The sequence below is a fragment of the Centropristis striata genome, chromosome 7 (genome assembly GCF_030273125.1).
Source record: "Centropristis striata isolate RG_2023a ecotype Rhode Island chromosome 7, C.striata_1.0, whole genome shotgun sequence".
Taxonomy (NCBI): Eukaryota; Metazoa; Chordata; class Actinopteri; order Perciformes; family Serranidae; genus Centropristis; species Centropristis striata.
The window spans coordinates 20704053-20776141 of NC_081523.1; the positions used below are offsets into that span (position 1 = coordinate 20704053).

General features: G+C 39.4%; 4 protein-coding genes across 9 annotated transcripts in view; 1 reads left to right on the forward strand and 3 right to left on the reverse strand.

The window, feature by feature from the left end:
• Window positions 1-17082: 17082 nt before the first annotated feature.
• On the reverse strand, window positions 17083-22975 carry plk2b (polo-like kinase 2b (Drosophila)). The gene is made up of 14 exons (XM_059336492.1): window positions 22750-22975; window positions 22559-22666; window positions 22331-22447; window positions 21893-22022; window positions 21500-21683; window positions 21119-21317; window positions 20844-20991; window positions 20530-20624; window positions 20105-20237; window positions 19821-19901; window positions 19054-19213; window positions 18556-18685; window positions 18306-18416; window positions 17083-18151 (listed from the first exon to the last, which is right to left on the reverse strand). Exons 1-14 carry the CDS (start codon window positions 22933-22935, stop codon window positions 17960-17962), a joined length of 1974 nt encoding a protein of 657 aa, XP_059192475.1. The 5' UTR covers window positions 22936-22975; the 3' UTR covers window positions 17083-17959.
• Window positions 21780-46252, forward strand: rab3c (RAB3C, member RAS oncogene family). 2 transcript variants are annotated; one of them, XM_059336494.1, is made up of 5 exons: window positions 21780-21794; window positions 31671-31895; window positions 36432-36550; window positions 41478-41602; window positions 43313-46252. In XM_059336494.1, the coding sequence occupies exons 2-5, from the start codon at window positions 31671-31673 to the stop codon at window positions 43501-43503; spliced, it is 660 nt and encodes a 219-aa protein (XP_059192477.1). In that variant the 5' UTR covers window positions 21780-21794; the 3' UTR covers window positions 43504-46252. The 2 variants fall into 2 exon arrangements, with proteins under 2 accessions (XP_059192477.1, XP_059192476.1); XM_059336493.1 differs by lacking the exon at window positions 21780-21794 and adding an exon at window positions 30492-30630.
• si:dkey-190g11.3 (uncharacterized protein LOC567059 homolog) lies at window positions 23637-42125 on the reverse strand. The gene is made up of 7 exons (XM_059336496.1): window positions 42046-42125; window positions 39472-39514; window positions 27543-27716; window positions 25848-25952; window positions 25545-25685; window positions 25416-25466; window positions 23637-25285 (listed from the first exon to the last, which is right to left on the reverse strand). Exons 3-7 carry the CDS (start codon window positions 27708-27710, stop codon window positions 25100-25102), a joined length of 651 nt encoding a protein of 216 aa, XP_059192479.1. The 5' UTR covers window positions 27711-27716; window positions 39472-39514; window positions 42046-42125; the 3' UTR covers window positions 23637-25099.
• A 1540-nt stretch (window positions 46253-47792) lies between the features above and the next one.
• The window catches only part of pde4d (phosphodiesterase 4D, cAMP-specific), a 193289-nt gene continuing 168992 nt past the window's right edge, over window positions 47793-72089 (reverse strand). For 4 of the 5 annotated variants that reach the window (XM_059338171.1, XM_059338170.1, XM_059338172.1 and 1 more), the window contains 11 exons: window positions 71599-71648; window positions 66367-66479; window positions 58511-58604; window positions 57433-57608; window positions 57179-57277; window positions 56922-57086; window positions 56586-56685; window positions 53485-53639; window positions 53271-53393; window positions 52154-52336; window positions 47793-51711 (listed from right to left, as the gene is read on the reverse strand). In XM_059338171.1, the coding sequence (XP_059194154.1) occupies window positions 51184-51711; window positions 52154-52336; window positions 53271-53393; window positions 53485-53639; window positions 56586-56685; window positions 56922-57086; window positions 57179-57277; window positions 57433-57608; window positions 58511-58604; window positions 66367-66479; window positions 71599-71648 (1786 nt within the window). In that variant the 3' untranslated portion in view covers window positions 47793-51183. Of the gene's footprint in view, window positions 51712-52153; window positions 52337-53270; window positions 53394-53484; window positions 53640-56585; window positions 56686-56921; window positions 57087-57178; window positions 57278-57432; window positions 57609-58510; window positions 58605-60193; window positions 60617-66366; window positions 66480-71598; window positions 71649-72089 lie in introns of those variants that run through there. The other variant, XM_059338174.1, reaches the window with a different exon arrangement.

A 72089-nucleotide genomic window follows, 5' to 3' on the forward strand; every position in this document is an offset into this window, starting at 1 on the left:
GAATGAATGCAGAATTGATTAAATAAAATAAACTATAGATCAAATGGTTTAAGTTGCTCCCCAGTGAATTTTTTCTTTGTGGTTTTTACTTTTCATTATCTGCTCTCACTTTTTAGTATTTTTTTGTACCCAGATATGGTAGAAATACCATACCTTTTTCTTGAGGAAAGACCCAGAGACACTCCATCAAATATATACACTTAAGTCTTCTACAGAGTTATAGGAAAAACACTGTTATTCATATTTATTATATATTAGTATGTAAGTTAGCAATTCCTTTAAGCGAATATGCATTTAGTTGTCATTTAATGGCCAAGGAGAGCACAAACAAGTTACAATAAACACAAATGTGTACCCTCAACATCCTTCTACAACATTACATGCCCTCAAAACACAACAGGTAGTACAACACTCAATTATTAACGTTGAAGTCTGAATTAAATATCAAATAAATCTGTCAGTGACTGCAGCTGCATCATCAAATAGAAACCTGGCACCGTACACAGTTCTTCACACCACAAGTTCAGAATGCTAAAAGGATATTGTTAGTGTGAGCACATCTGCAGTCTGAGCTACAACCATAAAAGCAAAGTCTCCTTTATTATCACTTCCTCATTCTCAACATCTATGTCCTTTCCTTTTGTGAAGCACTTTGTGATGTCCCCTCTTAAAAGGTACGACATAAATAAATGCACTTACCTTCTACACAGGTGCCTAAATATGGGGCTCTCCCTCCCCTATCTTTATATAGAGTGTGGTCAATTTGAGAGCATGACTCACTTTGTAATTGTTTCCCTTCCAAACCCTACAATCGCACTAAAATAGCCCCTGCTTGCATTTAACTTTGGCCTGCTTATGCTCAAACTGTATGCTTGCAATCAGTTATACTATTGATTGCACAGATTTCCTGCACATCAGCTTCAGCCTTTCTCAGATTTGTGCAATCACCCCAACCAATAGACATTAATGCAATTTGTTTTAGGTGCAAAATAATACATTGGTGACCTTGTGGTATATAAGTGTTTTTCAAAACGAATTATTATTAAAAGAACACACTGCCCCAATGTTATTTAGTGTTATGCATGTGAGGGGGATATAATTTCACTGAGATGAATGTAATCTGTTTAAACAAGATTCTCTCTATTAGTTAGTTAATGTATTTAGGTTAATGGCAGGGGTTGAGCATGTGTAGTACTTACCGTGGAGGATTGCATTTAAATTGTGATAAATTATAATGGAGTAAAGCAGGACCCAGTTCATGTTTCTCCACAGTTTCTTCCTTGTCATATCTAATTGGAACATTGCAGTTTTGTTGCAGAGAAAGTTCCAAATAATTGTATGTCGCAGCTAGTTGCAGTATTTCGACCCACACAACCCTTCCACACTAAAATAATGTCTAATCTCCTGAAAACAAACAAAAAAAGCCACTGCACTGTTTTTGTTATCCCGCTAAAGGCTCAAGTGCACCTGTCGAGGAAAACAGAGACAATGGGGAAAAACGAGCTCATCCATCAACTCCTCTGAGCCCTTCCCATCTCTCTTGCCCTGCTCTCTGCTTCCTGTTGTGCAGGAAGCGTGGCTAAATCCGCTCCACCCACTGGAGGATAAACACTGTGTGTGACAGAGAGATAGTGAGCAAGCGTGAGGGAGCAAGCAAGGCAACGAGTGAGCTAGTTGTTAATAAATAACCAAGCCAGATTCTAACCAAGTGTGGTTCATTGCAAAGCTTAAATACAGTCAAATTTCATTTAATAAAGTAAAGTAATAAAGAAAAGTTTTGCTGAACATAACACTCAAAGCTAGGTCACTGCAGCTGCACATTTCCATTGTAAGAAGCTAGCAATGGCTCATTAACTCAGGAAACAGTCTGACAGGAAAATAACCACTGGGTTAATTCAGCTTGCAGGAAGCTTTGTGCTTAGACAGCCAACTCTTTCCTTCTGGAAGGAAAGGTGTGATTGCTTACGCACTTTCTGATTTGCAGGTGCAGCCCCTTTAATGTAGCACAAACGTTTGACAATTATTAGTGTAAGAAGAGTAAGGTTGTTTTTTGCTATTAACCTATGCTGTCCTAAAGGATCACTTTACATAATGCATACATTAAAAATAAAAAGCAGCCAGTTGAGATTTTCTTATGGTTAATAAATCCTGAATCAATGCTCTCATTATGTAAAAAGTGAGGTTTTTTTTTTTTATTATAAGGCAGGGTAGGTACTATATAAAAACTGTGAAAGTAGGTAAGTCAACTGTCAATCATGACGTTACACCACCTCTCTATAGCATCAAATACATAATTGCCTAATTAGAACTACACTTGAAAGAAACACTTGAACACACATCAATGTGATAACTACCTAAAATGACAGCCATCCACTAGTGAAGGATAGGGATATTTAACTTAGCTTAGCTTAGCTGTAACTGAAGTGTTTGTTAAAACACAGTGACTTTGCAGAAGAGTGTTCAACGAACATTTAAAGTTTAGTTCCCCTATTGAACTGCACAGCACATCCTTTTGTAAAAACCAAGTCTAGAACAAAACAAAAAAAACGGGGCAGAGTGCAATAGGCTTTAAGAGCTCCGGCTCTAACAATAACATGGAGGAAGCAGGGTTTATGACCTATACTGCAGCCAGCCACCAGGGGGCAATCAAGATGTTTTGGCTTCACTTTTTATATTGTCGTTTTTATATGCAGTCTATGATCAAAAACATCACTCATCATCATGTCAATAACTGCTTGTGAAATCAAAGTGTCAAACTAAGCACTTACTCTGGCTGGTGGGCGGGGCTTGGTTTTAGCAAATTTCTTGTATAAAATATTTTTTCTAAAAACATCTGAGGTGAGAAATAGGCAGTGCAGTAAAATAATATTTTGATTGAGGAACATGACTTTTTCTGTCTCATGAATTATTGTCAGAATATGGTCACAGTCTGAGCAAATATGACGAAAAAAGTTACAGAAAAAGTTACCAACTGAAGCTTTAAACAGGACTTCTTGTCTGTGTTGCTACAGTGCCATTACAGTCATTCCCGACTGTTGTGGGGGTGCAGAGACATGAAAAGCACAGATGGACCTGACCATTCAGAACACAGTGACATTTTTACTGCTGTAATTCAACCATTCACAGCGGAGGACAATAAACAAATATCAGGCATGTTTGAGGAACCATGGAGCATGGGAAGACATGAAAAGAGAGATTCTCTACCAACTGGCAACCCAAATGCTATTCTGTTCATTTTAATTTATTTGTAATGCATTTATCTGTGATTTATCAACCACAGTAAAGCAATTACTGCTTTGTACAGTCACATGGTAAAGTGATGCAGAAAATGTGCTTATCAGTTAGCTGTCTATTTAGCTTTCATCACAATCCTGGGCAGTTGAAAATGATTCAGCATAAACATGAGAAAAAGCTATTGAAGTTGTGAAGAAGTGTTTAATAATGGTCCCACAGCTGAATAATGAGCTGTCATTTCTGCTGACGTCTTTCAGAGCCTCACAAAAGCTGCTCAAAACTGCACTTTTTATGAACCTATGTCTCCGCAATCTATTACAGGAAACAAAAGGAAACCTCTTAAGATGCTTTGTTAATATCCAAAGGTCCCCTCTGATTCAAAAAAAACTTGTGTCATGTGTCCCACTACAGTGAAAATTTGGCAAGCAAATGGCACACTTGTCATTTGGTTGCATTTACCTATCAGTACTGGGCACCTCAGTCTGCCACTTGTGAAGGTAAGTGCAGTGAATTTCAAAGTAATCTAAAAAAACTTTTCAGATGAAATAATTTAATTTACTGACTATTCTGGCAGAAGCTTGCTTGTTTTCTCATGCGGCTATTTATATTATCTGTCTCCTGAGAAATGAACAGAGTGACGCACATACAGTGCACAGCACTATACACATGTTTAGCCCTAATTGGCTTAGTATATAGCTTGCAGTTTTCCCAAGTGCCCAGCAGGTGATTGCTAAATGACTGAAACGACAGGTCCTGCTGTGAGGCTTCTGCGTCATGCCATCGTCACCGTTGCCACAATTGCTTTAAGCTGCTCAGAGCAAATCATACACTATTCAACACTCTCCCATGTAATTATATTTTTCACCTTCAGTGACACATTACACATCTGCAGGAAAAGGACTTCACTGGGTATAATCAAACCAATTTGTGACTACTTCACATTGTGGGGATAAAAGTGGAAAGAGTATGAGTAAAAGTATTGCTGTACTATTTAAAGATAAAGTAAAGCACAAATTTAAAAAAAACTAGTTGATGTAAGAGTAAAAAGTGAAGACATACGATACGATGTAATTAACAGCACATTTTAGCATTCAGCACTAGCCAGACCCAGCATGCACATGTTATTGTAACATCATGGATGTGTTTGATATGGGTGATTTAGCATCCATACTCAAGAAATGACTTTACATGTAGAATATCTTTGGACAAAGTAAATCTAACAAAGCAGAGATAAAACTCCTCCTCAATCTCTGGGGAATAGCTTCCACCTACTCATATTTTATATAAATATCACTATGCCTATTGTGAGCAAACCCATGTAGACTTTTAATCAATCATGCGACTATAAAAGCACTAAGGCCTGAGGACTACGGTCCTGTCCACTTCACTCTCTGTCAGAGCGGCTCAAATGCTGGTGGTGTAGTATTACAGCTTGTGGACTTAGCCGATACAGTACAACACAGTTACTAAACTCACCATGTCTCCTCTGTATTACATAATCTTTGGGAAGTAAAAGCCTATGTATATTTAAAGACATCAGTCCCTCGAGGCCCATGGCAGTAAAATTTTACCGGCCGAGGCAGTGACACAAACAGTGATGCTGAAGTCAGTCTTAGTCGTATAACGTTGTCTAGCCAATGCGTCAGAGGGGAGATACATTTATTTTGAGTAGCAAGGAGGGAGAGAGAGAGAGAAATTGTCATACGCCTACAGTTTCGAGTTAGAATTCTGCTGCCAGCTGGAAAATAGTCTACCTCCTATGAGTGGACACGAAATCGTAATTTGATTTTGTGTGTGTGTCTTGTGACTGGGGAGTAGTGACATCATCTGTATGTAGGAATCCAGATGAGAGAAACTGTCAGCTTTATCATCTAATCAGACTTTCTGAGACTAACGCATGCAGGCTGACTCAAAACCTAGAAAAGGATGAAATGATAAAAATGCCTGACAGGCGCTTTTAATGAACAACATGGAAATATGCACTGTGACAGGCTTCGTTCCCAGGCACTGAATCAAAGATAACATCATTGAGAATCCTCGACTTGAACTATCGTCTATTCTTGGTACTCTGCTTGAATTGCAGTGACAGCGACAAAAATAAAAGACAATAATTACGGTGCTTTTTGCAGCGCCTCCGAGATGCCGAAAATACTTCTACATAGAGTTTGAAAAGGTCTTGATGTGTGTGTGTCTGTTTCTGTGTGAATATTTCTCTCTGTATTCCTATTGGAGATCTCTGAATGTTGAGACCAATGCATTAGGCTGATAGATATCTAATCCCCCACGTCTCACGGAAGATAGCTGGCGCCCACCTTGTGACTTCAGACACACATGCATCTCCGCATGGTATCTGGGTATCATTATCTTCCTGTGGTTTTTGACAATGAATCCTCACATTGGGAAACATAAGAAACAATGAACAACAGTTTGTTCTGCCCCGAGATTGCAGAGGCAGATTGCAGGTAGAAACACTGCAAGGCACAGGGATTGCTCAACTACATAAAATATCTTCCTCATTCTTGATAAGGGAGGACTCTGAGGCGTGTCCGGACTTGTTCATACTGTTGCAAAGGCTTGCTTGTGGACATGATTTCCTATAGAGAAGGTATTTGTGCTTTTGAAGGGTAGTCAAGGAGAATGTTTCCTACCACTCTTATCAATTATTGATAGCCCAGAGAGCTGGAATTGTTCGAGAAAAGTGCTGTAGACTGTATCCAACAAAATCCACAGGCAGATAAAGAACATGAATTTATTCTTCAATTTTCAGCAGTTGTTTATTTCAATTCAGGGCCGCAGGGGGTTTACCACAACACGTGTGTTCGTGTGAGTGTGTGTATAGTGAAAGAAGACAGAGACATGAGTTATCCCTCCGAAACTATGTCTCAACACACCCAGTTCTCCAAAGACACCCACCTCTCTCAGCACAGTCATTCCTGTGTGGATTCACAGTGGTTATTATACCTATACTCAGTGATGAATGATGTATTCTGGGCCTTTACTTAGGTAGAAGTAACAATACCACACTATAAATAACCTTTAACCTCTTACAGGTAACGGTTATGCCTTCAAATCTTTACTGCACTTCAAATGAAAGTTTATTAAATAACTACATGTAGAATAATTAGCAGTACATATTATTTAAAGCAAGATTATGCAGAATTTATCTTCTTTTATGTCAATTAGTGTAGTTAATTTCTACAGCGTTGTCTTGAACATAAACAACTGTACATGAGCATTTGATTTGGCTTGCCTTTGTCTGGCTGCTGAACAGGCTGCTCCCCTGGGCCGCCTCCCATTGTGACAAAAACGGCCTTTTTTTCAAACATGATATTTTTCAAACCTTCTGACCTCTCTCTGAGTCCACCAGTATGCTTGGTTAGCATAGGGCCATAATGATTTTGAAGATGCAATTAAATTGTCAACAGGTTACCTAATGTTGCTTTAAGCATTAAAAGTTCATATTCATTATTGCTAATTTACTAAGAAGTAGGCAGCACTTCAGTGTTGTAAATGTTGGGGGTGGATTTAATTGGTGCATTCAGTGTTAGGGAAGCTACTTTGAAAGCACAGCTTTTGCAAGCTACCAAAGTAATGAAAGTAGTTAAACTATAGATTTACAGCAACTTATAAAATGTAGTTCAAACGGCAAAAGTAAAGAAGATCTGGGCGTCCCGGTGGCTCACTGGTAGAGAGCGTACCACTAAGGCTGAGTCCTTGCCACGGCGGACCCAGGTTCAAATCCAGTCCGAGGTCCCTTTGCTGCATGAATTCCCCTGTCTCCCCCTTCCATTCTATCTGTCACAATAGAATAAAGCATGAAAAATGCAAAAATAACAACAACAAAAAAAAAATAATAATAATAAAAAACCCCAAAGAAGATCAAATCGACAACTTACATGTGATACGGTAAAAAAAGGAGGAAAAAAAATAAAAGAAAACAAAAGATGTCACATACCAGCAAAAAACTTGGATGGAATTAAAAAAAACCCCAAACATTCCATTCATTTTATGGCACGAAGTTTGTAGTTTCAGTAGTCAAACTTAGATTTAACTTAAATTTAACTGCCTTTGGTCTACTAGAAAACTGCTGCAAAATGTAGGAAACTACCAGTTTAAATACATGTTACTTCCCAACACTGGATGCATTCAACTTTAACAGATCATTTCATGAGAAACTAAATCATAATCTGTAAATAATTATAGCTATAAATGTAATGGATTAAAAAGTAAAATACTTAGATAATCATAATTGAGTAAATGTACTTTGTAACATTTCACAACTTCTTATAAGGAATCATGTTGAAGAGAGATCAACAATTACAGACACATCTTTTGTTCGCACAAGCTGCATGTCTTTGAACCAAGACAAAAAAATGTGGGGAAAAACCCCACACATACGGGAAAACATAAAAACCTCATCAGTGACGGAGTTGAGGTTTTAAATCCACTGATTCACTGTGCTGAAGTGAACCTGTTGTGTAAATCCTTGCCAATGCACATGACATCGCAGCTACATTTAAAAGGTGTTAGTCAAGCCTAGATCTGGGTCTGCAGGTGGTCTTTTTGTTGACACACACGCAGATGCACAGACAAAACTTACAATTACGGACAGTCATCACATCACTCTGAAGTGAGTGTGAGTAAAGCTGTTTGTCTGTGTTGCTGCACTTAGCCGGGGTAGTCACACAGGTGAACTAAGTACAGCCTTACAGTGCACGATGACACCTGCTCCTTGGCATGGAGAGTAAACTCATCTGGAAGGCTGACTGCAAGTCCTTATATGGATGTTAGAATAGACTGCATAACCAAAACAAACTTTTCTGTACATACGTGTTAAAAATGGAACTAGTGTTTTGAAAATAGTCACTTTGTTTCATTAACTCAGATGATTTCAGTCTGATTTGTAATTATTTATACCAAGTTTGGAATATGTTTCCTAAATTAGTATGACAGGAGATCAACTCCTCCATACCTAAATTTAACAGTTGCCTTTTTAAACATGTAACATTGTGAAATGGTTGCAGGATTTAAACTACTGTATGACACCCACACTGCAACCAACATGTTGCAAGATTAAATGCTATTTGTCAGTAAATTTAATAAATATCTGCTGTGTTGTTGTTTTGACTTTCCTTCTATTTGTCCCACAGGCCATATTTAACTTTAAGGATTTGCCAGGCTGCTTATTATGAACCTACTTTCTATCACACTTAATGTCCTATTATTACACGAGAGATCATTTAGAGTTAGTAGTCCACCTCCTCCCCCCTCTCCTCTCCATCCCTAAACTCATCTGGCTTATTGTTCCCATTTCGTCTGCCAGGCCAAACAGAGGATATCCAGTAGGATGTGTTCCTGTTCACTTCCCCCTGAAAGGAATACAAACAGTGACAACAGCTATTGTCCTGCCCAATGGTTAACAGTAAATGGCATGACAGTTCGTCAACAGTTATTGTGTCATATTTGGCCAGTTGCAGGTTTTTATTCATAAACGCAAGTACGCATCAGTCCTGCGTCAGTCATACTCAATCATTCATTAGTGCCTTGGCAGCTTCTGCAGCCAATTATCTCCATAACAACCAGTAAAAAATAACTCTTAAACCTCTCAAAAAGCCCAGCTCCATTCCAAAACCAGCTAATAAAAAAGCTTAACTCATATAAACAGATGTAGTCACAATGTACCACAAATGAGTTGACCTTAATATTTTTAGCAAATTAATTAGATTGTAGTTGATGGTGATTTGTTGTAGTGCTTGAAGTTTATTGGAGTTAAGGCTAAAAATAAAAGGACATTATATGATAATAATGTTTACATAGCCACATGCTTTTGCAAAGGTTTTATCTGGGTGGACACTTCCTGTGGGTGTCTCGAGAGTAACAGTTAGGGGAGTGTACTGCTGGTGCAAAATGAAACAAGGACGATACAGAAGATAAAGTTTGGTAAACAAAACTGAAACAAAGCAAGTGATAAGAGCAAATTGCCTTATCTGAAAGTGGGAAATGAGAACTGATACTGCAAAATATGCTGACTGTGTTAAAAAACAACAAGCAGACATTTGAGCAGCAACCTGTATGTTCAGCACAAAGCCACAAAAAAGATTGTATGGTGGTATTCCCCTATTACTTGGGCAGGCACAAACTGCAGTGAGAAATTGCACTAATTTGGTGAAACTGGATCATATTTTATGGGATTTTTTTTCTAGTTTTCCCACTGATGTCCTCAGCTGCTTTGACTGGACTCAGCTTCAGCATTTTGTGCCCCATGGTTTCAAGTGGCAGACCTGGAAGTTGTCATTCCATTACTTCAAAGCCTGGCTCTGGGGGCTTGGTTTACACCTCTAGCAGAGGAGTTTTGGACCGCTGGAAGGAGGAGGTTTTCAGGCCAGGGTAGGGGAAAGCCAGTGTTGAGCTTCTATGGACATCATAGGAGAGGTGAAGAGACTAAAGTGGAATTTAAAAAAAGCTAACAAGAGAAAAGAAGAGGGGGACTATGCAAGAGGCTGCCAGATAAGAGTATATTTCACATTGGCTTTTAATTGTTGCACTAAAAGTTAGTACATCTTGTGTTGTTGCACTTGCTTTATGTTTAGCTGTGTAGCGAAGGTGACAACTAGTTCTTGATCACAAGAAATATAATAAAAACAAATGCATGTGTACAGCTGTTCATATTTACAAAAGCACTGTAGAAGTGAATTGCACTATGATACTGTAGGGGTCACAGCCTCAATTTGAAAATGTTGTTTTCTGGCCTGCCAGCAATGACAGGTGTTGAATGTCTCAAAAGACTTGTTTGTAAGAAGGAAGACCGCTCTGTTCTGAATAAATTGTTGTCACAAATGTACACCGAGAACTTTATTCTCCAGTTTTATGAAATAATATGGTCACAACCAAGGAAGTGTGCACGCAATACAGGATGACTAACAGTGAGCGGCCAAGTAAATTGCAGCTGGGTGTTTACGTGCGGGCGAGGATGAGAATACCAGTTGCCATGGAAACAGTAGTGTGTCTCCCACTCAGCTCAATGGCAGAGCAAGTGGAGACTGCCGATCTATTACCAGAGATGATGCTCTGATTGGCTCTTTGATGGGGCTGTCAGATGAATCCCCGGAAACACTGCCCTATATGCTAACCTCACACCAGACTCTCCCATTTACACTTTGTCCTGGCTTTTTTTTAACCGCTGGCACATGCAGAGAGATTTCATGAATGAGAGCACCTAGACACACAAAAGAAGGCAGCAATATGTTGAGCAGCCAGACATGATTGAAGGGAAACTGCTGTCTGTACAATGTAAGAACATTTCATTCAGTCATTCTGAAAGCAGCTCCAGCTGAGATGTTTTTCTTTTTTCCTACTTTAAAGTGAAAACATTCCGCTGATGTAACAACATGTGAATGAGAAGTAGTTCATGGTCCCTCTGTATTGTGAAATGGTTATGTCACAGAGAAGGCATATTTATGTGTTTGTCTCTTTTTTTCCCCTGTCCAACACCAGCTGCATTGAAAATGTTTGTGTGTACCTGTGGGTCCTGAAATGCACTCGGAAGCGTCATCAAAGTTTAGTGGAGATTCATCTTCCCCCAGCTGACATCATGAAGCCGTTCCTCCTCCATCTGGCACCACAGTCCATTTGTCCGCCTCTGCATCTGTCCTGCGCATGCTGGGAGGACAGCAATTTGGATAACGTTACTTGTGGCATTTACCGTACCAAGGCTTGTCACAGTGGGTTCGGAGAAATACCAAAGGTGCATGTCACAGACCTTTTATTTCACTGTACAATCTCTGAACAAACTTTATGGTATTCCAAACTTTTTTGACTCCATGATTTTAGTTAATAAAAAAGGGATTTGTTGTAATAAAGGAACAAAACAAAAGATCACCAAAAGAAAATAACTTCTGTGGAGCTTTACAGTGCACAGAGAGTTAACTCGGGAGGGCTGATAATATATAGTTTGCAGTTTTATTGGCAATAAAATGAGCAGGCAAGTTGCGACATTGTGGGAGCTATAAAACGGAATCAAGCCATAAACCTTGTATCAACAATGTTGACACATATTTAAAAGAATATACATGATTTATATGTTGTATTTTTATTACAAAAAATACTTCTGCATCTAGCAAAGGTGGCAGAACGTAAAGCTCCATCATGAGATGAACATTAACATTCAGCTGTTCACTTGTTGAGCAACACAGCCCCACCTAAATCCAAAGGGAGATGGTGTGTGTGTGTGTGTGTGTGTAGGATTTGCTTTGTCCTTCTATCTCTACTGTGAGTCACAGGAATGAAACGCTGCTTTCAAGCCTCTGGAGTTTCCTCCCTCCACAAGGCAGGGCTGTATTTAAACACTTGCCACACTTCACAGATCTTCGCTAAATACCTTGCTTTCCACATGTAGTGACACCAACACTGCTCAGCTTAAATAGCCTTTGAACCACGTGCCAATAATAGTTGGTGTGATGGAATGATGGGAGGAGGACCACACATTTTTCTCTGCTGACGACTCAGCTTTGCACATATTATGGTATAACCTTTTAAGCATATGAATGCACATTATAGAAAGGTCTGTAAATGAATATAATTACATGTTATACGATAAAAGGTTGTGGTACTGCATTGTGTCAGTAGTTATAGAAAATGTCCAGTGGGTGAATCCATTATTATATATGATATAGTCAACATTAAAGTCATTCAATTAAAATTTCATGCTAAAGTAACAAGTATTATCTCGCAGGTTTGCAATTTAAAAAACCATTGTGGAGACTTTATAGGGCAGCTATAAATCAACAAATAAAATGGGTCTAATTGTATCCTTGATAAGCAGCTAACTCTCAGACAAGTTGAAACTTTGTGAACAGGAATTTATGTAGTGAAGAGTATGAGTAGAGTATGAGATGGGGAACTTCAGAAAGTCACAATAGCACACCCTTTAATTTGCTGGTTTAGATGGAATGCAATTTCTACGTTGTTGCAGTGATCCAAAAGAGGAGCTTAAACAGTAATTATCTCCTAACCCAGTGCATTTCAATGATCATCTGTAAAAAACGACTATGTTATAATGACAGGATGGGATGCTTTGGTTCCCACAGGAATTGCAAATTGCAATTTTGGCCTAACAAACCAAGAGACTTATATAATATAATAATAAAAGCAAGGGTTTTGACCTTGATGAAGTGTATGTGTATGTCCTACACAAACACAATAGTACCAACCCAGCACCAGATTGGAGAAGCAGTACTGACACAGAAGCTAAGTATACCGCTAAGGATGGGTGTCCAGTGCCCACCTTAAAAGTGTTCAACATCAGTTTAAGCTGTTCGATATTTAGAAAATTTTCACCACTTTGCTTTCAGACAGCCCTGTTTAAGTCGATACTGGGTAAATTAAAGTCGTTATCTTTGCTCTCTTCAAAGAAACCAGACTCCATTGACAAAAACAGTGTTTTTATCTTGCAGAACATGGTAGTTGCTGGTCTGCTGCTGCCTTGTCTATATTCTTCATTACCACTTTTCCAACTATTCTACTACTTCACTTTCTTCTTTTGTATTCCTGCCTGCTCCTCCAAAGTGGGACTTTGCCAACCACCATCTACTGTAGGAAATACACTAACCATGCATAAGTACCTCCTACAACCCCACTTCAATGCTGGAATGTTACATTTTTGTAAAATATATCACAGCCATTGCATGTTCAATGGTGTTAAAAAGGCTCAGTGTGTTGGATTTTTCATTGCCCTGGCAGCTCATGCTGAGTTTTTCTCATTTTCCTCTCTTCAGTCTTATCTTCGCCCTTTTGTCTGCCCACACACAACCATGTGATGTTTTTATTGAAGAAGTCAGCAGGTCATTACCCCATTTCCAGGAAGTCACATTCTCTACTGACATCACGGAGGAGCCTGCTGATGCAGTAGGAGAAGTAGCACAATCCATTATTACAGAGACTGAACAAAAAAAAAAAATGAGTCTCTCGATTATAACCATCAGCCTGAAGCTCACTCATTGCAGATGACAGCTTTTGTGACAATCCAGCAGCAATGTGACAAAGGCTGTGTGCAACGGTTCATCTCAGGACACTCCAGCTGAGCTAGACTGCTGTCTGAATGAAGAACACCTCCATCACCTCCATTTAATATGACACAAATTCCAACCAGTTAAGTGATGGTTGCAGCTTTGAAATACACAAATGCAATCAATATATAAAATTTGCACAGTCCTTCATGTTTAGGTTTTAATCATTTACAATAAAACACATTTCACATTTCAGTTTGGTTCATGTCATGCTCTAAAATGAATCACAGCAACACAGCCTGTCCCTGAGCTCACAATGGACATGATGAATATGAAACACATGACTTCAGCGCCTTTCTGAATACAGCGTGGCTCCATATGGTGCAAGCAAATATCCTCATTGCGGCTGGGCTTTCTGATGACGACCAGTACACTGTATAAATGAACAAAACCAAAAACTATTGTAGCAATCCAAAAGGTTTTTCTTTCAACCAGGCAAAAACACTATTAATTATACTTAGAGAGCTGATCGTAGGAAATAACAGGAATCAGATCAAAAAGCATACACAGGGGCGTTCCCAGTGGCACACCTGGTAGAGTGCGTACCATGGAGGCATTGTCCTCGTAAGCGGGCGGCCCGGGTTTGAATCCGACTCGGAGCCCTTTCCCGCATGTCTTCCCCGTTGTCTCCCCCTTCAACTCTGTCCTATCAATAAAAGCCCAAAAATGGCCAAAAAAATATCTTAAAAAAAAAAAAAAAAAGCATACACAGTACACTAATGACCATAAGTGGCCACTGCATCCTACATGGTGACTCATGCTCAGCATTAGATGTGCTCAGACATCTAATGCTGAGATGCATATTAAATTTAAATGATTTAAAATTTGAGTGTTCTATAATTTGTTTTTTTCTAGACAGAATAAAATGAGATTTTTTAGCAAAAAAGAGCTTATATTTGTATTTAAAATACTGAAAATATATTGTGTAATACATGCACATAACTGCGGGATGTAAAGCAGGTATGTAGCTTACGTAACTTTAAAAAGTAAAGTAGTTACAATGATGACGTAAAACATGGCACACAAAAGTTGATTTATGTTACTTCAGATAGTACCACCCGATGCATGCATGCTACATGTACTTTTTTGGGATTCATACTCTGTATCCTTGCATCCTGCTTTGCTACACTTCAAATTGGCACTTCCGCCTTTTCGTCATTCAGGGTTAGTACAACCATTAGAGGGCGCCACTAACTACAAACCTAAATATGGGTCATATTTTGGGGAGGACAGACACTTGCAGAGATGGGCGTTGGACTATCTAACAATGAATTAACCATCCATCCATTATCGTTAACCGCTTATTTGCACTCGGGCCGCGGGGGGCTGGAGCCTATCCCAGCTGACATTGGGCGAGAGGCGGGGTACACCCTGGACAGGTCGCCAGACTATCGCAGGGCACATAGAGACAGATAATCTCACACGCAATTTAGAGTCACCAATTAAACCTAAGTGCATGTTTTTGGACTGTGGGAGTACCCAAAGAGAACCCACGCTGACACGGGGAGAACATGCAAACTCCACACAGAAGAGCCGCAGGCGGGAGGCGAACCAGCGACCCTCTTGCTGTAACGCAACAGCGCACCACTACACCACCGTGTAGCCTACAATTAATAAACATTTAATTAAATTTGCGGTAGCCTATCTTGCCACAATGGACTTGTCTGGCTGGTTTTATATCAAATAATCTGCAGACAAGATCTACATGGTGGATTGATATGTTGTTCACTGTTTGAACACCTGGACAGAATCAAAATATGTTGAGAAGCAAACATACATATTCCTTCTTACATGCTTGAACTCTTCTTGGAAAAATATTTCTCTAAGTTTGCACTGACATCTTTGTAACTTTGACTTCTGTGCATTGCTCATCTCTTTAGTCGATACTGTAGGTTAGGAGAGAATGGGCAGAGCTACAGTCATCCCAGCTCCCTCTACAGTACATCTGTTTTTGTCCACATAGTAGGAGGAGGAGTGTTGACATTTGATATGCAAAGGCTTTCTAATCCTCCAAGTGCATCCCAGTGTGTGCATGTATCAAAGCACGTTTTTTTCTGGCAGAATATGCCTACTATCATTTTTAATGCCAAACTGACTCACTCCTCTGCCTGCAGAGAACTTTATGATAGACGCAGAGGTATAAAGATCCCCTTTGTCACTCCAGCTTAGACTCATTCCCAAGCTAAGCCTGTCCACATGCACAAGACTTTTCCCAGTGTCAACGTGACATCACTGAGGAGCAGCAGCTTTGTGAGGGTGATACTGAAAACTAGCAGTTAAATCACGACAGTGACACTAAGAACATCAAGTGAACTTGCACTCTTTGCTTTTTTTTGACTCTACAGGGTATTCTAATTAGCTTATCTACGTCTTATGCTCACAGACGTGTAAAAAGTTCCCATGAGGCCAATAAAGCTGATCAGCTAACATTTGCTGACTCACTGTACAGATCCTGCCTTAACCTGAATTTTCGCTTATGGTAATCATTATAGGAGCTGAATCTAAATTGGACATAACCTCAGAGAAAGTGACACTTTTCCTCATGCTTGCCTGTTAAGAGGCAGCAGTCTGTTATTAATTTCGTTCGGCCCATTGCATCCATCGGATGGAGATGCTGCCCTCCTTTTCCGATGTTAGGACCACGGGTAAAAACGCCCTCAAAGGCCAAAAAAACTTCACATCAACAACGAAATCTATTTCTGTCTGACAGAAGCATCCATTCCAGAGGCCATTACTGTCAAAACACGCACACTCAGACCTGGAGGTGTCGTCATGAATAATTCCTGCTCCTTCTTCTTGTAGGCTACTTCCTGTTCTGCTTCTGTCTGTGTGGGTATGTTTATGCATGAGGCATTCATTATTGAACTCTGAAGAGCACGGATATTCTGAGTGAACATCCAAAGGGATGACTCAAACATCCATGTTTGACTTCCATCATTACATAAGCTTGGAAGGTGAAGAGGTGTTCAAAAGACAGCCGGATCACATACTCATGTGGAGAATAGAGCAGGAGATAAGCCAATCAGTCGCAAAAAAAAACACAAGTTGCAATTTTAGCAAAGTGTGTCAGGACACGAGCTGTGACTTCCAGCAAGGAGAAGCTGTGCTGTGTGATGTCTTTTTACGCAGCTTTCATTGATTTCCCACTCTCACAAAATTGGTCAGTGGTTGCTTGTTTCCATGGTTACAGTCAGAAAATGTAAAAGGATGTCTAAGAATGATAGCAGCTTCAAAAGCTCTGATGCAATCGCTGACATAGTACAACAGAGTCTGTCGTTTTATTAGTATGTCACTGTCTGTCCTTCTGCATTTCCAAACCATCCAGCTGGCCAATCTGTTGCTCAGTGCCCTTGTTTGTATGCGAGGTAACGTTCGCCCGTGTGTGCGTTTGTGCGAGACAAGGTCAGCCACATTGCCAAGAAGAAGACAAACAACTGGAGTGTATACATGTCCCTTATCGTGTATTCATCTCTCTCTCTCTGCACACTTCCTGTCGAAGTTTCAAGATAAAATACTTGCTTTGATATGGACCAGTGCACAGATATGAATGTACTTTTATTTAACTCTCACTACACTGTAGGGTAACTGTTTCTTGTATATGAAAAAAAAGAGCACAGTTCATTTTCAGGTTTGTCTAAGCGCATTAAAAAATCTTAAATCCAGGCTTCAGGCACAGAAAATGTAATAGCAGTAAAGATCTTTGGAGGCAAAATTGTGTTTCTGAAAATAAACATGAGTACAAACACTCAAGAAGAAGGACAAGTACTCAGGAGTGGATTTTTTTTAGAAAAGGCTCTTTATTATTAAATAAATAAATACTGCACTTTTTCTACACAATAAGTTATTTAGGACATTTTCTACCATGGTGATAATGGCTCTTGAGGGATCCTTAAAGGACACCTGGTACTTTTTTCCCCTTTCTTTAAAAATGTAATTCTCTCCCTCTCTCCTCCTCCCTCACATTAACCCTCTGGTTTCCAGCTCAATGTGCTGAGTCCATACATCATGAAAGAGGACAAATCACAGTTTTGAAAGTTAGTGTGATGTTACATTCCTCCCACTCACACACACACTCACTCACACATATAAAGAGCCAAACTCTGTAGCATCCACACACATTAGCAAATTATTTGTCTGCATTGCAGAGTTGGCTGTGACATACACTGTACATAATTTACAATATTTTACAGTATAGCCCTGGTTACATTCAGAGCATCAGTTTATGGACTCTACAAAACAGCATCAACCGTACTGTACACATTTAAGCTGGTGCCAGCCCAGCGTTCATCTTTACTTTCAAAACATCCCTCTTTTCCCCCCAAACATCTTGGGTTCACATTCGTACCAACATCCTTACTCCAACATGCTCCGTCTTTTCCATCTTCCAACAATCAACATACAAATGAGCCCTTTTCCATCCACTGCCATTGTGCTACATTTAATTTCCCCCATCCACAGAGTCTGTCCTTGTTTTTTCACCTACACCTCTGCTGAGTCACGAAGGTGCAACAGCGAGGAATGTTAATTAACTTCTCACAGGTCCATCCTCAAACTCGTCCTTCCCACACAGATTCTTTCCGAATCCTGGTTCATATGCAGCACTGCAGTAGCACGATGCGTAGATTTGTGTCGGTGTAACGCCATCCAAAATCATTGTGGGTTTAGCTGCATCTCTGCAGAAGCATGTTGAGAGAGTACACCATGCGCTCGCGCAGGTCGGTGGGACACCCAGACGTCAGCAGGGAGCTGAGTTTAAAGGTTTTGGAGACGCGGTCCTCATTGATGTATGTCAGCATGTACTCATCTCTCTGGCAACACAGGATGATCTTGGTGTGGTCGTGGTAAAAGTTGATCTTTGGAGATAAAACAAAGTGCATTTATTAGTTTATTCTCTACGAATCATGGGCAAATCCCATTCAGGCTATCTTTTTCATTTTCCTATGCTGTTCTGTGCTCCTCTGAGCATGCCCAGCAATGGCGGTGTCTTGTGATGGTGTGTGTGTTTACCTGGAAAGTTCCATCGTTAAAGAGCATCATGAGGGCGCGGTCGGACTTGAGCCACTGCAGCAGGTACAGTCTGGGCATGTGTGCATCTGTCATACTACCCAGGTCCCCGCCCTGAGAAAGCAAAAGAGCAACACAGAAGGATTAGACAGGTTGCAACCTGAAAAATACCATTTCTAATGCTTCAGGGGATGGGAAGACAAAAGACAGAGATTACAGAAAGGGGAGTGGGGGAATAGAGAGATTTACTTACATCCATGAGGTTCTCCTCCATGTAGTGGGAGAAGTACTTGAGTATAGTCACTTGGCCCACAAAGTGTTCAGGGACCTCACAAGTGGGGAAGATAGAGCGCTGGCCCAACTCTGCATAGTAATGGATGGTCCTGAAGAGAAAGAGAAAAGCAGATAAACACAGTTAACACTCAGATAAACACTACATACATTGATCAAACATGAATGGATTTGTTTGATATTTAAAATCTGCTGGTATTCTTGACTTGAATTTTTTTTTCTTTTGTTGAAATGAAGCCTGAAGGTTTATATGATTTTCTCACGTTAGGACAAAGAAAAGATAATTTACTTAATTTCCTCAAACACGTCAGGCCATCCCTTTAATTATGTCAAACCACTAACAGGTTCTTTAGAGCTCTATGTACTACTGCATGTTTAAACAAGACCTATCTATTGATGTAGTGACGAATAACTGTCAAACTGAAGGTGGAGTATTGTGAAAGGATTGAACGGTGCATACTTTCTATCTGGCAAGAGGCTCATGTGAGTGCCGTTGTTGAAGAGAACTCCCACGGTGTGATCAGACAATTGGTAGCCAAAGCCGTACTTGTTGGAGTAGTCCACCCATTTAGTCACCCATTGAAGACTGCAGCTATTTGAGCCTTGAGGAACGTCGTCGGCTGCAGGGTGCGAACACACAGGAAGAGGAGGATTAGAATACATTTACGAGGACAATTAATAAATAACTGACAAAATAAACTGTATAACTTCAAACAATTATTGACTTTGTTAAAAGTAGGTCAGGGCGAATAATCAAATTTTCTTTGTAATTATGATTTTGACTTCCATTATAAAGACAAGATAAGCAAACTGAAAATGATTCTGCCACATTCAGTTTTAATATATGTTTAGGAGTTTTTAGTAGGTTGTTGCAGTGCATTATAAGATATTTTATCTTATACATTTATTTTGGTCTTATGTATGCATTTGTTTTTTAAACAATGGATTTAATATTGTTTTTTCTGGTGAATTATTATCAGTTCAAGAAGTTTTCATTAAAAAGTTAATTAAATGTTTCTTCATTAAAAATTAATGAGTAATCTTAAGTCATCATGATCTCAATATTAGACCAAAATAAACAGAATGATGATTTTTTTTCTTCTCAAATGTCCTCCAGGTTCACTGTTCTGACATTTCAAGGTCAAATACAGATAATGAGCTTTAGTTGTATAACAAAACCTTTTAGTGTGGAATAATGTGATCAATAACCACATGAATAGGTCTCACCTTTAGGCATATTCTCCAGGCATCCCCTCAACACACTTGCAACAGTCTCAGCCACGCTTCCTGTCGTGCTGTCTTCCAGGCCTTCAGAAACAACAACAACAACAACAACAGGGGTCATGTCGGTGCAGTGCAAGAAAGTATTTGCACTCTAGCTGTTGCATTAAATCTCTCTTTAATCCATTTTACTTAATCAGTTTTCTAGTGTGTAATATACAGTTATATAACAACTGTTTCTGTCAGTCTGTGATCACAGGGCTGTGTGTAATAACGGGTGGTGAACTCACATTCGCTGCTGCTGCTGCAGCTCCCAAGACTCCCCCTGACGATCAGACGGATGGTATCTCGAGCCGTCGGGGACTGACTCTCCGTTGCCGGGCCAACGGGGCTCTCTGCAGATGGCGGAAGTAGACTTCCATTCTGAAGGTGAGAATGAGTGACGACAGGGGTGAGAATATGCAACTCTTCCTACTATGACTAAGCAGTCACCCACAGATGCAAAGTGGTTGGCTTAAAAGGTTGAAAATAAGTGGTTTTCAGTTGCTTTGAAACTGGGCTTGTTATAAAGTGCGGCACCAGAGTGACTCATTGGATTCTCCTCAACATGATATCTCAAATCTGCCCGTTTATTAAATGGCTGTGTGAATTATGTGCCTGCAACACCACCTACACTCTAAATTTCCTGTTTTGTGCTGAATGAATGACTGCTTACCTCTGAAATCTTTTTGCTCTGTTGCTGGCTGATGACCGTTCTCTCCAGGTCATGCTGCAGTTTGTAGATCTCCTCTTCCTCTTTGGTTAATTTATCTATCAAAGGCAATGACAGCAAACAAAATATTAGAGCATGACCTTACGTAGACTGGCATCAGAGCAGTGAGTGATAAAGTGCTTGTAATCATCTTATAAACTCGATTTTAGACGTCTCCTGTAGCAACCACAATTTTACAAAGTGAAAGATAACTGGCTGTTGTGACAAGTGGCGTTTGAAGAGGTACATGAGTGCTCTGTGGTTGATGTAATACTCACTCAGAGTCTCATAGTATTTGACCTTGTCTCTCTTCCCACCAAAGAGCGCAGCGGCAGCTTTCTTGAAGAAGCTCTTGGCTGGACTGGAGACGTGGAAATCTGGTGCTGAATGGCAACAGCTCGCCGGCAGACGCTCTGGACTGAAGCCCTGTAGAGAACCAAAGTGGGTCAGTGTGCGGCTGGTGGGAAGGGGGTCTGTGTTCCACTCCTACAGAGTGACATTTAGTGAGAACACACGGTGCAGACAGACAGGGAGGCGAAAATTGGTGTCTAACCTGTGTGAAGAAATCATGCCTCAGAATGAGGTCCAGGTTGGGTCGGTCCTCTGGGATCTTGGCTAGCAGGCTGATGATGAGCTGCTTAGCCTGTGCCGACAGGGAGGATGGCAGCGAATAACGTGCCTCTCTAATACACCTGTATGTCTCCTTCAGGTTGGTGGTTTCGAATGGTGGCCTGCCCAACAGCATGGTGTACCTGGAGCGGGATGGAGTGCAAAAGTGAGCACAAAACTGAAAGACCAAACAGGTATGCACAAGTCCATGAAATCTGATGCAATTGTGAATTTTTAATCTGATTATCTGTTATGAGGCTCTTATTTAATAATAATTTCTACCATTACATAACCTTTAAGTTGCCTAAACACTTTGCCTACTCACATTACACAGCCAAGGGCCCAGATGTCTGATTCACAGCCGTGGCCCTGCTTGTTGAGCACCTCAGGGGACAGGTAGTTGGGAGTTCCACAGATCGTCTTCCTCCTGTTTCCTGCCGGCTCCAACTTGGCAGCCAGACCAAAGTCCCCGACCTTCAGCTCCATCGACTCACTCACAAAGAAGTTACCTGTAGGGAAGAAAGGGATTGAGATGATGAGCACTTGATATTCAACCCAGGATCAAAGGCTAAATATACTACACAGATCTTCTGATGAACTGATCACAGAAAGAGGAAAAAGTGGGTGAGAAAAAAAAAATCCTCTCTATACAGAATGCATTGTTACAATTCTGCACAAAGTGTCTCAGCAGAGTCTCTGGTGCATAAAGATTCCTTACCAAGTTTCAGGTCTCTGTGAAGGATATCCTGTTCATGCAGGTACTTGAGTCCAGATACAATCTGTCTTAAATAATAACGGACTTCTGGCTCTGTAAGCACTTTTCGAGCCTTCAGGATGTGGGCTAGCGACTGCAAAAAGATAAAACATAGCAAAGGGGTTGATTATAGAGCGGTTTCCTGAAGTTACATTTTTCTTCATATACACATTTTACTCCAAAGACACAAAGTGATTTTATTTAATGTCATAAAACTAGTTCTATAGATCTGCTGCATCATACAATAGTTAAAACATTAGCTGTCTTTTATAGTAGGAGCACATTGAGTGCTGCCTCGTTGACTTTAGGTGCAATGCAGGTGTAATCCAAATTTGAAACACAGCAGTGGCCGGAACAAAGTACAGTAGTTTAAGACTTTAGTGTGGGACAAATAGCACTTACTTTTCTACTGCAGTATTCCAACAGGATATAGATGTTTTCCTTATCCTCAAAATGGTGATAAAAGTGCACAATATGTTTATGGTGCAGTACTCGGTGCAGCTCAATTTCTCTGTCAATCTAGCAGGGGGAAAAGACAAAAGGGTCACGATTGAAACAATAGGCAGTTTTGTTACATTTGCTGTCCAGACGCACCAGTGCGCACAGGCATCAGAGCCGCGCAAAGCTTACCTTCTCTCGTTGGTGAGGTTTGGAGACGCGTGCATGCGGGATGATTTTGGCTGCATAAACTTTGCTGGTAGAGAGGTCGGTCATCTCGTAGCATTTAGCAAACCCTCCCTGGAAAAAGGAAAAATACTGTTAACATGCTGCGTCTTCACGTTACGTGGTAAATCCAAGAAAAAGTCGGCTAAAGATTCTACCTTGCCCAAAACTTTCCCACGGCAGTAGCACTTCCCCGTGACGGGGTCAGTGATTATCCGGGCCATCTCCGAGGGCGCACTGCGCTCATCCACTCTCTTTCGCCGAGGTTCGCTCGACCTCTGCGTCGACTCACACATGCTGCTGCTGTTAGTCTGTTGGGGCGTGATATTTCTCTGTACTTCCATCAGAGGTGCTTTATCGTCCCGCACTCAGAATGCAGCCTGGAGAGTCCGTCTCCGAGGCTTTATACCCTGGCACCCTCCCCACCCCACTGTCTGCCGCCCTCTCTCTGACGTCACGGTGTGAAATGAGAGCATGAGGTCTGCCTCATATCGATTCCCTTGCATGTACATTGGTGTTGATGATGGCACGGACATGAAACCAAAGGGGATCCTGTTATTTAATAATTATTTTTTAGTTTTTTTTTAATGTCATTATTAACCTTATTATCAACTGCCATTCACAACAATAATACAAACCAACGTATTCTGTAGTTTATCTATGTTGTTAATGGAAGCTGGGTAGATGAATGGACCTTAAACATTTTGGTGCAACATATAATTAAAGTGGTTGGACGTCTGAGGTATTTGGTCGATAAAATATCCACTATGCAGAGGATAAACACTATCTGTATTCTATTCAGGCTCACCTCATCCTGTCTTCTTGCACCAAACTCAGTTTGGAGCTCTAGCACCCTCAGGTGGACATTTTATAGGTGGATACTTTTTAAAGTATACCGAACAGAAACCCGTTCCACCTTTGAAACCATGCTTATTAACGACTAATTGTATATATATATGTAAGACTTAATTAGTCATGGGCAGATTATGGAACAAAGGGCCCCTGGGCACGGATATGCAAAAGCCCCCGCCCCCCCATCGCTCCTACATAGAAACAAGACACACAGACCTTATAGTTGTTTAGCCCATTTTATGTGGATTGTTATTTTTGCCCCTTGTAATAATGTTGTGTCTCTTAGTCATAGTCATTGTGAGTCTTTTTGCACTGTTTTGTATCTCTTTGTAGCACCTTCAGTCTCTTTTTACTCATATTATGTTTCTCTGTGGTCACTTTGAGTCTCTTTCTGGTTGGTGTATTTCAGTGACATTTTGTAGGTGAAAGCTATGGAGGGCCCTGACACTTTGGGCCTGTGTCTGTGCCCAGTAGATCCGTGCAGTAATCCATCCATGTGTTTAGAGGAGTCTCAGCGGTAATATGAGTGAAAAGGTTGTAGAGGTGGCAATGCATTGGAAGTTTTGTGTTCTAGTGTATTTCAATGACCTCTGAACTGTTAAAAAATAATAATAATGTCTCAGTGTAGCACTGCGAGTGCTACACTGAGACAGTTTCAGTTATATGCAATACTGAGAGATTTCTCCATCAAAACTGCACAAATTTGTTATCTTAACAAAGATGTTGAGAAATCTTTACTCTGCATCTCTATTCAAATAAAATCACAGCCAGACATTTATGAGAACATGCTAAAAATGTTCAGGATGCTTATCTCTCTAAGTTATTAAAATTTTAATATGAATCAAAAACAAATCTTGTTTTTCATTTTCAAATGGCCTTGACTACAGCATATCAGATTGAAATCTCTTGTCTGACCACTTACAAGCAAGCAGAGGATGACACATGTATTCATGGTTCTCAGACTGAGGAGTCTATTTCTCTACCCGGTTACATATTCCATATGACCGAGAAGCATCAGGTGAAACAGGCCATTATTCTCGACTGCCCACAACATAAAAATATCTTTGTGTCTAGCCGGATTGTCTAGGAGACGAGGAATGCATCTCAGAATAGCCTTGAGCTGTTTTCCTTGAAGAACAACTAAACAAACAAATAATTCTATCTATAACCTCCAATAACCAATGTAGGACAACACTACTGAATAACATACAAATACATTGACCTCACTCCAAGCATGCTTTGGTTGATTAATGTTGATGTGGAAGTAAAATGAGTAGCTCTTAGAAAAAGATCTGCAGCTGTATTCTGGATAATTTTGTTAGATTGCCAGCAGGATGGCAAAGACTCAGTTTGTTCTGGCTTTGCTCTTGAACAACTACTGCAGGGGATCAGTGATGTTAAAATCATCCTGACATCTTGCTTAGTCAGAGTCCCTCTCATCCTTGCAATGTTTAAAGACATCTTTCCAAAGGATCATTTGTGATCGTTGCTCAGCAGTTCCTTTGCTCAAATTATTTATGATTATCTGATAATAATGTGTTTTCTCATCTCTATTTTTATGTTAATTTGTGGTCTAAGAAACAGAAGGGGGAAAAAATGCCTCAGTGCAGTTGAGAGTGACAAGTGAAAGAAAAAAAATAACCCTGAGACAGTGGCTTACACCAATGTTTTTGGCACATCTCTCATGAATGAGCGCACAGTGCTCATATTATAAGCAAAAGCCTGGTCAAGACCGGAGCCGACAGAGGATTGTTGTGGCCAGTTGGGGAAAGGAAAACGACAAGCAATGACATAAGCATCATCTGGAAGCTCTTTCAAAAGCTTCTCACCCAGGACCTCCATCTGTAAACCAGCCAGAGAAGGTTCAATTCGTTGCTCAGAAAACAAATGCTATGTATGCTATATGACCTATACAGTGTCAAAAGATCTGCAGGAAGGGAAATAAATCATATTTCATGGCTGGAAAACTCACCACTCCTGGAGCAAGGAATGCTGTCACATTGTTGTATGTAGATAAATCAGTCTATGACAGAAAAGAGACACAAAATATGATCGTATAACAATCATGTGTGAGGAAAGCAATTATTTTGTCAAGTCATACCTTCCAGAAGTCGTCTTTAACAAAGGTTGCATGGCCGGAGGGCACTCCCTTCCAGTGGGCCTTGCTCCTGGCATAGGCCACTAAAATAGAGTTAATCTCAAACCCTGTGCACTGGAAGCCAGCAGAAGAAGCCGCAAACACCTGGAAAATCAAATGTGATGGTGTAAAAATACAACTACAGCACAAGGATACAAAACACACTCGATTTACCAATCTACATGAAATAAAGTTTCAGAGTGAGATTTTCTCTCAGCTTTTGGCCACATGTGAATGTATTTTATTCAGAAACAATCACTCACTGACCAGTCTTCCATCTCCTGATCCCAGATCTGCTAAGCGACCCGTTCGTCCCTTGAGCAGATGCATAATGTTCAGTGTCTGACCTTTACTGGAGGGCAAATATGGCACCTGCACCACAGTACAAACATATATTGAGATATGACTTATATGACTACTTGATTCAAGTTGCAATACAAGTCTCTTTAAAACAATACTTCACCCTTAAAATGAATATTTTATATCTCTTATTATCAATACGTTTGTCATATCGCTCCCCAGTGAACAAGAAATGTGTAACCACTACTCTGAACATTGGCAAGGATCGACAGATACGATATGAGTTACAATCAATATATTGCAACTTTTTATTCTAATTTAATGGAATTAAATCAAGACTAAGAACACACACCACCATATGCATTAAAATCTGAAGAGTAGGATCTGCATTTATCACAGTCCCTGTAACATCAAACATCATAGCACTACTTTTTCCGCAATTTGTCTGCTAGTAGTTCCTGAGAATTGATACAACATCACAAAATGCTAAGTGTATCAATATTTTCTTACACTCCAAGTACATTGAAAGCTGTCTTACACAAGTGTGAGCTGGTTAATGTGAAAATATTTTAAATAGAATGATTTTAGCAAAAATACATGTTTGGAACTACGGAGCATACGCCTGGATAAATCTGACACTTTGACTGCACAAGTTGTGTGAGATTGATGTTTTGAAAGAGTTTTGCTTTTGTTAAAATGCAGCCGCCAAATACTTCAATTCCTCAAGAATGTACTACATTATTAGATTTCTTATTCGCAGTTGAGGCATGATGCAAGAACAAGAAAGTTTTTGTTGACAAGCTCAAGGTAACACGGACTGAGTCACTGATATAGGAATGGTCATTTTATGGATGCAGCATTCCTTTCATCTGTCTTTCACAGCCCCCCCACATATATATGCAACCTAAAATAAAACAACTTATTAAAATCTCAGTATAATAATCATGACACTACAGCAACATAAACTGCTCCCTCTATTTGAAAAGATATGCTTCATATTACATTTACTTCCGCTCATAAGTCAAGTCTTCTGAGTGCTGTGAACCTTGAGTCTGATCGCCCACTCACTTTTTAAGTGCAACACAATATCTGCTTGAATGACAAATTCTGCAGTCTCTAGCTGTGGTGAACTGGGTTTAATCTCTGATATTGTAAAAGTATATGTGAGATACAGTTGGCAGCAGAAACAAAGCATCATGTTGTTTATCATAAAAGGAAAACACATGTCAGAAATATATTAATCATAAGTGCAAAAGCAATTACATTTTAATAACTTTAGGTTGTTAGTATTAGCTTTAAAACAGCTTCTCTTTATGTGAAAATGTCAAAACAAATTTTGATCCTGATCATCATGTTTTCCTGTTCATCTTGTACCGACAGCGAAACAAAAATAGTACCTGATCTGATCCATTATGTTGCAGCAATGGACGAAAACCACTTCTGACTGATGTACTGTAGAAGACAGTGCAGCTCTCCATAAAACATACTGACAATTATGGACTTACCATTTTCTTCTTGCTAACATGGAGAAAAATGCTCCAAAATAAAGCAAATTATTGTTAGTGTGCAAGTCTTCACACAAACATGCAGCATCTGGTATTCGAGATGATGGGAAGAAGGCAAAGCAGGCAGCGAAAAACATAATGGGAACATTTTAAGCACCTTGAGGTTGCAGGGGACTTTGCGGAACCCAGGCACAGCAAACAGGCTCCACACTCCGTACAGGCCTGTGAGCAGAACACCTGTGCAGGCCGACACGACGGGATGGTGTCTGTTTGTAGAACAGCTCCTGCAATCGTCCTGCAGAATCACTTCAATGGAGTCCTCCATTGCAAACTATCATCAATGTGGTTAAAAAATACAGGAAATGAAGGGCAATTAATTAAGCTTATAAAAGGCTTTTTGTGAGGAAATATTTCTGAAGAGCTCTATATTATAATCTAGCCCGACCAAATATTGATTACTAAAGCTCCACAAAAGATGCATCCTAATTGATAATTGTGGTGTGCTTTTTGTTGGTATAAGGAATCAGTCGACCAGTCAGAGCCTAGCGGTGGGTGTTATTAGACTAGCCATCGACATTCATGAAAAATCACAAAAGTTGCATGATTGGTTTTCAGCAACAACTTACATACATTAAAACTCTTGAATCAACATTTGATCAATGACACAAATGTTAACTGCTCCAAGCAAACAGCACACATTCAAGATTTCCCCCACTAAAGAGACCCCCCCCCCACAGTGCTGAGTTAACATAACAAATTTTGTAATTTTACTTCTCCTAAACCTAAACCTAACCAAGTAGTTCTGTTGCCAAAACCTAAACAAACTACATTTCACAACAACTACCATGTGTTTAAAACTATAACTACTACTACTACCACCACTACGTTTAGGTATGAGAATGTGTTGATCTGCAGCTTCTGGTAGTAAGAGGAGACAACAACACCCTGACCGGATGTGATCGTATGAGGTGGACTTGCTGTAATAAAGAAACTGTTCCCAAATGAACCCAATCCTTTGGCATTTGTGTTCCTGCAGTTTTCTTGTTACTTATATTATATAGAAACTGACATTGACTAAAACCAGTTGATTGGCCAACCTCTAGAATGTTTCATTGATGGGTACAAAAGATAGAGTGTAATGTTTTTGGTCATTTTGGTGAAATATCTTTATTGGTGTCTGGTGTAAAAAAATATTCTGTAAAACACTTTTTCATCTAGATATCTCAAACTGTTGAATTTCATTTGGAAAGCTGTCAAGAATATAGTGCAAGGCTGCTCCATAGACTGTACAGATAAGGGTTGCTCAGGATAAAAATAACCAAACATTTTCCCTTTGTAAACAAATGCACCTCACTATAATATTAACAGGTCAGGAGGCTTCTAAAGCAACAGCTATTTGGATTTCGACCAATATTTCTTTGTCAATCATTACCACAGGGAATGACAAAAATATCACAGCATCTTGTCCGACAGCAGATGGTGCCACAGTGGCCTTTTCTCATGCAGAAACCTTCTAGAAAAGTTTTGTTTACCACTCTCAGCCCATGCTCTAAAACTGTCTGACAGCTTGTTTATTCGTTATTCTGTTATGTAAATGTTCTCGAAAAGAGGACCTCCACCACTAGATTATTATAAAACTGCTTCTGAAAGACGCAACACGCGCCTCTGAAGGAAATTATTTTGGACGAAAACGGAGCAAAAATATTCAAAAGTAAACGACCGAATGGATAATTGACCTACTTACGACCAAGATACACGCATGTAGCGTGCAGATTTGGCATATTCATGAAGCTCTAACACACAATACAAGCTAAACGTGTAGAGACAGAGACATGCTTGTGCAGCTTACCTGTCCCGCCCCCTCTGCTGCGCACCCAGATCCTCCACTCAAAGGGCAATCTTTGCACCACATCCCGCCCTATAACTTTATACACGCCCTATCAAATGTCTGCTCACTGGCAGATACAAGAACCCTGACAGCTAGAGACAGGATTTATTCAAGTTGTAGTCCTCGCTTATGTAATGTCTGTTATGTCTGTCTGTGGAGCTTCTTAGCGCACAGTGGACTATTATAAGCATGTCTGCTTCAGATGTGAGATGAGTAATAGGAGATGGTTAAGGTTAGTTATTAAAAGAATGCAGCTGCACACAGGAGAACCATAGCTGATATGAGCCCCTCACTTCCTGGTGATAATAAATCGCATTTGCACCTTTCAAATTAATTATGCAGGTGTTATAATAAGCCTAAAAGAGGGGGGCGATGTGATTACAATTGCAAAGATGCCCTTTTTTCTCCACTTCCGCCCTGGCCTCATCCTGCACTTGCTCCTATTGAAAAGGCCCACAATAATAATATTCATCAGCACTCAGGCCTCCTTTATTTGCTTAGTTCTCTGAAGCGGAGCTGGCTGCATGGGCGGGGGGACGGCAGCAAGACTGAGCGAGAGTGACGCAAAAGGAGAGGCCATTATATTTGCTTCCTGAAAAAAAATTGCACTGTCCAGCTGGGAGTTTATTATAGCTTCAGTAGAGGATTTATAAATAGAGACAAAATGGACTTGTATGGAAAGGTAAGATGCATGATTATCTATAATATATATATATATATATATATATATATATATATATATATATATATATATATATATATGGAGAGAGAGTGAGCATCATACGTTGAAACAAACCGATATTCAGATATAACTCAGATGCACTTAAGAGTATGAACGAAGGTTTGTATTGCAGTTTTATTTTAGTCTCTCTTGCACCGTGATGGGGAGCGTCTGTAGGCAATATATCAGGCTCATTAAAACGAACTACAAAGCTTTTTCCTCCTTTTCCATAGTAAATCACACAGCTGCTGACAGCTGTGCCGCGCTGCATGCTGAATAATGTAGTTTGATCTCTACTTTTGATCTCGTCATCAGTCTCTGCGCTCATACCCTGAAAAAACTACAACCCCCATCTTCTTGAACCTTTCCGTGACGCCAGAGAAACGCATGACACGCACTTTCCCTTCTGCTCGTGCTCGCCTCACGTGAGCCAGTCTCGTCAGCTCAGGGGCGCGTGCCACATCCTAAGCGGAGAGGACAGCTCCCAGGTGCTGAAATTGGTCGGCGCTCCAAAGAGAAAGACACACAGAGAGGGGGGAAGAAAAAATAATCACCGCCTGCATTAGACACTAATTCATACACCGTATTCTGCAAAAACAGGGACAGATACAGATAGAGCCGAGGCCTTCAAAACAGGTTTGTTCGTACAATGTCCTTAACGCGTTTCGGTACTTTAATGTATTAATAGTTATGTGGAAAAAATTAATTAATACATAAAATGACCTCCTGGACAAAATAGCTCGTCTAGCATTAGCTGGCATGCAGCTCCCAGCTCATCTACATCGTGTAATTTCATATCGGACCGTTGGTTTTATCGTGGTGTGTGTAAATACAAGCTTTGCACTGATATTTTTAAAAAGCGGTGTCCTTGCAAATACTGCCTCGGTGGTGTTTTTTTCATACACGGAAGCGAACAGAAACCCGGTGCAGGATGAACAGGATTGAGGTCCGGCATCTTTTTATAGCTGGATAGGCTACAAGGAGGCTGCCTATATTTGGTGTATAAGCGCAATGGCTTTGTCAAAACATTCACCTTGGAGCAAAGATGACTGTGCTCTTGACATCTTGCTCGTAGTAGGCTACTCTTGTCCTCTTAGGTCGCTGACGGCTGACAGCTTGCACGGAAATGCTCGTTAAGGTGAAAGATACATGCCTTTTATACAACAGCAGGCTATAGCAGTTTTAATATAGAAAGAGATGTAATGGCTGGTGAAATTTGTTTGCATCTATTAATAGTAACATTTTAACTGAGATGGAAAACTCTAGTTTGAAACGATTTGTTCAAGGATATAAGGATAGTATTAGAAGCCCCATCAGCTGATGCAGAACATCGGCTACTAGGTCTAATACAATATGGGTGTATTATTCTTATAATAATCCTTTAGTTTGATCAAATAATCATTTAAGCTTTAGAGAAGACAAAGTCAGCTTTTTAAAATCCTGGTTATCTAATACTCATCAATACAACAGCTTGCTGCGTTGGTCATGCTGGTTTGCCTGACACAGCCTTCTGTCACCTCTGATCTGTGGCCTGTACAGCAAGCTTGTACTGGATTATTGCAATATAATACAAATAATCAGTTTCTTATAAGCTGGGTTCACATCCTCTGTGTTCAACTCAAGGTGAAACTCTTAATGCATTCTTTTCAGTGCCTCTTTTGTTTGTTTTTCTGCAGATGGCTGCCACTCAGGATGTGAAAGGAAAGGGAGAGGGAGGGGACCAAAACTTTGATTACATGTTCAAGCTGCTGATCATTGGCAACAGCAGTGTGGGAAAAACGTCTTTCCTGTTCCGCTACGCCGATGACGCCTTCACTTCGGCCTTCGTCAGCACAGTGGGCATCGACTTCAAAGTAAAGACTGTGTACAAGAATGACAAGAGGATCAAACTGCAGATCTGGGTATGAAATATTAACATCAAAGCATTAAACATTTAGAAGTGAGCAGCAAAATGTTTGATTCCTGCTTAAAGCAGATGATAAAAGTGGTATATATCTGTCAAAGACATGTTATTTTTGCTTATTCTGCACAAGAGGATAACTTACTTATTTTCTGTTAGCTCTTGAAGAACCTGCTTTTTCCATATAAAACCTTCTATTTAGAAGCTAAACTCTATATAGGTTTTTAATATGATTTAATAATCTAATCTATGAAAGAAAGAAAACACATTTCTAGACCACAAAGCAGCAAAGTACGAGGCATAATACATACAGCAATCATGTCACAGTTTCTTCTGTCATGCCAACCATGCACAAATGTCCATTTAATTCAGGTAAATTGGGAAAATTTGCATGCTGAAACATAGTTAATGCATGGAAGAAACCTGTTTCATGTTGTCTTCCAAGGTCTCCTGGAGGACTTCCTAAGCTCTAAGGGGGCAGGGGCTCATCAGAAACGCCCAGCCCCCACATTTTCTCCGTCTTTGTGTTCTGAGTGACTCCTGTCTGTAAAAGGCTGTCAATCTTTACCCAGAGCCCACTTTCTCCTGACCCCTGCCCATATCTTTCTCTGTAGATCAATATGTTTAAAGGCCTGTGACAGATTGCAACATGATGGCTTTTTGCCATACAAAAAAGTCTTGCATATATAGGATCAGCTATGCATTAATTCAATTTTAGTAAGGGTTTTTTGTCTCTTAGGAAAGATCATGCTTGCTTGGTATGCTTGGACACACGCCTCTTTTCATCTCTTATTGTTTGCATTATGTTATATATACTACAGTCAAAGAATAAAATGTATATGTCAGGCTAAGCCTGTTTCACCATTTCAGCTTTCTATGTACATATATAGGTATATAAACCATTAAAGGACTCTAATGTAACCACATTAAATATTTTAAAAGATTAATTTACATAAAAAGGACATTTCATTCATAAAGTGACATTTTTCACCATGTTAAAAGATTGTTATATTACAGCAGCACATTGTCAAGGTATTGCACAGGAAAAGTGAAGAAAAAAAACATACTAAATATCAGCACTAGGGAAAAGAAATACACTCATTAAATAAAATAGATTAAAATAGCTCAGTATTGATCAATGTAGAATATGAGATAAAACCTGAAACCTGAACCTTTATATTCAATATAACAAACAACACACATATAGGATGTCTATATAATGCACAATATATATTATACACTATAATACACAATAAATATGACTACTACTACAACTAAACAACAACAAAAAAGACTTTTTATAATTCCAGTGTTTCAATTTCAGCGTCTCAATTCACAACAAATATATATATTTTTTTTATCTGTTAGTCTCCATAAAAACATGTGGCACATCAGGGGTGTGCCGAATTAATTGAAAGAAGCTTCAGGAGAGGCTATATTATGGTTCCCTTGGTTTAACACTCCATGATGTAAGTATGGAGACAGATGGAAGTCTCAACATTACTGACAGGAGACTAGTAAGTGTTAGTTTGGCACACAGCGGGGAGGAACACAGAAACAACACCTTCCTCAGAATGTGTGGGAAACTGAAGAATGTCTGAGGCTGTTTAATTAGGAGTTCATCTGAGCTGTTGAAGCAGATTGTCTTGTAATACCTCCGAGATAGTGAGGGGATAGATATGTAAGAGTTCCTCTTCTTCTCACTTCTTTTTTAAATTTCCTTTTGTGTGTTTCACCAAATGGCAAATTTGCTTCAGAGGTTTTGCTCTCTCATGTCAAAACAGTTGTCTTTTGCAGCAACTAGCCACCCCCAGACGTTTGCCATTTGCTAATCACATAAAGAGACAAAGAAAAAGCGCTCCGGCAGGATGTGAAAACTAGATCTGAACAGTCAAAATGACTGCCTAATCGGAGTAATGTGTTTTCATCCTTAGCAAAGACAAGCATATTCGGAGATTGCCTTTGTATCCAATTAATTGGCCTGTCTTTTTTAATTGGGCTCAAAAAGAGCTGAGACTTACAGCAACTGGCCATTTAAGGTGATGGCTATTGGCTCATGTCATTGTGGTAGTCGCACCATTAATCTGATGGAGATAAAAGAGTCAGAATGCATCATAGAGTTGTCCCTATCGTCGTATTAAATGAAGTACATCGCAGAGTGTTGCCAAGATGAACCCTCGTGAAAAACTAAAACTCACTTTACTCAATGAAGAAGAGTTCAGGTGCATGTCAGCCCCCGTTCACTACCTCTCCACTTGAAGCAGTCAGCTTCTTGGATTGATTTCTGGTGAGCTGCAGACTACAAGCTTTTCAAGGCGCTCCAATTCATGGGACTCAGCATTTTTTTCCCCCTTTCCTGCTCTGTCTTTTTAACTGAGAACAAGCGAGCCGGCTGTCTAAAATAGCCTGGAAATGCAAAGGTCATTGTCGAGCACATGGAAAGGAATCAATAGGCTACTGAAATGTCCAAGCCTCAGAATTCAGACAAGAAAAAAGACTGCATTTAACCTCAACAACATTCAGATGACTTATACATACTGTATCATGACTTGGTACATCTACAGTAACAGGAAAAAATCAATAAAACATATTCTTCGTTCTTTTATGCTGTTCAGAGCGTCACTCCACTAACGATGCTATTTATACAACACACTCTAGCTGCTGACATTATAAATGCACACATTCACATGCATCTTTGGTGTTATTGTAAACCGACAAAAGGTCCTAGCTGTGGCGTGTGTGGACGCTCTGCAGGCTGTGAGCTCTGTCTGTGTAGTGAAGGTCAGAGCTGTCCTCTGGCTATAACAGGCACACTGTTGCAGCCATGTGCAGACTGACAGAAAGCAAAACCACTGTGGCAAATACAATCCACTGCTGCCTGTCGAGCTTCTGTTTAACAAGAGCCAAGTGGAGCAGCCAGAAGTGCTCCATCATGACTCATAGAAGCCTGCAAACACATTTGTTGTGGGTGGAACAACACCGCAGTAAACATACAGTATAAACAGGAGGGACATCGCCGCGATTTATTATTATATAACGTACCGTAACACAACAAATCTCTTCATCTTGGAACAAACAACAAAACTCCTGAGTTCACGTTTCTCTTTTTTTTTCCTCACTCACTACAGAAGAGCTTCATCTGTCTGCATCAGGAGCCATTAGCATTTTCATTGACATCTCGTAGCAAAGGCTGCAGTGGGTGCTTGTTTCCAGGGTAATCTGTGTACAATGTACTACTCCTCGAATGCTGTGTAATCACTTGCTTGCCTTGCCTTTGAGCAATTTGTTCAGCCTTATCATGAACAGCAAGCAGTTTCCCAATGTTGAAATCATTTCATCTCTATTTTTAGCCACTTTTTCTATTAAATGCATGCCATGAGCTGAGCTCTGAATACTGCACCACAGTGTTTAACACAGCTGAGCGATTATTTTATCGGGGAGAGAAAAGAATCAATCACATCAGCCAAAACTGAATCACTGTTTTTGGCATCTTATCAATGCAAAGCCAGTGAGGCAGTTAGCATAATGATTATTTCCACATCGCGAACACAACAAATGTAGCCATAAGTGATGTAGATGTAAAAATGCAATTGCTAGATTGTGCTCAGATATGAACTGAAGAATATCATAGTCATGGATGAATTACTGAATGGGTCTGCTGGACACAGGCCTACAAGATGTCACCTAAAGAGGCATGTACCAACCAGGAAGAGACTCACACAGAATGACCACAAAGAAACATAAAATGACTACAAAGAGGCCAAACAGGGGCCACTACAAAAAGATGCAAAACAGCTGCAAAGAGACTCAAAGAGGCCACAAAGAGATGCATAATGACTATAAAAAGAGGAGAAAACAACAACAAATATATCCATACTTACTTCAAAGAAACAGAAAACATACAAAAAGACCAACAGAAAAGAAAGAAAAGTGAAACAAAACTACCAGAAGACAACTACAAAGACATGCAAAACAGCTGCAAAAAGGCCACAAAGAGACTTACGATGGCTATAAAGAGGTTAAAACAACCACATATAGACAAAAAACTACCACAAAGACAGAAAAGAACTACAAAGAGATACAAAACAGCTGCAAAGAGACTCAAAGAGGTCACAAAGAAACTCACAATGACTATAAAAAAGGACAAAACAACCATATAGACCCATACTTACTTCAAAGAAAAGGAAACTGCAAAAATGCAGAAAATGACTACAATGAAACACATATTAACACAATCGAGACACAAAACCACAAAGAGATGTGTAAGGACTACAAAGAGATGCAAAACAACTACAAAAAGTGGTTAAACAGCTATTAAGTCTATGTCTTGCTCCTATGTATGAGAGCTGGTGGGGCCAATTATATCAAAATCCCCCCATGATCATAGTACGTATGAATAGCTGCAGATTAATAATGACTTCTCATTCGGACATGCATATATGTGCCGTGCAGGGTCATGTCAATGTTACTGAGCCTGACAGTGTAAATAACAGTCAGCTGGCTAACAGCAGTGCTAAATCATGTTGTCTGTGCGTAGGACACAGCAGGCCAGGAGCGCTACAGGACCATCACCACTGCCTACTACCGCGGGGCCATGGGCTTCATCCTAATGTACGACATCACCAACGAGGAGTCCTTCGGCGCTGTGCAGGACTGGTGAGTTGGCTTTTTGGAGTCAGCGTTGGTCTGTTTTTGATGTTATCTCATTTATTTCTGTGGGTTATATTGTATTGTTATGAGAATCAGATCAACACAGCAAAAGGGCTTCCTGTTTGTTGCTGTCAGGGCTGCAGGATTTGCAAGCAGGATTTGGTCTGGGGGCCGTCCTCATTATAAAATGTTGCAATTTCATATGGCACTGAAACAGCTTGTGTATTATAATCAAAAGACTAAGCGGCCAGTGTACAAATAAACATGTGGACTACAGCGTGGCCCACTATCAACTAGTTTAGAAAACTATTGGCTGAGTAGTTTGGTCTTATTTTGATCAATTGCTTTTCTTTTTTACTTTGATTATTATTAAAGTATTAAAGGGACATTTCATATAAAAGGTTTAAAACTACATTTGGGCTATTTCTTATAAATATTATAATTTCTCACGTCTCAACCAGGAAATATAAGATAATTGTGAGAACTTGTCCCAGTTTATGTTGTGTTTTAACTTATCGTATCTAATACAATAGTAAATTACATACTTAGCCTACCTAAATGATGTATTTCAGCTACTGTTGTGCTAGCAGAAATAGCACAAACGTTGTTTTCAAATCAAACTTTTATTTTGTTATTGTCTTCTCTTTTGTTGTCCCGGAACAACTGCTTATATGATTTAATGGGTAGGGCTGGTTTGGTCGCTATGATGCAATTAGTTGATGTCCTGCACACTCAATACAGTACATGTTGCTTCCTTTTTTAGAAGACAAATCTGTAAACAGTTTACCATCTCCATCTCCTAACAGCTACAGCACATTTCTCTTGCAGTGATATTTGACAGTCTTCTCATATAGTCAACATGCGTGCATCTCTGTCAGGCTTGAGAGATCTCAGGGAAACTTGTCAAGGTCATGGCTCTCATTCACTCATGAGTCACACAAGTGTCTGAAAGAGCTGAAGAGCAGCTCTGAGCCAAGCCCAAATTTATGATGATGCATTCATGTCTGACACAAGACTTGGAAGGTGACGTTCAATTGGCTGCAGAAACCAGGTTTCTGGGTAAGGATTCTAGCTCCAGAAATAAGCACGTTCCCTTCAGCACAAATAGTACAGCACAACAGCAAGGCAGCTTTGGTGAAACACACAGACATTTCAGCACTGTCAATTACAGATAAATGTGCGTTTGATTTACATTTTGCTGATGTTTCTTCTTGCACCCTGACTCCCCACAGGTGCTGTGGTGAGAAACTGTCATTTTCCATTTTATTTACACCCTGCTGTCCTGCAGTTATCTCTCTCTGCCAGCCCAAAGAGATTATTGGAGCATAGAATGAGGTTGTTGTTTTTTTTGAGAGGAAATATTTCTAAATCATAGTAATATTCTCATGATGTTTCTGTTACAGCTGCAAGGAAATTATGATATGACTCACACAGATTTGATATAGATGGTGATATTTTTTGCAGTTGACACTTAACCTGTTTGCCACGTGGCTTGCATACATCGTAGGACTATGACGATCATAATTAAGGCCAGTGTCTACTTGGCTGTCATCACTTAGCTAGCAGCACTTGACAGCTGTCATGGTTAAAGCACCTGCATTTAAAATGTTAGCAAGTTAAAATCGTGTGTTTCCCTAGGGTGAATAAGGTAAAACAAGTTGATTTCTTACATCAAAACAATTCTTTCTTTGTGTTAAAGTTTTTCTTTAATTTTATGTTTAAATGTGCAAATTATGTATTGCATTATTAAGTATGTGCTACTTTGCGTAATTTCCCAGAATAGAAATAAGGATTAAGCCAGGTTAAGCATGTTCGGTCCATTATGTTGGCATATGACTTTTTAGGTTGTTTTGATATCTCTATGTATCATTTCATCATGATTTTAGGAATACAATGTTCTATAAATCAGGCTAAGAATAGCTTGGGATAAATAAAGTATATCTATCCATCTATCTATCTATCTATCTATCTATCTATCTATCTATCTATCTAAGAATGAAACAGGAACAAACCCCTGAACATTTTCAGAATATGAATGAAACTAGAAAGGTTATTAAATGATGTAAGTGCAACTGAAATGCAGATTTCAGTGTTTAAAGATATGTAAAGTAAAATTCCATTCATTTTGCCAGACACCACAGGGAATAGTGTAAAAATTGTAACTAATAGATATCACCATGACACTCCCCCAGGTTGATTATGTTCATTAAGACAGTTATTTGTTGTATTGCGAGTTTTCTAAAATTGTATGTTTAAATATGCAAATAGGGCATTGAAATATACAGATGCAAATAGACAAAGTGTTGTAAATAAACACCTAAATATGTATTTTAGGATGTATTCTTTCCACTAGCCTAAAAGAAGACATGATATGGAAGCAAACTAGGCCAAAAGCTTGGAAAATTGACCGGCGCATGAAAATAAAAACAATGTCATTGACATCATTAAAAACATGTTTAGAGGGACATACAGCTGCAATGCTGCACTGCTAATAGCATGCATTGTGTTATTAATGCTTCACATTATCCGCCTGATTAGTACTGAAATAGACTTCCAGTCATTATACACAATAAAACAAGGCTTTCTTGTTAAGAGGTCGCAGCCAGACACACCTATTATTCTTTTAAGGCCTGTCTGACAGTGATGGAGTACCGCAGTCTGAGCACTGTCTGTGATGGGTATCTTAATTAATGGAAGCAAGTGTGTCAGCGACGGCGACTATCCAGGAGAGTTACCTGTGAGTTTACGTACCAGACAGTGCACAAATCACTCAACAAGGGAAGAGGCTATTTTTTTTACCCTTCATATAACCAGAATTCTCCCCTTTTCTGCCTTTGCCAGAGGCTTTAACTCCACTTTCTCTTTCCCTTGTTCCTTCTGACAAGGTTGTAGAAAAAAAAGAGGTTGCCATGGTAACAGCTCCTTACCCGATGGTGGCTGACTTAAGCTTGTGACGTGCTCATTTCCTGCCTGTGACAGAGAGAAAACAGAGAAAATGTTGTAATGCTGACATCAAGTGTAGGACTTTAAAGAAATCAAGCACAGGAATTACGGTAAACTAAATACAATTTTTTTTTTTATCACAGCAACGGTCTAAAAACATTTTATTTTTCATTTTTCATTCGTCCTCTGCTCTCCAGTGGCAAAATTGTTTTTTGGAGCCTGCATATGTAGCCGTGTTAGACTTGATACAAACACATGTTTTTCTGTCAATGAACATTATCGGCATTTGGCTTCAGAATGACCCACATCTGAACCGCTATAACAAGTCAGAACTGGACAGAGGGAGAAGAGGAGGAGTGCCAACATCATGCTGCTCTCTTTCTGACTTGCTTTTTCTTCCTCTCTTTCTTACTGGCTCTTTCTCTACCGTTTTCAGCCTGTGGTGTGTTCGCTGCCCTACTTTTAGTCTGACTGCAACACCACAGAAGATATTTGTTCCCTAAATGCCTTCTCAAAATGTGTTTGGAGGTTAGAACAGCACAAGCACCTCAGATACAAGATACTCAGATACAAAGTACATTTCCTGTAAATGTTAAAACTGCCATTGTTATCACGCAGGAACATTTGACATGGCTCACAATGCAAATTATGTCATACTACAATTCATACATACAGTGTTTAGGGTACAGGGAATGCCTCGATTCATATATAATATCTAGTTGTTCGATCTGGGATGTAAATAATTTTCCTGGCTTAAAATGTTAAGGATACAGAGCACAAATGACGATATACATTTTCAAGGTGTGTGCATCTACTGTTAGACCCTTTCAATGGAATTCCATTGCTAGGCAACAGCTTAGGTCTGATGTCATTTACAGACACAGGAACAGGAAATAAACTGGGACACATTTGTGTTTCCAATAGTTAGTAAGATAACAATAGTAACAATATTTAGTAACATAATGAACCAACTAGGGTTGCAACTGTATGATAGTTTCACAATGTGATTGTAAAAACAATCTCAGAAAATATCTGTTTTTATATGGCATTAAGTATTAGTATTATTGTCACCATCAGATACAATAACCCTTTTAAGAATAAAATCAGTGCAGGTTTTTCTTTTTCTTCTTTATGTAAAAAATTACAGATTACGAGTCTGACAGAAGCCCTGATTCCTAAAAACGATGTTCTCGTGATACTTTTACAAAACCTAACTTTTTTTTGCCTACACCTGATCAAACAGTGACCGCTTCCCACCGTTAAGCACAAGTTTATAACTGCGACTGTAATCCCAAAGAAAATACATTTCCATCAAAGCTTAATCGAGTATGCAGTTTCTTTTTATGGGAACGTAATTTTTTGGAGACAGAATTGCAACCTGGCAGTTGAGGAGGAAAGGAAAGGTTCACGTGTAGGTATGATTGTCCATCTAGATTTTTTCCAATATTATTGATAAGCACTTATGCATGATATGATAACTGTCAAACCATGGTATGGTAACCCTAAAAGCAACATTTCCATCTTATCAGAGACCACAACTAATACCATGTGTAGCTACAATATCCAGCAGGCTGTTTGGAGCACTGATAGTTTACCAAATAGAAGTTGGCAGGAGAGAAAGAACAAATCTAAAGTACGGGATACAAAGGATGACAGATATCGATGTCAAATAGCTAGAAAATACCACATGACAACCTACATCTGTGTAACGCTGATTACATATTTTCAGCACAGACCGGCAGTTGACCCACTTCTCCACTGTTGTCATCAGTGACTCAAATATAACATTGTGCCAAGGTGATGTAATCAATGTTCATGACCGGTCCAAATGGCGAACAAACTTTACATCATGTTCTCTGTTCTGCCCTCTTTGAGGATTTTGTCCAATAAAAAGTGGCACAAAAACTGTGCTGATAAGGATATAAATGCAGAAACAGCACATTTTGACCATGATTCTTTTTTCTGTTGTACTGTTTCTGATTTTGTGCAGGTCAACCCAGATAAAAACCTACTCGTGGGATAATGCACAGGTTGTGCTGGCTGGAAACAAGTGTGATATGGAAGAGGAGCGTGTGGTGTCAGTTGACAGTGGCAGACTGCTGGCAGAACAGTTGGGTAAGTTTTGGAGCAACATTCACCCCTTTATTTAATTTTAATTTTGGTTTTAAATTTTGGATTTATTTAATGTTTGTTTGTATTTTGTTTGATTCAGTTTACCCTCAGTTAGTCTTCAGAGTGAGTTTAGTTTAGTTTTTAATATTTAAAATGTTTAGTTTTTATTAGTTTCAGTTTTAGTTTTATGAAGGTAATTGCCTCACAGTCATTTAGACCAGACCTGGGCATTGGGCGGCCCGCGGCCCACATCCGGCCCGTTGGCTGTCCTTGTCGGCCCGCGTGAGGTTACCCAGAAATTAGAAATCAATATAACCGCAGTGCTTTTATTTTGAAAAAAATAGCAAACATTAGCATTAGCACTAGAGCTAACAAGCACTTTTATAGTTAAGACAACAAATATAGCCACTAATATATATGACAGAAGAAAATAAACTTTAACAAACCTTGTGTCCTGTCAGCCAGCCACTATAGAAGCCTTTTTGATACTTTATATCAACTTTATATGAATTACTACGCACTCGTTATTATTTACCGTTCGTTTTTTCATTAAACCGTTCTACCGGTTATCTCCGGTCACTACCTTTCAAAATGAAAGCACCCGTTTCACACTGGACGGCACCTTTTCAAAATAAAAGCATCACAACATTGTTAACACCTTGAAAATGTACAAACATGTCATGTGGCCCCTTGGGAAAATGAATGGCCCACCCCTGATTTAGACCTTACCTCCGAGTTTTTATTTTTATTTGAGTTAACTAAAATGTTCTAATCACAATAACCTTGGCTTGAACAAAGAAATGTTTACTAACAAATGAGAACATACTGAGAAATGTTTATTGCACAAAAAAAGCAAGGTAAATATGGAAGAAACACATGTGCATTGTCCAAAAACGTGACATGACCTTTAAAACCTAGTAATTTTAACATGATCCAAAAATGGGCATACTCCGGACAGTTTCAGCTGTAGATGTGATGCATATAAACGACTTGTGCGGTCAACATAGTTGTGCTTTTTTTTCCTTTTTTTTTTTTTAAGATATTTTTTGGGCTATTTTTGGGCTTTATTGATAGGACAGAGTGAAGGGGGAGACAGAGGGGAAGACATGCGGGAAAGGGCTCCGAGTCGGATTCGAACCCAGGCCGCCCCCTTACGAGGACAATGCCCCTATGGTGCGCGCTCTACCAGGTGTGCCACCGGGAACGCCCCCATAGTTGTGCTTTTTATGCTGAGTATTTTTGTATTGATGACTCAGTAACAGCCAACACTATGCCCTTTTGATGGACTGTTTTCCAGACCTGCTGTTATGATCTAATCCGACCTCATACTGATACCCCATTACATTGCCAAAAATCACATCTGTTGAAAATCGCATGTTGAAAATCGCATAAAAAAAATGTTATTTCATCTGTGCCCTTATGACCCCACCACTTTTCAACACAAAGCGACGCCTTTTGTATCATCATAACATTGTTATCATGACATAAAAGTGTGACATTGTTGGTTTTTTATTCACTTGCCAGCACTTTATTTGCTTTTGTGTGATAATATCAGACAGCCTGCTGTATAGAAGCCACTTTGTTTTAACCATCAGCAGCAACAAAACCTTTCAAAGCTTTTCCTAGAAATGTAATAATAAATATCATGATCATTATCTGTGCCAGCCCTGTCTCCTTCCTGTCTTCATGTTACTTGCTCTCTCTCTTTCTAAGGTTTTGAATTCTTTGAGACCAGCGCCAAGGACAACATCAACGTGAAGCAGACCTTTGAACGCCTCGTTGACCTAATTTGCGACAAGATGTCCGAGAGCTTGGACACCGATCCGGCCGTCACCACGGGAGCTCCCACCGCCAAACTCACAGACAGCGCTCCGCCCCTCCAGCAGCCCGGTTGCAACTGTTAGTGACTGATGTCAGGAAGCAAAGGGAGGGCAGCACAGGTCCTGTAAGGTGGTACAGTGTGCAGAGTTTTATTCTCCTTTAACACTTCTGCTAGTGCTGCTTTCTCTGGACTACAGCTCAAACCCTGTTTAGTCGTAGAATTACAAAATGCCGTCGTATTATCTCTCAACTTTATCACATTATATCAAGAGCAAATAACCAGACAAACAGACATGGCTATTGTAAAACGTGTAACATTACAGGATATCTAGAATATAGAGATGTCATATTCTCATTCAGCTAGTTAGTATAGCCATAAACAAAGTAAGTTTGATAAGGCTGGAAATAGTCCATAGTCATGATGTACAGTTAATCCTTAAAACCTTTAAAATCTTTAAGACCTAGAATAATTCTAAAATGAGGGATAGAGTCAGTGAGTGCTTTAATTTTTATTTTTTGTACAGTATGTATTTTCCTTTTATAGGATTACTTTGTCTCCTAAAGCTGCCAAATCTATGATTTAGTGCACTATAGGATGTAGCGGCTTTCTTTTATGTAGTGAGTGTGTGGCTGTTGTGTGACTGTACAGTCTATGAGTGTAGGGTTTGCATGAGTGTGAGTATTATGTCTGAGTCACAAATGGGTGCATCTAAAAAAATCATCTACCTTGGATAAAAAAAGTGGCCTTTTAGCATCTCCAACACGGCCTCTGTAAATTCCTGTCATGCTTACGTTTGGAATGAATCCAGTATGTATAATGTTGATGTGAGTACTATTCCATGTTTTGCTGTCTGTAGATGTGTGATTTCTCTGATAAGTATATCTGTAAATCTTAAAAGCAACTATTTCTATGTGCTTAGCCTCTAAGATTACCCTTTATAGTTTGATGCGATGAGCATGCTGCCAAAAAGTCAATCATATGGGCTGTTTTATCTCAAGATAGAACCTAAACAACTCCATATGATAGCAATGATCCAGCATTTCATTAAATAACAATCTTGCACTGACAAGGCACAGTACAGTGTATGATATACAACAACTGATCAGCTCTGGCATGGAATAAACAGCCATATATTTAAAAAAAAATCTTTAATTCAGCATGCTAAAATTTCATGTTTGTGCTATAAAATTACCTGAAAGAAAAAATCTCAGTAAGCTGCTTCATAGACCATACAGGAATTAAAATTTGATGCATACATTTAGAGTACTGTAGCGGTCTTAAAGGGACATCTTTATCCCAAAATCAGAAATACAACTTTTTCATCTTACCTGCAGTGCTATTTATCAATCTAGATTGTTTTGGTGTAAGTCGCAAAGTGTTGGAGATATTAGCTGTAAAGATGTCGGCCTTCTCGAGAATATCAAGGAGCTAGATGACACTCAAAATAAAAAAAGTGTCTCTTTCCAAAAATCCTGACTGGGCTACTCAAGATAATCCTTAGACCTTGTGAGCATTTTCATGTAGGAACTATTTTCTTCCTAGCATAATTCCTTCATGAAACTGCTTACAACAAGGTCGGTGGATTACCTTGAGTAACAGGATCATGATTTCTGGAAATTTGAGTTTTTCAAATGTATTTTTTTGCCGCTTCAAACACCACAAGCCTATTTGAGAAAAGGCAGACGTCTCAAACCAAAATATTCTAGATTCATAAATGGCACTACGTGTAAAAAGGGAAAAAAAAAAAGTATTTTTTATTTTGGGGTCACTGTCACTTGAACGATAACTCAAGTCTATATAGTAAAAAAATGTAGCTTGTTTTGAAATCCAGAAAGCCTTTCAGTTCTACACTTAATAGAAGAGAAAACATTTGTGCCAAAACACTACAATTCCTTTAGCATCGTCAGTCGTTTGTTGCATAGTTGAATAAAAATTCCAAAAAATTGCATGAAGCCAGTTCTGACTTATCTGTGTAGATTTATATAATAAGATAGTGTATATATCACTCTGTGTTACAGATTTAGAAGCATTGTCATAGCACTTGCTGTGAAATGCAATGGGCCAATAAGTGCAATATTTTATGAATGAAACCCTGTACATAGTTTCTCCTGTCCTCGAGTACAATGACTCTATCTGCAGTATGTGAGTGACAGTTTGGTCACAATGGCTCTGAAACTGATGTACAATCTCTTAAAAAAGTAAGAGTGTGCTTAATTTCTGCAGTCACTGAATGTGTGACTTTGTGTGTTTGTGTGTGTGTGTGTGTGTGTGTGTTTGTGTGTGTGTGTGAGTGTTTGCGAGTGTGTGTGTGTGTACCTGCCATATTGAACAGACAAACTACGTAATATAGTGTATTGTTTGTGTATACCTTTTGTACAAATGTATTCACGTACTATATGCTGTCCCTTCTAACTGTTGGGTGTTGATTGATCTTGTATTATCATGTCAAAATGCAGTGTTATTGTGAAAGATAGTCAGGGAGATAACTTAGTCCATGCCATTCTGTTGTAATTCCGAGAAAAGGGATACACATAAACTAGACCCTGCGCATAATGTATGTGTGTACACGTGCTTTGTGCGTGTGCATCTGTGTATGTGTGTGATATTATAATTTTATGCTAGCAGCCATGAAATAAATTATTGTACTGATCTCCAGTCAAGATTCATTTAATGTAGAAATAGTTATGTGGCAATGCCCAAGCAGTCAATCTCATTTTAGAACAGGATATATGACTTTACATATAACTGAATATATTTGTTTCTCAGAGTGCAAGCAAAGTAAGAAGTATGTTTTTAAGATTATAGGAAATAAATCAGATTCTATCAGTGGGTCTCTGTGTTCTCTCTGGCTCTCTGCTGACGATATGGAAGCATGAAGGAGGGACTGGGCGGCTGCTGCCCTCTAACCCGGACCTGCTGTCTCAGTAGCATTGCCCCGTTCTGTTGATGCAGCACAGACGCCTGTTTCATTTCTAGACAATGTGCTCCACCTAGTGCTAGAGTGCTACATCTGCAGCTGCATGAATGTGAAACATTTGACATTATATACTCCATTTGCCTACATATGTAGTGGTCAAATATAGTGATGGAAAGTACACTTGTGTATGTATTCAAATACAATTTTTGGGTACTTGTATTGTACTTGATTAGTTACATTCTTTGCAACTTTATATTTCTACTTGGCTACATTTCAGACAGAGAATATGACTTTTAACTGCAGTTCATTAATTTGACAGCTTTAGTATTCAGTTACTCTGCAGATAGCGCATTCAATAGAGAAAGAAAAAGCCCTGTTTTGCTGAATTAATGAGAAAATTATTTCACAATTCTGAGAAAAGTTAGTTATATAATGATATATATATACACACACATGTATATATATATATATATATATATATACATATATACATACATACATGCCACCATTGGGAATTCATTCTCACACCGATGAACGCAGCATTGAGAGCAATTTGGGGTTCAGTATCTTGCTCAAGGATACTTTGACATGTAGGCTGCCATGGTCAGGGATCGAACCACCAACCCTCCGAACAGTGGGCAACCCCTCCTGCCAAAATGCTCAGAACTACAATGATACGACCACTGGTGGCGATCAGAGGTAACTGCACAGAAATCGAAGTTTTATTTGAGTAGCCTAGACAATAAAAAACATCCAAAACACATTTTCAGGAAAAAAGGAGTTATTTGCATTATAAAAACATCTATTATTACTATAAAAAACTTAAAACAAAGCTTAGATAGATAGATTTCTTTATTCATCCCCGAAGGGAAATTCGGTCTGTTAAAGAAATCTGAGATACAAAATCTGAGGTTATAGTATGCAGATTTTTGTTATTTTTTGCTGTCTTTACCCGAGTTATTAGCCTAACCAGAGCAATAAATTAAGGAATAAAATATATATTATTCATTATTCCTCTTTATTGCACTTTGTAGAATATCCATCACTTGTGACAAAAATCTGTGTACAACAGCCTTAGATATACGAAGGTAATGTGACAATAAGTGCAAGCCTTTTCCTCCTTATCAGGGCTGCAGTGATAACTGTTCACTGAGATGAACAGCAGATAACGCTGTTTGGTTAGAATGAGTGACACAGCTGAATGTCCTTCAACCGAGACAGATATTATCACCCAGAGATAGGTGGTGCTCAAAGACTGTTACATATGCAAAAAAAGAGACAAGTCTCACGGCCAAAGCTCTGTGCCACGGGGAGTTTCTGAAATGCCAAATTTAGAAATTTATTTAGGATTTTTTCACTGTCATATCTTTCCAGTGAAACAAATTAACGGTGCATTAATCCCACACCTGACCTTGTATTACCCTTTAAAACAATGACGACAACAAACCAGTGAGTAGGCAGAATCAACCCATGCTTTTATTTAATCCATTGCATATAAAAACTTTTTTTTCATTCTTTTTGTTTGTTTTTTACATAAAGTTGTATGATCTACAGTGCTATCCAATAGACTGCAATAAACAAGGAATCCATTAAAATAACATTTTAATTGTCCTGTGAAACTTCCAGACAAGTTGGCATTCTAAAGACATAACCCAAAAAAATAATTGTCCTGAAGACCTTTTTTTAAGTTACAGTTTGTGTTTTCCTTTCATACCATAAAAAATAGAACACATAATGAGAAAAGAACCCACTGTTTCCATTGGTCCAGGGCTGTTTAGAATCTACAGTATGTGTGTCAAAATAAGAGCCCCTGTTTCGGGACAATGATGCACTCGCCCAAACCCCCATCCCGCCCCACCCCCACCCGCCATCCACTACAGAAATATACTAAACCCTTCTCCTATCCAGGCAGAAGGATGTCAGTGGTTTTGGATATTGCAAGTAATGTGAGTGGAAGTGTGGACCGAGCATAGATAAGCAACACACTGTCAGTGTTTCAGCCATAATTAATGCAGCAGTGGCTGAACATGCAGATGTGTCTCAAAGCCTCTGTGCTTGGTAGGCTGTGGTCGAGCAGCAACTGCACTCTCCTGTTGCACCCCATTCAGTGTTTGTAGCTGTGATACAACCACGTGGATGGAGACGACACTGCAGTAACTCTGCAAAGTTACTCCCGTATTGTTTACATCCAGCCGGTTGTGTCACATCTTTGAGCGTAGTGGCGGGGCGTAAGGAAGGTGGAGTTGTTCAGACCAGGTCTACAGCAAATAGGACTCTTGGACATCCGGCTATAGGCCACACATCACTCAAGTAGTACATCTGTGGCTTGTGGTTGACCTGAATCCCTGCAAGTTTCGCCACTGACAACATATTTTCTACTAGGAGCCACATTTTTGATGGAGCAACTTGTGTTTGGCTGTGATAGTAAAAAAGGCAACATTTTCAAATTCACAACAGGAGATCAGGCCAACCCAAGCCAGAAGATTCACTAATGCAGCAAAAGACAACTAGAAAATAAAATAGAAAAAAAAGGCTAAAAGGAAATGACATGCGTTGAATTTAAGGCACAGCCCATGGGCCAAGGAACAGTTTCTTTTTAAAAAACAATTTGGCTTTCCAACCTCTCTTCACTGAGCTACTTCTCAGATAAGCAACATGTCGATGGATCATTTTTACACTGAAGCTCATGTGTAATTAACATTCTCTCAACAAGAGGTACGTAATACAGCCACACCATCACCAAAAGGGATGATAAGAATCAACCATTTACAACAAACGGCATTATGATAGTAATAACATTAATAATTATATATTATATACAGCACAATAAATATATGTTTGTAAACAGCGATAAAACCAGAAAATTTTATTACAGGTAAGGGCATTGGGTGAGGATGAAAAAAAAAGAGAAAAAAATATTGGCACAAAATTAAAGATTAAATAAAAAGTTTTGAAATGACAATTAAAAGAAGCACTCTTAAAAAAAAAAGCAATGTGCAGTGTTTCAAGTGTTTTTTTCTTTTTCTTTTTTGTTTTTTTACATTTGTTTCTATATTTTATGTACACAGAGAGGAAAAAAACTATATTTGGGTATTTTAACTGCCAAGCCTGTACTGTGGTCTATGCTACAGTTAAATATTTACTGTACCACCTTTATATTGCAAAAAAACGACTCAACAAATAGAAAAATATACCAATAAATAATAGCATCAGGTGAAAAGTGAAAAATGATAGAAACATGGGAAAAGGTAGAGAGTCTTGGCCCAGGAGTAAGACAGCACTGTTCAAACCTAAGTATTCATGAGAGTGTGTTTTGGCGAGTTTAAACATATTAAAAATATTTAAGTGGTGATATATGAATATATCAGTGCATTAGAGTATCTACGTAGAGGATAGTCTTATCTGATGACTACGCAACGGAGCTGATTGTCTTGTCGAAAACAAAGACAGCAACTGGGTTCAATGTTGTGATGGCAAAATGAAACATGAAAAATAAAATCATACCACTTCACAGAAAATAAAGTGGCTTAAAGCAAGCAGGTATGCAGCTGTTGGTGATGCGTACATCAAACAAAATAGGCAATAAAATAAAATAAGACAATAAAAGCTTTCAGAACATTGGTATAAAATCACCCCAGTAGTTTTTTAACACCATTACTATTTCTGTATACTCTGAGCACTAATCAAGCTTCTAAAAAAAGGTGCTTTTTGTATCAACTACAAAGCATTGCATTGTCTCAGGATGTGTTCAAAAGAACTGCAGGCAACAATAATAAAATTTAAAGGCTTCATCCACATCACAAACCATTTCAATGAGAGTAAAGCATAAGACTTCAGGTTACTACTTCTTTCTCAGTGAAAACTCTCACAAAAATTATAGTTATTATGAATAAAATCCAAATTTCAACTCACAGAACTAACCAAATATGGATATAGTGGCATGGGAATAGTAGTATAAATGCTATTGGAGCAAGTGCAAACACCTCAGAACACTCCTAATGTAATTCAGCTGTGAAGATACGCCTTCAAAACACTGAATATCTGTGACATGTTTCTCCCCATTGGTTCCCAAAAGTACTCTAATCTTCTTCGCTAAAGAAAAGAAAGCCTAGGATTGCAAAAGTAAAATCTAGAAAATATCTGAATCTTACATACAGTACGATACAAAAATTAAAGAGGTCTAGGACAGCATCATGGCTGTTTAGATTTGAGCTTTGTATCAGTCAGGTTTTCAAGGAAGACTTCCACATCTGAAATGTGTCTCGAAAAGCTCCCCAGTGTGCTGCAGCTTTCATCTCTGCGGCGTCCCGTCAGGTGTTGAGTGGAACGGCGGCCTCCTAAATCGTAGAGGGGAGAAAATGACCTAACCGAGAGGGAGATTCTCCTTGAACACACAGATAACTGTCTCTGTAGAGTATGGGCACTTGATAAAACACACAAACAACACTAAACTTTCAGGCAAGGCTGAGACGAAGTGGGGAGGTGGGAGGGTATTATGTATTGTGTGAACAGCACTGAGCAGGCTGAGAGACGCTCGTCATGTACTAAACTTAAGCTTGTAAAGGGGGAAGGCGTAAAAGTGAAATAAGGACACACCACTTCAGTATAAACGGGAATGGAGAGGAGTTTTCCTGAGTGCAAAAAAACTTGAAGAAGTACCGGTGGACGTGTCTGAACGAAGCTGACAGGAGGAGTGGCCAAGGTGGAGAGCAGTGCACGCTTTGGAACCATAAACATAGATGTATAAAAAACACAGACAGAATCCACAAAACCCAAAAAATATTCTATAAATAATCATCTGTCATTACTAAGAAGAACAGTTAATCAGGTACTGTCCATACACTGCTATGTGTGGGGGGTTTCCTCCTCCTTCTGCTCCTCCTCCTCCTCCTCCTCCTCCTCCTCCTCTGCTACCTCTTCCTCCACCACACACGGTTGTGAGCATGGTGTCTCCCCCTCCTCCGCTACCTCCTCCTCCTCCTCCTCCTCTTCGTCCTCCCCCACCTGTTCGTCCAAAGGAATCTCTGTCGATTCAGAGTCCTGCGTACAAAGTGTTTTAGAGTCAGTACAGCTGTTTTCCTCGTCTTCCTCCTCCTCCTCCTCGTCTTCCTCCTCCGGCTGGCTGCCGCTGTCTTTCTCAGTGTCCGACTCGCCGTCCTCCTCCAGGGTAAGCTCAAATTGGAACTTGTCCCCTCCTGGGGGTCGAGTGCCGTCCTCGGGATCGTCCAAGGCAGGAGAGGGGCTTTGGGGGATGGTGCTTTGGTACCACTCCCTGTTGTCTTCCAACGTGTCCAGGATGTCCTGGGCGTCCGGGTGCACCAGGTCAGCCCACGTCTCCCACAAAGGGTGAACGATATAGTCTATGAAACCAACCTGCGGGATACAGAGGGTGTACAAGGTCAATCACTGTGTCAATGCACAATATACCTGTGCGGGTAACGCTTTATAATAAGGTCCTTAATAACCATTAATTAACAAGTAATAAGGCATTGTTGTCGCTTTAGATCCAGTAGTTGCAAAAAGCATAGTTAACTTATAGTTAACTTATAATAGATGAGCAATAAAGTATATTTTAATATCAATAAGCAAACAAAATAAGATTAATAAAGGCATGGCAAAGACACGATGGGTGGGTCATGGGTGTTTGTAATGCCATTATTAACACTTATATAAGCTTATAAACACACAATAATGTTAATAAGCATCTAGTAAGGACTTACAAGATGCTTATTACTTGTTAATTCATGGTTATTACAAGGACCTTAATATAAAGCGTTACACATGTGCGTGTACAGTACAGGTATGTGTGTATTACCTGGCTCTTTTCTACTGAGGCGTTGTGTTTGTCACACATGGGGCTGATCTCCATGCCCCTCTCCCTCTCTCGGTCTCCCTGGCTGAAAAACTCCTCCATGATGCGGTCCGTCCACTGCCGGTACAACTGGAGAGGCTTAGTGGGGTTGCTTAGATCTGCACAGTGCACCATGTTCTGAAGAACCTGGGTAGAACAAATAAAAAGGTTTAAATCTAATAATATTGTACATCCTCCAATGTGGAACAATTTTTCAAAAATTCTGATAAATAGTTAAGCCCTGGACAAATCTTTTTTTCCTATTCATATAAGCAAAGCAAGTACACATCAATGTAAGTACTACACACTTGGTCTAGTATTGAGGCCATTTTAGGGTAGAAACAGTTTCCTTTAGGTTAGATACCCAGTTTAGCACTGTAGCTATTTCTTTCTACAGGTAAATATGACAAATAAATATAAAGTAGGCAGGGTTAATGTAGAAAAAGCATTTTGCAAAAGTTCAAGTATAGAGTAGAAGGTTCAATGGTAGACAGTGTATTTATATGTTAGCTTTGGTGCAGAAGAACAAAAATAGATGCATGGGATTTGATCAAATGTTTTATGTTAAAAATAAGTTCAAATTTAAGACTATTTAATAACTATTTTATATGAGGACCTCGGACCCAGGCGTTCTCTAACACACATGAAAATCACCAAAACAGAATAAAATGGATGATGTTGTTATTAGTTAGCAGTAGAGGTGGGCCATATATATTGTCTATGATAATATCGTTAACAATGGTTTGACGATATACAATTTTACATTATTGAGTATTTATAATATCTCAAAAAGAAAACTAACTTATTTTTACCCATTTAATGTCTCTACATTGAAGTTTAACTGTCTGGGAGTCTCTTGAATGCTTAAATTTAAAGAAAATAAACAAGAGCTGCTGTCCTGAAACATTGTGTCTATCCATAGATGTCCTGGTAAGCAAGAAGAATTTCAACTGATTTTCTTTTTGGCAAAGATCACATTTCAAAGGATATTGTCAGATTATTGTTATCGGAAAATTAAAAAAAATAATCAAGATGGGTTTTTTGCCCATACCGCCCACCCCTAGTCAGCAGCTGCACTGACCTGAATCCTGTCAGAGTAGTTGTCCAGCAGCAAGACACCCGAGCTGGTAACCTTCTTGGTTTCCACCATAGTTTTTAGATCAGCCAGTAGATTCATGTGCTTGGACATGTCTGTTGCTAGCACCTGGGAATATCGAAAAATACAGATTAAAGTGATTGAATCACACTAAAAGTAGTGCACGTAATGCATTAAACTTCCTATTTTTTTAACTTACAATGTCAATGACCATCTTTCGCAGTGATTGTCTTTGTTTTTTGGTCAAGTTTTGGAAGATGTCACAGTTCTCCTCTTGTAGAAGCTTGAAACCAACTGCTAGATGGTGGTTCTCCAACACCGACGAGTCATTGTACATCAGCGCTAGCTCCGAATCTGCAGGGGGGGACAAAAACAATCATTGTAGTCAGTGGAATTGTAGTTTTTCAGGTTCTAAAGAATAACATAAAAACATGACATTAACAGACTTATGCATCAAGAGATTTGGAAATATTTTGCCCTAGCTATTTTGTAGGGAAATACATAACAAGGTATGTCTTTATAACAGAATGAGGTGCTAATTAGAGCTACACAGTTCACTGCTGGATGTGTCAAATCATATAAAATCTGAGTGAAAGGTTTTTCTCTTTAGATTTTATAATTTGTTTAAAATGTTGTATATGTATACATATGTGTAATCTGACATTAACATTTTTATTCGGCAAAATATTTTTATTGAAATTTGAGACGTTTTTTTGCCACTATGATTTTTTGCCATTTTCACACCGTAAAAAATGAAGTTATTTTTTGGATTCAATATCATCAAAAAACATAACTCCTAGAGCCAAAAACAATAATGGTGTACAACAGATCCCAATGGTTAAAGGTACAAGCAGATGTCATATTTATCCTTACTGGCCCTTTAAAGTAAAAAAAGAAGTGGAAAATGGGTGTTTTGGGGCCCCAGGCAGTCTCCTAAAATATGTAAAATACATATGAACGCTTCCATACAAGTGTATATACAGGTATACAGTATTTCAATTATTAAAATTCAGCCAAAATATTTCACTGAACTTTATTTAATTTAAAATTTTAATAAAAACCATCAATCTGATTTGACATGCAATGCCTGTCCAAATGTTACATGTGCTGCAGTGACACATGTATCATCCATGCCTTTCTCTTTGAGAAGCAGAAGAAGGCACCAGCATGTTTTCCGCTGAGAGGTTTCCCTATTCTGGGTCATTTGAAGGTCCTCCTGCTGTATTTAGATTTTCCATTAAGATGCATTAGTGTTGGCCACAGAGGAACAGAGCAGCAGAGGGGAGAAAGGGGATCCTGCTCTGTTGCTCTGTGGCTGACAGAAGATCAGTATGGTGGCTCCTAACTAGGATGACTCACACTGCCTTTACTGTAGGGATTCCCCATTTGGGCTTATGGGAAGCACAACACATTTTGTGTGAGAGTGTGCAGTGTCTTTTCAGTTAAAGTATTACTAATACCCTAATGCAGCAGGCACATTTGTAACGGTCTCCAGAAAGGCTGTTCAGGGCAAAACCCAGTGGATATAAACTCTATTTGTTTGTGTTTTCCTCTAAATTTGCCAAAATCAAGGCGATATATGTGGCAAATCCAGCCAAGAGCAAGTGAGTCAGTTGAAGCAGAGAGATAGCGGAGGTTCAGTCTCTTGCTTGAGGACACTTCAGCTACCAGCACAACAGAATGAGCTCTGTAAGTCTGGTTAAAGGCTCAGTTCACCCACTTAATTTCCACCCCCTGATATAGTCATTCACCTACTTTTAGGTCTTTTTTCCCCAGTTTTTGAGATGCCATCTACAATATGTAACTTCTGTCTGTACTTTATAATGGAGGTGAATGGAATTTTGTTTATGGTGCTCACAGCCACAAATAAAACTTGGTACTATTTTTTATTTTTGTTCACAGTTTCTGTGGTTTATCCTGAGTAACAGGGACACAGGTAACGGAAAGATGTGTTGCTGATGATTGTTTCAGTGCAATTCTACGCAAACCACAGATGGCATTTGATCCGCCTCCATTGTACTGCATCCTGGTTCTAGACCTTTCATTGCCACCCACTCTCTTAACTTTTTCAGCAATTCAAATAGATCTGGTCAGATGACATCACAACATTTTCTGCAAAAATGACATTTAGCATTCATGTGATTGGCACAGATATAAAGGCTATTGTGTGAAACAACAACTCCTTAAAGGAAACATTTTTTTGACCGACATCACAAACCTGTGATCAGTAGACCTGAGTCTACTGAACAGGATACAAAAGTGCTGATTAGTCAAAATAACACCACATCCCTACCAAACAGAATATGAGTCAAATGTGAAAAATTAAAGCAAATATAGTTTTTTTTTTAACTGATTACGAAACAGTCTCAGTTTAATACTGATGCCTCTCTATGACCTACATAAGCAAACAAGATCATCAGTTATTAGATATATAGTTATTCTTAATGTCTGTCTGCAGGTCTGATTCCCCATATAATCATATGAAGAGAAAAAGAAAAGAACTGATAAGGGGACAAAAAAACGGTGCTGCTCATTGAAATCCTACGGTTTTTGTCCACAGGGGCTGCTAACATCAAGACAAAATTAAAGTTCTTGTAGTTGCTTGCAGTAAAAACAAAGTTCAGTCTAATAAGTTTAGTAATTAGAGGCCAAAACCACAAAACTGATACCTCACAACCAAAACTTTCTGCAGTTGTCTGCTTGCTAGATACTAAAGGTAGAGGAGACAATATGATTAATTTATTTATCTGTAATTTTTGTCATTTGGTTGGCGTAACAACTATCCCGTCTTACTTTAATAGCAGCATTTATTACACACAATATGTCAAACATAGGTTTCTCTATGCAGGGTGGTCTACTATATCCTGGTTTTTTGGAGGTTTTTTTCTTCTCCGTAGAACATGTAACATGTTAGCCCGAATTATGTTGTGTTACAAGGAAAGAGAACTATTGTGGACGATATTGATTTCCTCTTTGAACGCCTCATTCTTGGAATCACTTGTCTAAGCCACAACACATGACCAAAAAAAATACACAATGTGTGCACACAATGTGCATGTGTTCTGTTTCGAACATTTTAGCAGTAAATACGCATCCAAATTTGATTTAAATGAAATTTAATTTATGAAAGAAAGGTTAATTGTGTGCAAAATGCTGCATGTGTGTCTGCCAGAAGCTACAGTGCGCATGTTCCCACCTGGGTATCAGAGTGTGAGTGTGTGCTTGCGTTTGTGAATACACACTAATGACACTGCTGTGCCACTGACGTAGCTGCTAAGTCAGCGCCATATTTAGACTCACTGGTGTTGATGAGGAACTGGTTGGAGACACCAGGATGGTCCACATCGTGAATTGCACTGGCAAAGATGGCAGCTAGGACCTCAAGGTCTGTGAACACAGCCTGGAAGAAAAGAACCAAACACAGAGGGGGAAGAGGGAGGGCAGTGATGAGAGAATCAAATCGCTGGACAAAAATATCCTTGCAAGTAAGAGTCATTGATTGGACTTTGAGCAGGATTTGATTGAAGCTGATTGTGGAAGCGTGGGCTACGTGTTTGTGTGTACATGTATATGTCCGTGCATGTGTGCAAGTGTGTTTGTTTGCTTTGTGTGTGTGTGTGTGTGTGAGCGGCTCACCTCGAGGGCGGGGGTGGATAGCAGCACATGAGTTGACTGGGTGACGTCAGCAGCATGAATGTTGTTATGGTAGGCCACATCGCCATGATAATGGTCTTCTAAGGTCATCAGGTATGTTATAAAGGTGTCAAGTGGAATTTTAAACGTTTTCAACAAGTCTCTCTCCTACAAAACACAGGAGGGAGTTCACGGTCAAAACATTTTAAGCATTTATCTTATAGCGACAGATTAAGACAAAAAGAAGTAGCTGTCCTTACCTGGAATATCGTGTACATCATGACTGTCAGTGGCCGATTCCCAGAAAACTCTGAGATTTTAAAAACATTAAGGCCCCATTTATTCACATGCTCCAGCTCCTGAAAATGGAATTAGCCACAATGAGCCACAATTAGATACAAATTATCATTTTTCCTCCTTAATTTCCTTCCTTATGACCCTATTTCAAAGCATATAGTTTGCCCTGTTTATGTGAATGTATAACTTATTTTTGTTGCTGCACACACAAACACACCTTAGCGAGTTCATCCTCAGTCTCGGACTTGACTCCGAAGCGAGGGATATTAGAGTTTGTGAGGCTGGAGGAGTGTTGCAGCTTTTTCACCCCGCTGATCTGAGACATGGGCTTGTTCTTCTTCTCCTTCTCCTTCTGCGTCTGAGGTGATGGCATCTCCACTTCATGTTGCTTATCTGCAGAGACCCAGTGAAACACAAGTGGAAGGTGAACAGGAGGATGAGGAATTATTTGGTTGCACACTTCATTTGGGGTTTATGTTGTTGTAGTTCAACCATAACAAAATATAGTTTTCTTCCAATAAATAGTGGCACAAATTGATTTGATGGTATCCTGGTTTAAGTAAAAACCCTCTGAACTGCAAGAGCTTTATTTATCATAGCCAGAAGCTATAAAAAGAGAAATAATCATCTCATTTCAAACTTCTGATTCTCAATTATGACATTGTGACAACGAAAACGATTCCATAAGAAATAATAACCAAATCTAATCTTAAAACGGTGATATCTCATCAAAATCATTTAATTTAACACTTCGCCAAAAAAATGAGTTTGCACTAACAAGATCCTTTAAAAAACATCAAATTCTATGGAGTAAGATAGCGGTCATAAAGATGTGTGCATGATTCCAACCATTCGTATTCATAATGTTAAACATTTGTATGTCAATAAAATAGTTGTACACAAAATTCTGCTTTCATATACATGAGTCTGAGAAATTGTTTGGGTTAGGATTGTTTTTATGTGAGTATGAATCTAAAAGCTGTATTGTGATGTCTTGTGAACACAACTCTAATTTCTATGACTATGAAGTCTTCACTGTGAACACGAATTCAAGTTCGTGGGTACGAGTAGAAAATTGTTGAAATGACGCTGTGAGTTAAATGTGACAAGAGCTTGGGTTTCAAGGTGTTGAACTGGGTTTTAGAATGATAATGTATACTGCATGTGTCTGGAAAAAACACAACACTACAGACCGACTCCGGAGCTTGGCACCATATGAATCATTTACTTTTCCGGTAGGAGGAGATTTTTTATTTTATTCCAAACCAGTGACTCCATCCTGTGTCATCACTCACCCAGGAAGGTGCTGGAGATGAACTCAGACACCTGGTTCCCAGAGCGGCTCATCTCTGATAGGTGAGTCAGTTCCCTGTTCAACATCCTCTTGAACTGAAAGAGGGACACAAATACACACAGATTAGGGGTTTCACAGTGTGTAATACATGGCAGATATTTTTAAATGAGACATGTGTAGGCATACACATATTAAACTAAATATTTCCCAAGTAATGAACAGAAACTGCAGACATAATTCAAGAGCCAAATAAACTATCCTCATTTGACTATAAATCTTATCTAAATATGTTTGAGGCAAAAAGTACAAGGCCACTAAAACAAAACATTTTATTGATGAAAAATACATTTTCATGATGGCAGTGAAGACATCAAATGATTTCACCAACAAGGACCCTCCTGCTGGTTGCAGCCTTTTACTAACAGATTCTTGAAATTACCATTCACATCACAAAAGTCGTCACCAATTCTGGTTTATCACACACAAACACACAGAGCGGGTCAGAGGGCTAATGTCACGGATGTACGTAATCAGTAACCCAATTCCCCAGTTTCTTTCTTTCAATTTCATTTTTTTTTTCCTCTGCCGCACCGCCTGCTCCTCCCTGCCTCTCCCTCACCACTCTTGCTTCTCTCTCCTGTGCCTAATTGGAGTGGCAGACCCTAATTTAGCACCGGGTTTTGATTTGAAGACCAAACTGATTGACGTGGAGGAGAATGCTTAAAATCAGGGATTTTCCATGGTGGCTGCAAAACAACACAGTTACAAAAACAAAAACCTCTCTGCATTGTGTAAATCATTCTGGCTTTGGTTCAAATGCATAATGTATGCATATTGATTAAGTATTTACATCAATATTGATCACTTAAAATAGACCATTGCAACACTGCAGAGTGCTTGCTACGCAATTGTGTATTGACATCCTATTGAATAACACCCAGGGGCATTCATTGGGTCGCTTTTGAAAATGGAGAAACAAGAGGCAAAAAAGCATCTATAGTGTATTTTTGTCATGTAAGAATTGCCAGGAGAGAAAAGCATCCAATACATGTCATGTAGATTGGATTTATAAAAATGACAAATTATTAAAAAAAATAAACGATAAGATCACTGCAAAAAAAAAGCAAGAATTCAAAGATATATGCTTTTTTAACCTAAACACCCCCCCCCCTCCCCCCAACATCAAAAATTAAAATGGAGCAACTCAACTACCTAGAGGATTGCTGACCTAAAAAAAAGTATTCCGAGAGTTGCAGTTTTATTCCATCTAAGAGAGCCTGAAATGATAGACAACTATTTAACAATGTCTGCTTTAATTTACAAATTCACTTTAAATGTAACTACGTATGTTCTTCTTTGCCGTACATTCGACCATGTTTACACCTTTCAGTGGAGGTACAGTGCGAGCATCACCTCTCCCCATCACAGATACATCAAAATGGATGATGGATCCAGACATGTCACACCTTTGAAGCATTGTTCAATGGGCGACATGTTGGCGAGGAGTATGTGCTTTGTAGTGGTGTTCATATAACCCTGCATCCAAATGTGTCAAGGATAAACCTCAGTTACAAAAAACACTTCTTCTCTCTGGAAATGAACTGAAACAATCACATTAAAAAGGTGTAGAAAATAAACACCTGAATAATTAGTTAAAATAAACTAATCTGAGATCAAATCCTACCTTTATATATCCCCAGGACACAGAGAGCAGATAATTCACTTCAGGCATTTTGACAAATCAAAAAAACGGATCCAGAAACAGAAAGGTGCAGGTTTATAGGCCAAAATACAGATCGGATGATGAAAGCGCTAGACTTCTTGCGAAGAAAAAACAATAACTCAGCTCTGTCCAGTAAGAGACTTCAACCTGAAGAGCCTTCAGAGCTCTGTTCAACGTCCATAAATGAAGCATCATGTTCCCAGCCTGCAAACATCCACAGAAAGGAGCCCATGTCCCAGGAAGCAGAGAGGAAAAGCAGCGAGGAGTGATTGGAACGTGGCTTCCCAAAAATCCAATGAGAGCATATCGTGACCACACAAACTGTGATACACATGACGTGTGCTCACACAATCATAGGCGCACACACACACGCGCACACACACACACTCGGATGCAAGGACACACTGCTGAGGTCGTGAATAATTGATGATAGTGCGGATGCTTGGTAGATGCCAAAGCACCAGGACAGCAAGAAGAAAAAAAAAATCTGTCAACAGCTTCCAAACAGGGCTGGCTGCCTGACTGCCTCTGTGTGTATGACACAAGCTCCCATGTGAAGAGCACAGACTGCTCCTCTCACTGTGTCACACAACAGCAGCGAATCAGGGCTCAGGCATGGAAGAAGTGTGAGCTCATCAGCACCCCTGATTGGCTTGGATTGAAACAGACTTGAGGTCACCTGCTGTGTGATTGGCTAGAACTGAAGTCATTGGAAAATTTCACCCCATCCCTTTCCTCTCATTCCTGCAGTGCAACGGGATGTGGTTTTGCATGTGCGGGCGTGGATGTGTGTGTATACATACAGTTCAGTTGTGTATGTGCAAGACATTTTTACATTACATGCACTAGTATGGGTGTGTATGTGTTTGCATGCTGGCTGACCTAACCTTCTGTGCAATACGGTGTACAAGCACAGGTTACCTCATCCAACAGGACCCAGTACTCAAACATTGAGGTCAGCTTTCGTGCCTGTGTTCATGGGAGATGAGTCACAGTAACATCACTGATGTATTACATGAAAACCAATTAATCTTGTAAAAAGAATGAGCGTCACAGTTATCTGAAGTGGGCTCAGTAGGACAGAAACTGAAAGCAGTGTCCACACAGGTTGCTGTGTGTGTGTGTGTGTGTGTGTGTGTGTGTGTGTGTCTGAGCTCAAGAGGTTGTTGCTCTAGTTGGAAACAAACATTAAACCTCATCGAATGGAGAGTTGTAATAACATTTTCCCATCAGTAACAGTACGAACGGTTCCCTCAATAATGAGTATAAAAACAAATAATACTTCATGAACATATTTTATGTGTCTGGAAGTAATATCTATTGTCACCAATTTAACCGCTTAATTATATGCCATTTTAATTCTATTGTATTTGATTAAATAAAAATAAAATAGTCTCATACTGATCTGATTTTCAAGAGAATAAAATCAATTTAACCATTTAAACCCCATAATCTGCCAGGGGGGGTCAAATGAAAAAAAAGAAGAAGGCAAAATTACACCATCTATTACAGCCAGAATCTCTATAAAATTGGAATTAAATCAAAATACATATATTCTACATGTCTCATTTAGAGTGTCAGCAAAAATAAACCATTTGCACTAACCATAACCCACAGCGCAAGTGGTAAGCCATGAATGACTCGCCTAAGGCTTACAGTCATATGACATATAAAGTAATTATCAAAAATACTTTTGCATTTCTTTCTTTTTTTTAATGATTTACGGTATTATAACTGTGTTATAGTGCACAAAAGACATTTTAAGTGTTTTCTACTTCTAGCCACGATTGTGCTTTTTCCATAGAGGTGCAGGACTTGTATTTAGAAAAGACAGCTTTCTCTAAACAGAAAACATAATTTAGTCTTGAATCTACAGTCTCTAAAGCTGTGATTGTGAGAAGGGGCAATTTCATTTTTCTTTCTCTTAGTGTGTGAGCGCATATGTGCATGTGTCATGTGTCTGTGATGGTCTGGTGGCTACATGGATTAAAAAGGGACCAAACCTGTCTCTGCTTACTTTACACCCCACCTCTCCAGCCAGTACGGCACTGTGAGTAATTTACAGCTACGCTGGAGCAGATGAGACAACCGGCTAACTGAGATCAGGCAGCTCTGATTGACTCTTAGCCAAGCAGGCTAGCACAGGCCCAGCACACACACTAACACACACACAGTTTACTCCCTGCAGAAGCGTACAGTACACACAAATATAATGCCCACGGATACCCCTTGTATCCACACAAACTCCCTCTGTCCGTCACACAAACACACACATATTGAAAGCTCAGCCGAGAGGTGTAAACACAAACTATTGGGTAGAAATTGGAAAGTTTCACACCAAGCTTAGCCGTGACTTGTGTAATTTGTTCTTCGGCAGAATGACCAAAAATATCCACTCCCTGCTGCATATAGCCCCTAACACCTTCAAATCTCTGTTGCATTTGTTTCTTTTCTCAAATTTCCACATTTATTCTGGTGGCAGACGCCCCTCTCTGTACAGTATACAGGAGAGCAGGAACACTCTAATTGCTGCTACTCTTCTCAATGAATATACCACTGATTGTGAGAAGTAAGTCTGCTGTCCATTCATGCCCTTAACATTAGGTGGAGAAGGGAATCTATACAATTTGTAGCTGAACAGTAATGGTAAAGAAATCATAACAGAAGGGTGCAAAGATAAATAGACCAAGCTGACAATGGAAATACTAGGGCCACTGACACACAGCCTTACAAGACACCTTGTAATTTAAAAAACTCCAAAAGACAATACCTTTCATCACCTTGTTCAATTACGGATTAATGATTAATAAGTTACAAACAGAATGAGACCCAATTCAGAGATGTCACCTGGCTATAATAGATCCACCTTTTAAAAACATAAATACATGAAAAAAACCCATCAACAAAACACAACAACAAACCCTGAAAACAACTATAAAGTGCTGAAAAATAACTCATCCTTTGTGATGTCATAACTGTGTGGCCGTTACATAAAACGGACAGTGGTTTGACTCCCATCACCTCCTGAGGGCCACAGCTTAAAAATGTTTGTTTGGTGTGTTTGGAAAAAAAAGACTCCATAAGTATCTATATGGGTGTCCATCAATTATCCATACTGATCATGAGCGGACTCATATCTCCTTTCAACTTAAAAGGCTGAGAAGAAGATTGCAGGCTGTGTCCCTGAGTACATATTACAACACTGTGTATAGCCAGCAAAAACATAGCAAATACAGATGTATGAGCAGGTTTGTGTACAAGTAAAAAAAATGGAAATGAGAAAGTATTGATGATTAATGTCCTGGATGGTTCACCCGTAGATAAAACACATATCAAAATATAAATTGTCTCAAGATCATGAGCATGTCCTTCAGTGTTGGCCCATAGAAACTGAATGAATAGTTGAGACGCACCCATTCAAATCAACAAAGCAGGATGGTCAGGGTGGAAGCCATTTTTATGTGTATTGTTGCAGAGAACGTGGACCAACTAAGATGAGGTTTTGCAGCAACGACCAAATAAGCACTTGAGTAGAATAGAGCGGAGAGAGGCGTCTTTTCTTCACTATCTCCATTATCTTGCTGCTTTTGAGAAGCTATTTAAAAATTTCAATATACTGGCAATGTGTGTAGTATAGAAAAGTGTTAAGCCATGAATGACTTGCCTAAGGCCAACAGTGACATTTTTTTTTTACTGCAGGCTGTTTACACAGAGGTGAGAGGAGAGGACAACAGGGTTGTAAAAATGTAAATAGTTCAAAATGTTAAGCATCTGGAGTCTTTTTTAATGATTTATGGCATTATAACCATGTTAAATGTAAAGTCACACAGTTCAGCAATCACCCCAGTAAAGCAACAACAATCAGTCCTAATCAAATCTACATTTGAATTGTTACTGCCTGATACCAGACCAGTTCAACAGAGGCAATACGGATTGTGACACAACCAAAACACATTTTGCTCTAGGAGAAACTGCTGTTTCTACCCAAAAGTGGCTCCAAGCAGTTAATCAAGAATACATATTCCTTTTTGTAACAATGTTACTTTGGGAAATGATCAGATCATGAAGAGGCACACTGATCAAACTTGACCAGTGCAAACTGTTCCTGAGGCAGAAGCAGATTGTAGAAACACTTACACTCACACAAAGGGTGGGAATGTGACCACAGGGGCATTTTAAACTAGAGACACCTGATGAACCACCAGTGCAGTCATCAGCTCAGACATCTCAAAGATTATGTTAGGCAGAATGAACTGTACTAAATTTAGTATTAATGATTATTGTTTTTAGTGAATGTATTTCAGCTGCTGTGAGAATGACTTCCCCATGGTGTGAGATCCTTTAGGGCAAACTGTACATCACCTTGTTTGACCTACTGTTATAACAGCCCCTGGGTTTAATAGAGTAACTGAGTAACACACTGATATTCAGAGGTGATATGCATTATTTCCCTAGGTTATATTAGAATCTGATCGGGGTCATTGGGAGAAAGCAGAGGGAACTGTACTGCTTCACCGGAGCAAACACAAAATAACAGCAGCTATACAATGTGATGGCTACAGGACGCAGTATGAATGGTGATTTTCACAAGAATATCAATATAAAGCACATTCAGAGGAATTGTGCTGCAGATTTAGCTGTAATTTAATTCAATTTACATCAATGGAATTCTGTAATTGTTTCTTTTTAAACTCAGACTTGCCTTCATTGATGAATTAAGGCTCATGTTGAGTGCCGATAAATGAAAGTCTACAGGACACAGACACAAAGTAAAGGCTATGTGTAGGAGATGTAGTGACTGTATTACCTATGATGTGTGTGTGTGTGTGTGTGTGTCTGTGTGTGTTGCTGGAGTGAGATAGCAGGCTGGTTGGGCCTGTGGCTGTTGCCATGACAACCAGAGATAGCTGTCCTGGTGAGCAATAGTGAGGCAGTGCATGTTGCAGGTTTTTACATTTTAATCTTTTCACTCTTAAATGAGGTAGATGTCCCAGTCATGCATGCGACCGTGGTAACATTATTGGCGTGCATGCACGTTTTTGTAATTCCTTTGTCTGTCCGTCCTTCATGCCTCTTCTCTTGGTCCATCCCCCCTCGTGTGACATCACAGTGTGTGACATCACCAGAGCCCAGAGCTGATCAGCATTCAGAGCGGCACAGCAGCCTCCCTCCACACACACACACACACACACACACACACACACACACACACACACACACACACACAGGAGGCGACTGAGCATGCTCACAGCACAACTCCCTGCCTGCATGACGATGCTATCACTAACACACATAGGCAATATAACAGAAACAGTCCAGCTTGGTCTGTCTATAAGCAATAAAAACAATTTCATCATAGGAAGATTTCTTTGTAATTTTATATTTCTTAATCCATGCACTGACATGCAGCTGGGGCTGTGGATTGATTAAAAAGTCTCCTTAAATGGTGCATTCACAAGCACCTCCCTGAGCTGAAGTTCACCTGTGAGAACCTGTGTTGTCAGACAACCACAAATAAATTCTGTAACCTGTAACACATACTGGGTATATCGTAATCCGTAGTAGAACCTTGGGTAAAAAATCCCTATGCATCACATATACCTCTATATACAGTATATATCCCACTGCCATCAGCCACAAGAAACACCACGGTGAATCATGAGTCCTGGGTAACAGCTTTTGTTTCGATAAATGACACAGAAAGTGTATTCATACAATTGGACTGGTTAAAATTTGACAAAAAAAGCTATATTAATAAGTCCATGGATGCTATCAGCCTTGCCTCCAGAATTAAACTTAACATACAAGTTAAAAAAAAGAAAAAAAAGACATGATCAATACATCTTTCAATACCACAGCAAAAAAAGGGGAAAAAAGTCTTAGACACACAAAATACATTAACAAAAATGAAAGAAATAACAACCTGTACACAGTGCTGGTACAGAAAAATGCACTGAAGACATCCCAACACGTTTGAAAGAATGTTAATGGTGAGTGACATTATTATTACTATACTCAAATGTTGGTACTTAGTGCATTACTTTCGATTCAATAATTAAAGGAGATTGTAACATTTTAAATGTGGTATTAAAAGACATCCTTAGATGCTATAAACTTTTTTTAATCATTCTTACCTTGTTAGAGGCCATCTCACTGACAGAGTGTCTCGTCTGCAGCGTCTCCAGCTGGTCCAGACACCAGTCCAGCTCCTCCAGGGTCTCAGTGGCCAGTTTCTGGTAGGCCTCCTCTGCAGGGGCAAGACAGGAGGGCAAGGGGTCAGTAAGGGCCCGCTTCAGAGGGCTAGTGGACGGTCCAGGCCCGGGGTCTCCCACCCCACATACAGCTAAGCTGGGATACCCCGAGAAGACACATGGGTGACTCTTCATACTGGACAGGTGAGCCAGCTGTGCGGGCCTGGGAGTAGTCCTGTATCCTAACCCACAGATGAGCAGTCACAGGTCAGCTGTAGCAAAGCTCACTGATTCCCTTAGAGAAAAAAACCTCCAGTGCAGTCCTACAGTTCAAATCCTGGATTCTTCTTTTTAAGAGTAAGTCAGATACAATCCCAAGGAGTATAGTTGCAGGTGATGGATGGCAAACGGCCACCCTGAGTCAGTTCTGGGTGTCCAAATGAATGTTAAAAGTAAGAAAATCACAGCAGAGAATACAGAGGTAACCCACAGAGCAGGAATCGCACACAGACTCATTCACTACCTCCCATACACAGCACACATATCACAGTCACTGATCTAGGTGTGTGAGGTTTACGCTATCATTCATAAGAGAGATGTAAATCCAGTCATGTAGCAGGATGAACAGCAGTCTGCTTAGTAGGCCCATGTCTGCCATAGGAGGGGTGGAGGGAAGACAGGGGCGGTGGGAAAGAGGATCCGAAGAGAGACTCAGAACCAGCTAAGATCCATGTCAATATTGTCCAGCAAGGAACACACACCAGATTGTTCACGGCATCCTGACATGACGGTTAACAAACACAAAGACATCTCATACACACAGACTCAAACAGACACACACATGCATACACACACACACACACACATACACTCACACCAGACGAAATGCTAACCATAACACATCATGATTTTGTTTCATTAGCCTCTCTGCCAATGAAAATATCCATGGTATCCGGGAAGCAAAGGGTATAATCCGGTGCTGTGTGTGTGCCGGATAGTGTTTCCTATAGATGCTGTGTGTATAGGGGGTGGGCTTCTGTTGCTTCGGCGTCCCTGGTAGCCAAACGTGCTGCTCTCCCCAAGCTGTACCTAAAGCCTGAGAGGACTGCACTGTGGATGGGGAAGGGAGAGCGACAAAATGTGGACCGGAGTGATAGAGGAGTGGAGCCATAACTGGGAGCTCCCTATATTGTTTGTGCTTGCATGCTTATATGTGTTTAGCATACAAATACACCAAAACAGAAAGGTAAACAAATAGATGGCTGACGATACGGTAAAGATGCCAGAGTGTTAGCGTTACAAGTCCTACATCAATGTATCCTCGAGTTTCTTTTCATTTGAAATTGAAGACATGCCTCTCTCAAAGTCAGCCTATGTTAAAAAAATGTCACCTTGTCAGAAGCCAGTTAACATTGATGCCCTGACTAATTTGGGAAAGCACAGGCTTTTAATGCTATGTGATCTGTGATCCTGGAGGGGGCCACTTCAGCTGTAATTCAATGACACAGACAGAGAAAACACTAGCAGATAAAAATGCATGAGGACAACATTTAATCACATGATGCCATATCAGCTTAATGTTTCAGTTAGTATTTATACCTCATTAAAGCCTTTGGAAAGAGAAAATTTTTTTGTCTTCAATTAGAATGTTAGAAATGCTGCCATTTCACATATCTTTTATTCTAAAAGTAAATGATGAAAGGGCTATCACAATTTGGAGTGGTGAATTATAATATTTTATCGTATATTGTGTTTGGAAGCATTTTTTTTTAATGCATGCATGCTTTTTAAGCATGACCACTGACCATCTCTCACCCTCTTTTTTCACCTCCTATTCTCAAAGAAATCCCCCCTCTCCTGCATCATTGTCTCTGACAAATCTCTCCCTCCCTTCCATTAGTCCCCTTCCTCTCACACACTCCTCGTTTCCTCCGCTGATCTCTTCCTCCTCCCTCCTTTGTCTCCTTTCTGTTTCTCTCCTCTTTCTTTCTCTCGGCCTCCCTTTCTCTCTGTCTGTCTCTCTCCGCGGTGTGGTGTCAGTGGCTCGGGTGCTACTCTTTCTGACAGCAACTGCACTGACGTCAATGACATTCTTCTCATGCTTAGTGCGACATCAGACACCGGCGCTCGGAGAGGCCACTCTGCTGCACAGACGCAGGGCTGCAGCCAAACTATGTACCGGAACAGCCCGACAGTGAAGTCGGACTGTGAGCGGGAGAAGATGAGAGAGGAGGAGGAGGAAGGGAAAGGAGGAGAAAAATGTGCAGAGACAAGGAGACAAGAGGAGAGGGGGGGCTGAACTGCTCAGAAACAATACTGATGTGATTATCAGTTGTTTAGATAATTCATATATGTTGTAATTTTCTATTTTAGCTGTTTAGATGGTATTATGTGTCAATTAGAAAATAAAAATACTATGGATTCCAACAAAATGCACTCTTCCACATGTGTAACTTGCCAATATAATTCTTACTTTTTTATGTGTAGTGTCATTCTGATTAATTCCTTGTCGTCTATCTAATTTGGATGTGAGAAAGTAAAGTTATCACCAGTCCCTAAACACCAACTGTTCAGTGGCCGGCAGATAAGGCTGTGGTTTCACTGGGCAGATTCAAGAAGTGAATGTATAAATGTGTTTAGGGCGTTCCTGAAAAACAGCAGTACTCTCAGCGAATCTTCCCTAAATAAAAGTTTTTTAAAAAGTTTCTCTCTTTAGCTTTAACCAGCATCTTTCCTCATCCAGTTAAAATATCTTCGTTATCTGAACAGTAAGTCAATGAAAAATGACAAGCAGGAGAGGATGACAGTGGGATGAGCATAGATTGGAAAGTTACAAAAACAGCCTAACCTAATCCTTCTTTAATTCACTAGTGTCCTTTCACTGACTGATTTACTGAGTTACTATTAATTATTTTTCCTTCATTATCTTTATCTGCATGATGACTTAGTTGCCGCCTCAGCAAGCCCTTGCATTACAAGTAGTCAATACTCTCAAACAATCATGCTCATGACTCACAGCTGTTGCCAGTGTATGGCAGGGCCCATAATGGCTGTGCACCAGTATGATTGTGTTCTAAATATAGCACAATGTCACCAATTCCTCATATATAAGCAGGTTATGTATCAGGAATGTGATTCCTGGGAGTCTAGATAGATCACAGTCAAATGTGGAAGAAGCAAGCACATTTTTAATACCAAAAGATAAAAAATAAAGGTTTTTACCTCGCTTTACAATGTGCATGAATGTGTGTGTGTGTGTGTGTGTGTGTGTGTGTGTTTATGTTTTTCTATGGGTGTCTGGGCACATGCCTTAGGGGTAACTTAACTAAACAAAACAGAGTGAAATTATTTATTAATGGTGGAGGTTATATGGTCTCTCCTGCAAACATCGGCTAGGTTACAGCCATTGATACTGCTAAAAAGCAAAGTGACTGTCAAGGACAATTCTATTCTAGCTATCCAACACTGTCTGTGCCATGTCCTCCTCACAACAAAAACTCTTAAAGTAGGTCAGACAGACTGTGCAGGAGACGCTGTCTGTCCAGTGGTTACAGCAGTCAGACTATTCAAGTCCTGCATGACTTTATATATATATATATATATATGGCCTGTCAATCCATTACTGAAGCATTGATATGTCTGTGGTTATTGATGAAATCTGAAGAAAGTAAGTTGATTAAGAATGTGGTGATCTGAAGTTAACATCCACTATAAAACTTTATGTAATGCTTCTCTTAAATAGGATGTAAGTACCAAATAAAGGCAAAGACTGAGCATTTGTTGTGATCAAATCTCTTTCATAGGCACTAATTTTGTGCGTGCTTCTGGGCCTGAGTGGGTCAAATTTCTTTTTGAGTTGACAGCAAACTCTGCAACTCTCCAACTTTTTTGAGTCAAAAGTGAGAGCTTTTTTGTACTGCACTACTACTACTACTACTACTACTGTGCTTGTATGCATTTTTTTTGCATGTGTTACAATGTTAGATGGCCTAATATAATCTGTTTGGCTTCTTAATAGGTGGCCTATATTGGTATGTTGCAACCGAATTGGCCTACTATTTGATAGTTGATGCGCGCCTTTTTACCAAATCATTTTGGTGGCATTCAATATTACTTTCTGTGCGTTTCATGCTGTGTATCTTTTGTCAAACTTCTGATCTCCAGTCCCTGTAAATATTTAATGTGTGTCAGTCATCACTATTCATTTCCTTTGGTGCTGAAATGGACATATGACTATTTTCTCCAAATTCATATGGCAACAAACCATGTAGGCTATGGTTATTTTAGAAGGTTTATCTTGAGGCGTTCAACTGTTTTAAGCACCCACCAGCAGAAACATAACTGAGTGATTATGTCCTCTGTAAAATCACAAACAGATTGAAGATTTGACAGCTTCTTGGCTAAACACATTTATAACCACAAAAGGCCATACCCAGGTAAATAGTTACTCTTGGTTTACCAGCTAAAGCCCTTTTTTCTCTTAGACCTTTTTTATTTTGCTCCAGTAAACCAATTATCTGCAAAATATGTTGTCCATATTTGTATTCTGACCATGCTGGATATTATGTTCATGTTCTCTGGCTCCCTGCACAGCATGACTGCCAGCATGTCCACTCCACCATGCTGATATCTTACAATAGATACAAGTGCCACTATAACAACACCAGCACCCTTCATATCAGTTTTAATAGATTAAGAGGTCTAATGTTATTTTTTAGCATTTACTGTACATGCAGTATTATATACATATATATATATATATATATATATATATATATATGTATGTTTAAAAAACATGGTTTCTAACATGCCATAATGTCCTTTTGAGCAGATATAAGAACATTTGTAAGTCTGTACTAATGTGTCTGTCAACAATTATAATGTCTCTACAGTTGTTGACGAATACATTCTTAAACACTTACAGGTAAAACTGCTTACAACTACATTATAGTGTGTTGTAAACTGTTTGTTGGATGTTTATATACTGCTTCTAAATTCTAAAAAGGGGGATGTCAAGTAAAGTGTTACTCGAATGTGAACAACAGTGATTATATTAACATTATCTATAGTGAAATATATTACTGATTCCCAGACCACACATCTAACCACACACACACAAACACATACACACACCGAGAACACCAGCTCATTATGCTGTTCTTTCTGTCCACATACCTGTAAAGGTGGTCTTGGTGATGGGTGGTGGGTTACACATGGGTGATCTCCTGTCATGGCAGAAACAAACACAAACTGAGAAATTTCCTTCTCAAAATATAAATATTTTTATTCACACTTTTCTGCGTGACTCAAAGAACCATTTACCATCAGTAATTTCTACACATGTAGGGAGGGAGCGCTGTAGCAGACGGTACAGTATCTTTACAGTGTACTGCTACTGTTGTTGTAGTACTCAATACGAACAGCAGAGGGCGAGCAAAGCCAGACTGTGAGTGTATATTGGACATAGTGCAGGGAGCTGCCGCATTTGAATGACTTGAAATCACTGGCACTTGTTTAGTCTTTTTCATTTCTTTGTCAATGAAAAAAACCTGCTAAACTGCTGACATGCTAATAAAACAGAAAATGTATCCTTGGTAACCGACATGCTGCTCGGGTGGGCAGCAGTGGCACTCCTGAGTGTTAGATAAATGGCGTTCCTGAAATTT

Excerpts from the sequence above, each read along its gene's own strand:
- plk2b (XM_059336492.1), bottom strand. The coding sequence starts at position 22,935 with ATGGAAGTACAGAGAAATATCACGCCCCAACAGACTAACAGCAGCAGC. Across the intron at positions 22,023-22,330 it reads TGGAATACTGCAGTAGAAAA|TCGCTAGCCCACATCCTGAA; the intron begins GTAAGTGCTATT and ends ATCTTTTTGCAG. Across the intron at positions 20,238-20,529 it reads AGAGCAAAAAGATTTCAGAG|AATGGAAGTCTACTTCCGCC; the intron begins GTAAGCAGTCAT and ends TCTCACCTTCAG.
- si:dkey-190g11.3 (XM_059336496.1), bottom strand. The coding sequence starts at position 27,710 with ATGGAGGACTCCATTGAAGTGATTCTGCAGGACGATTGCAGGAGCTGT. Across the intron at positions 25,953-27,542 it reads AAGTCCCCTGCAACCTCAAG|GTGCCATATTTGCCCTCCAG; the intron begins GTGCTTAAAATG and ends ACTGTGGTGCAG. Across the intron at positions 25,286-25,415 it reads CATTCCTTGCTCCAGGAGTG|ATGGAGGTCCTGGGTGAGAA; the intron begins GTGAGTTTTCCA and ends GCTGGTTTACAG.
- rab3c (XM_059336494.1), top strand. The coding sequence starts at position 31,671 with ATGGCTGCCACTCAGGATGTGAAAGGAAAGGGAGAGGGAGGGGACCAA. Across the intron at positions 31,896-36,431 it reads GGATCAAACTGCAGATCTGG|GACACAGCAGGCCAGGAGCG; the intron begins GTATGAAATATT and ends GTCTGTGCGTAG. Across the intron at positions 36,551-41,477 it reads TTCGGCGCTGTGCAGGACTG|GTCAACCCAGATAAAAACCT; the intron begins GTGAGTTGGCTT and ends GATTTTGTGCAG.